Source organism: Mesoplodon densirostris, chromosome 3 (assembly GCF_025265405.1).
Source record: "Mesoplodon densirostris isolate mMesDen1 chromosome 3, mMesDen1 primary haplotype, whole genome shotgun sequence".
NCBI classification, from domain to species: Eukaryota; Metazoa; Chordata; class Mammalia; order Artiodactyla; family Ziphiidae; genus Mesoplodon; species Mesoplodon densirostris.
The window spans coordinates 176,229,240-176,301,328 of NC_082663.1; the positions used below are offsets into that span (position 1 = coordinate 176,229,240).

At 38.3% G+C, this 72,089-nt stretch overlaps 1 protein-coding gene across 2 annotated transcripts; it reads left to right on the forward strand.

The window, feature by feature from the left end:
* Positions 1 to 19,823: 19,823 nt before the first annotated feature.
* On the forward strand, positions 19,824 to 50,013 carry LOC132486006 (zinc finger protein 354B). 2 transcript variants are annotated; one of them, XM_060092658.1, is made up of 5 exons: positions 19,824 to 19,914; positions 20,829 to 21,036; positions 24,211 to 24,337; positions 25,309 to 25,404; positions 47,464 to 50,013. In XM_060092658.1, the coding sequence occupies exons 2-5, from the start codon at positions 21,004 to 21,006 to the stop codon at positions 49,047 to 49,049; spliced, it is 1,842 nt and encodes a 613-aa protein (XP_059948641.1). In that variant the 5' UTR covers positions 19,824 to 19,914; positions 20,829 to 21,003; the 3' UTR covers positions 49,050 to 50,013. The 2 variants fall into 2 exon arrangements, with proteins under 2 accessions (XP_059948641.1, XP_059948642.1); XM_060092659.1 differs by having other exon boundaries at positions 19,872 to 19,914; positions 20,949 to 21,036.
* The last annotated feature ends 22,076 nt before the right edge of the window (positions 50,014 to 72,089 follow it).

The following is a 72,089-nucleotide window of genomic DNA, read 5'->3' on the forward strand; positions in this document are numbered from 1 at the left end:
CACTTGGGATAGACAGTTGGTTGACTTAGCAGCCCAACACCTGAAACCAAGTTTGGGACATCCACGATGGACAATCCAGCAGCCTAGCGCATTAGGCCAAGTCTAGGATGCACCAGAATGACAGCTGGTCAACCTGGAAACAGGCACCTAAGACCAAGTCCAGGATTCCAGGATGGACAGCTGGTTGATCCAAAAGTCCAGAGCTCAAGACCAAGTGTTGGATGCCTGTGAAGCCTGGGAAAGATAGCTATTTGACATTGCAGCCTGACACTGGAGGCCAATTCCAGGACACCTAAGATGGATAGCTGGTTGGCCTGACTTCCTGGCTTCTGAGGCCAAGCTCAGGATGCCTCAGATAGACAGTTGGTCAACTCATTAGCCTGAATCTGGAGGCCAAGTCTAGGACACCCTGTTGACCTGGCAGCCCAACACTGGAGGTCAAGTCCAAGATGGACAAGTGGTCTACTCGGCAGCATGGTGCCACAGCTCAAGTCCAGGATGCTAGGGATGGACACTTGGTCAATCCAGAAGAACTCTCTGAGGCCAAATCCAGGACACTCCAAATGGTAGGCTGGTCAACACAGCAGCCTGGCAACTGAGGCCAACTCAGGGATGCCGAAAATTGACATCTGGTTGAATTGGTGATCCTACATTGAAGGCCAAGGCTGGGATGGACAATTGGTCGACTCAAAAGCATAGCATCTGAGGCCAAGTACATAACACCAGGGACAGACAGCTTGTCAACTCTAAGTCTGGGATGCTTGGGAAGAACTGCTGGTCATCTGGCACCCTGGAGCCCATGGTCAACTTTGGGATGCCCTGGAAGAACAGCTGGTCAACCAGGCAGCCTGGCACTCAAGGCAAATAATTTGGTGATCAGGAAGCTTCAGATGGCCAGCTGGTTTACCAGTCCAGTGATGAGGGCAAGTCCAAATGCCTAGGGCAAAGAGCTGGTTAACCAAACAGCCCATGCCTGAGGCAAATCTCTTAAAAACTTTACTACATTTATTACAGAATGGTTATCAGTCTTATTCACCAGAAGAACAATGTGCAGTAAGCAGCTTGTAAGTGTTTTAGAGAATAATTTCTTACAAGTCTCTTATACATACTACAACATGCATTACACGTGGGGTATCACTTTCATTCACTGAAGAACACTGCTGAAAACATCCTGCTGCTAGAAAAATGCCTTTATACAAGACTTTAAACATTTCATTACATGCATTACAGAATGGGTATCACATCAATTCACTGAATAATGTGCTAAATATAGCTTGCATGAAGCTTGTTAGAAACCACAAATTTCTTAAACACTTCGCTACATGCGTTACAGAATAGTATCACTTCCTTTCTCTGAGAGAACACTTGCTGATGCAGTTTTCAAGTGACTTATTAGAAACACTGTTATTAGTCTCTTAAACACTTTACAATATGCAGTAAAGAATGGGATTCACTTCCATTCACTGAAAGAAAACTAAACTGAACACATCTTGCAAGTAACTTGCTAGAAACACGTTTATTACAGTTTCTTAAACACTTTAGTACATGCATTACAGAAAGGACATCATTTCCATTCATTGAGAGAACATTATGCAGAACACATATTGCAAGTGGCTTTTAAGAAACACTGTTGTTACAAGTCCTTGTTAGAAACAATTTTATTACAAGTCACATAAATACTCCACTATATGCACTACAGGATCTATTTCCATCCCTGAAAGAATACCATGCTGAAAGCAGCTTGCAAATAGTTTGTTAGAAAAACTTTCATTACTAGTCTCTTAAACACCTCACTAAATGTATCACAGAATATCACTCCTATCCAATGAATAAACTCTGTGATGGTTTGCAACTGTCTTTTTAGAAACACCTTTCTTACAAGAACTTAAAACACACACAGCATTCCTTAGTGAATGGGTATCACTTCCATTCACTGAAAGAAACTGCTGAACAAAGCTTCCTAGTAGGCTGAAAGGAACATCTTTATTACTTTTAAAAATAAATACATCACTACATGCATTACAGAATAAGTATCACTTCCATTCAATGAAAGAAACTGCACTGAACACAGCTTGCAAGTGTTTTCAGAAACAGTTTTATTGTAAGTCCTCTAAACAGTTCTCAAATGCAATACACAACAGGTATCAGTTTCATTCACTGAAATAACACTGTAGCAAATGCATTTTGCAAGCAGCTTGTTAGAAACTCCTTGACTACAAGTTTCTTAAACACTTCACTCCATGCATTATGGAAGAATATCAATTTATTCAATGAAAGAATACTGTGCTGAATATCGCTTGCAAATACCTTTTTAGGAACACTTTTATTGTGTCTCTTAAACAATCATGACATGCATTACAGAAGGAGTATCACTTCCATGAACCGAAAAACAAATTGTGCTTGTGGTGCAACTTGCAAGTGGCTTGTTATAACCATCTTTACTTCAAGTATTGTAAACAATTCAGTATATGTGTTACAGAATGACTATCACTTCCAATCACGGAAAGAACACTGTATCAAACACATCTTCCAATTAACTTGTTAGAAACTATGACAAGTCTTGGTAACACTATACTACATGAATTAAAGAATGGATTTCACTTGCATATACTGAAAGAGTACCATGGTTAACACACCTGCGAACACCTCTATAGAAAAATCTTTAGTTCAGTTTTTGAAACAATTCTTTACAGTCATTATATAGTGGGTTTCACTTTCTTTCGCTGAAAGAAATCTGTACCTAATGCATAATGCAAAGTAGCTTGTTAGAAATACCTTTATTACAAGATTCTAACCATATCACTACATGCCTTAGTGAACAGGAATCATTTCCATTCACTGAAAGAATACTCTACTGAATGCATCTGGCAAGCAGGTTGTTAGAAACACCTTTTATTACAAGTATCTTACCATTTCACTTAATTTTTTTAAATTGTAGTTCACGTAAAATATTACATTAGTTTCAGGTGTACAACACAGTGATTCAATATTTTTATAGATTATGAACCATACAAATTATAAAATATTGACTATAGTCCCTGTGCTGTGCATTACATCCTATTGACTTATTTATTTTATAACTTGTAGTATGTATATCTTAATTCCCTTCACCTATTTTACCTCTTCCCCCTCCCCTCCTCTCTGGCAACCAGTAGTTTATTATCTGTATCTGAGTAATTTTCTCTCGTTATATTTGTTCATTTGCTTTGGCTTTTTTAACTTCCACATATAAGTGAAAATATACAGTATTTGTCTTTGATTTACTTCCCTAAGGCTTATATCCTCCAGGTTCATCCATGTTGTCACAAATGGCAAGATTTCATTCTTTTTTAAGGCTGAGTAATATTCCATTGTGTATACATACCACATTTTCTTTATCCATTTATCTGTTGATGAACACTTAGGATGCTTCCACATCTTGAGTATTGTACTGCTGTAAACATTCAGGTGCATATATCTTTTTGAAATAGTGTTTTCATTTTCTTCAAATAAACACCCAGGAGTGTAATTGCTGGACTGTATGGTAGTTCTATTTTTAATTTTTTGAGGAACTGCCATAAAGTTTTCCATACTGGCTGTACCAATTTACATTCCCATCGCAGTGTACTAGGGTGCCTTTTCTCCACATCCACTTCAACACTTGTTATTTGTAGTTTTTTTGACAATAGACATTCTACCAGGTATGAGGTGCTATCCCATGGTTTTGATTTGCATTTCCCTAATGAGTAGTGATATTTGTTACTGAACCTGGACTTGGGTCCACTCACCTGACACTCAGCAAAGTCAGTCTTATGACACTGGGTTGTGGTTAAGGAAAGTAAAGCATTTATTGCAGGGAACCAAGCAAGGAGAATGGGCAGCTCATGCTCAAAAGACCTGAACTCCTTGCTTGGCACCTTACAATAAAAGCTGTACCTTCCTTCAATACAACTCAGTGTCAGCAGACTGGCTTTGCTGTGCATTTGGTGAGCAGACCCAATCTAAGTTCAGTAAAATGTTGATAATCTTTTCATGTGCCTGTTGGCCATCTGTATGTTTTCTTTGAAAATATGCCTATTCAGGTCATCTTCCCAATTTTTTAATCAGATTTTTTATATTGAGTTGTATGAGTTCTTTATATATTTTGGAATATTAATTCCTCATCTGACATATCATTTGCAAATATCTTCTCCCCCTCAATAGGTTGACTTTTCAAATGGTTGAAAGTGATACATATTCTGTAACGCATGTAGTGATGTGTTTATTTTTAAAAGTAATAAAGATGTTCCTTCACTGTGCAAAACCTTTTTAGTTAGATTTGGTCCCACCTGTTTTTTTGCTTTTGTTGCCCTAGCCTGAGGAGACATATCCAAAAAATGTTGCTAAGACCAGTGTCAAAGAGGTTATTGCCCATGTTTTTTTCTTGGAGCTTCAGGTCATACATTTAAGTCTTCCATTCATTTTGAGTTTATTTTTGTGTATGATGTGAGAAAGTAGTCCAGTTAGATTCTTTTGCATGTAGCTGTCTGGTTTTCCCAACACCATTTATTGAAGAGGCTGTCTTTTCCCCACTATATATTTTTGCCTCCTTTGTCATGGATTAACTGACAGTGTATGCATGGGTTTATTTCTAGGTTGTCTATTTTGTTTCACTGATCTGTGGTGTGTGTGTGTGTGTGTGTGTGTGCCAGTACCATACTGTTTTGATTACTGGGCTTTGTAGTACAGTTTGAAGCCAGGGAGCATTCTTTTTTGAAGATTGCTTTGGTTATCTGGGGTCTTTTGTATTTATGTATAAATTTTTGGATTGTTTGTTCTAGTTCTGAGAAAAATGTCATGGGTATTTTGATAGGAAATGCATTAAATCTGTAGATTGCTTTGGATAGTATGGATATTTTAACTATGTTAATTCTTACAATCCATGAACACAGATATCTTTCCATTTATTTGTATCATCTTCAATTTGCTTCAGGGTCTTATTTTTTCAGAGAACAGTACTTTCACCTCCTTGGTTAAATTTATTCCTATGCATTTTATTCTTTTCCTATGCATCTGCAAACAGTGACAGTTTTACTTCTTCCCTTCCTATTTGGATGCCTTTTATTTCTTTTTCTTGTGGCTAGGTCTTCCAATACTATGTTAAATAGGAGTGGCAAGCGTGGACATCCTTGTCTTGTTCCTGACATTACAGGATATTTTTCAGATTTTCACTATTGAGTATAATGTTGGCTCTGGGTTTGTCACAAATGGCCCTTATTATGTTCCCTCTATACCCATTTTATTGATAGGTTTTACCATAAATGGATATAGAATTTTATCAAAAAGTTTTCTGCTTCTATTTAGATGATGATATGATTTTCATGCTTCAGGGTGTTAATGTGGTGTATCACATTGATTGATTTGAGGATATTGCACCTTCCTTGCATCCCTGAAATAAATCCCACTTAATCATGATGTAAGATCCATTTAATATATTGTTGAATTCAGTTCGTTAATATTTTGTTGAGGATTTTTATATTTATGTTTGACCTGTAATTTTCTTTTTTTGAAGTGTTTTTGGTTCTGATATCAGCATAACATTGGCCTCATAGAATGAGTTTGGAAATGTTCTTTCCAATTTTTTAAGAATAGTTTGAGAAGGACAGGTATTGACTCTTTATTAATCCGTTTTTTTTAGTTTTTATTATTAGCTTAATATTTATTGAAATATAGTTGATTTACAATATTGTGTTAGTTTCAGGTGTAGAGCAAAGTGATTCTACACACACACATATTTTTTTACATTCTCTTCCACTGTAGGTTATTACACCTATTGGCATATACACATAGAGCTGAGCAAAACTTTAAAGTACATCTCAAAAGGGCAGTATTATAGATCTCTTAAACAATATAATTCATGCATCACACTTCAAAAACATCTTCCACTCAATAAAAGAATGCAGTGCACAGAAGTTCTTTCTTATGGTAAGAAACAATTGGCTACATTCCTTCTGTAAGAATCACGTTTAATTCTGCCCTCTGAAAGCCTTTGCCTTCCAATCACATTGAGCACACTTAGTGAGGTCAACAGGACTTAGCAAATAAAGTTGCTAGATTTACAAGTTTAGGGAACACATCTCTGCCTCTATCACATACAAGGTATAACGTTCCTTCATGAAAAGACACTGTCGGAGAAATTTTATACTGGTAGCCAGGTACAAAGTTCTTCTGGTTGTGATGGGAGGCTCTTCATCGTATGCATGTTGACAAGGCCATTGATTATATTCTCAGTTAGTAACCTGTATTGAGAAAAGACTCAAATTACCTGTAAAACAACAGTGTTAGACAGCTATGAAATAAAACACTACCTGCTTCAGTCACTTGGGGTCAGTTCCCAACACTGAAAGAACACTGTGCCTAAGAGTTCTTTCCTCTAACTTGTGAAAAACACATACTTTTACTATGGGGGAAAGAGGCCTTGGCATACAGTCTCACTCTCATTCGGCCTCTGAACATGGAGCATCTCACAGCTTTTGATGCCAATATTCAAAGGGTTGGTTTACAGGTCTCTCAAACGTTTAACTAGCTACTCCAAATCCTGGGAACAATTTCCAAACACTGGAAGAACAATCTGTATAAAACCTCGTCCTTCTACTCTGTATGATACATATATTTTCTATATAGAAATCATGCCTGTTCCACAGTGTGAAAGACCTTCACACCAATTGCCACAGCTTTAAAGTACCTCTCCAAAGACCAGTATTACAGATCTCTTAAACAATATACTTCATGCATGACAATTCACATATATCTTCCACGCAATGAAAGAACGGAGTGCGTAGGATTTCTTTCTTATGGTAAAAAAAACAGTTGGCTACATTCCTTCCATGAGAATCATGTTTATGGCTTCTGAAGAAAGGCTTTACCTTCCAATCGCATTGAGCACACTTAGTTGAGCTCAACCTCACTTAGCAACGACAGTTGCTAGATTTACAGGTTTAGGGAACACATCTCTGCCTCTATCACATACAACGTATAATTTTCCTTCGTGGAAACAACACTGTTGGAGAAACTTTGTACTGGTATGGTAGCCTGGTGCAAAGCAGTTCTGGTTGTGATGGGAGACACTTCATTGCATGTGGGTTGACAAGGCCAGTGATTATATTCTGTTAGTAACCTGTTTTGAGGAAAGACTCAAAGTGCCCTGTAAAACACTTGTTATATATGTCCGAGAATTAAATTACTACCGTCTTCAGTCACTTGCAGTAAGTTCCATACAGTGTAACAACAGTGTGCCAAAAATTCCTTAGTCCATCTTGTGAAAATCACATAGTTTTTTTGAAGGGGGAAGAAGCCTTGACATGTAATCTGCAAGAATTTCACTCTCACTTCACCTCTGAACACAGAGCTTCTCTCAGCTTTCCATGCAACTATACAAAGGATTGGTTTGTCAGTCTCTGAAACATTTCACTAGCTACTCCAAATCATGGAAGAAAAATATGTATAAAACTTAGTCCTTATATGTGTATGACAAGTACATTTTCTTATGGAAATCTGGACAATTCCACAGTGTGAAAGGACTTCACACCTATTGGGGTTTACACAGAGAGCTGAGAGCAGCTTTAAAGTACCTCTCCAAAGAGAAGTATTACAGATCTCTTAACAACATACTTCATGCATCATAAACAAATATAACTGCCATTCAATAAAAAAACACAGTGCATTCTTATCTGTGAAATAAAACACTACCTGCTTCAGTCACTTGGGGTCAGTTATGAACAATGAAAGAACACTGTGCCTAAAAGTTCTTTCATCTAACTTGTGAAAAACACATACTTTTACTATGGAGGAAACAAGCCCTCATATGAAGTCTGGAAGAATTTCACTCTCATTTTCCCTCTGAACACACAGCCTCTAGCAGCTCCTTTTACTCTGTAAGATATGTACATTATCTCTGTGGGGAACAGGACTTTCCTTACTTCAGACTTACTTGCTTTACACTCAGAGCTGAGCACAGCTTTAAAGGATATCTCGAAAAGAAGTATTATAGTTACCATGGGAAACTCTTCATCAGGTGCAGGTTGAGGATGCCATTGCTTATATTCTCAGGTAGTAAACCTGTTTTGAGGAAGACTCAAAGAAGTCTGTAAAAAACACTCATGTTGTAAGTCTGTGAAATAAATCACTACCTTCTTCAGTCACTTCGGTTACCTTCCATACACCAAAAGACCACTGTCCCTAAAAATTCTTGTGTCTATCTTGTGAAAACAAATGCTTTTACTACAGGTGAAACAAGCCTAGGCACGCAGTCTGCAAGGATTTCACTCTCATTCCGCCTAGGACCACTGAGCATATTGTAGCTTTAGAAGCCACCTTCTAAACTGAGCGCAACCTCACTTAACCATTACAGTTGCTAGATTTACAGGTTCCAGGGACACATGTCTGCTTCTATCACATATAAAGTAGAACTCTCCTTGATGGAAAAACACTGCTGGAAAAACTCTGTGCTGGTAGCCTGATCCAAAAGGCTTCTGGTTGCTCAGGAGCCTCTTCTTGGCTTGCAGCTTGACAAGGCCATTGATTACATTCTCACACCTGTTTTGCAGAGACTCAAAGTAGCCTGGAAACAGTGGTGATAGACAACTGTGAAATAAATCACTACCCACTTCACTCACTTGATGTACATTCCACATCCTGAAAAAGCACTGTGCCCTAAAAATTTTTGCATCTGTCTTTTAAAACAAATACTCTTACTAAGGGTTAAGCAGGCCTTGGCATGCGATTGGCAAAGATTTCACTCTTATTTTGCCTACAATCTCAGACCATCTTGCCACTTTTGATGCCATGCTTCAAAATGTTGGTTTTCAGGTGTCTCAAACATGGCCCTAGCTACTCCAAATTCTATGGACGTGTTCCATACCATGAAAGTACAATCTGTATAAACTTTTGTCTTACCACTCTGTAAGACAAATACATTTTCTCTATGGGAAACAGTCTTTATCCTTCTGTGGGAAGAAGCTTTCACATCGACTAGCTTTTACAAACAGCGCTGAGCCCCTGCAACTTTTATGGTGAAAAAACACCTTACCTATAGAGGAACAAAGAATACATCCAGCATATTTTCAGAAACCACGCAGGCAAAAAGAGAGAAGAGTGAAATATTTAGTGTGTTGAGGAAAAAACCCACCAACCTAGAATTCTGTGCCCTGCAAACTATCCTTAAGAAGTGAAAGAGAAATAAAGACTTTATCAGACAAACAAAACTAAGGGAATTTGCTGTCAGGACACCTGTCTTTCAAGAAATGTTAAAAGAACTTCTTTAGAGAGAAGGAAAATAATATAAGTCAAAAACTCAGATCTACATAAAGAAAGGAAAAGCATTGAAGAAGGATTAAGCAAATATAAAACTAAAACTTTTGTTTTTTTAATTCTTAATTGATCTAATAGATAACAGCTTTTTCAAAACAATAATATTAACAATGTATTTGATTTTGTATGCTTGTGTACATGATATAGATAGGTAGATAAAAAGACAGATAGATGCTTCTGTATGTTTATATATAAGTGAAATGAATGACAGCAATGATACATGGAACAGGAGGGAGGAATCAAAATTATTTTGCTATTGTTATAAGGTACTCACACAACCTATGAGGTGGTACAGTGTTATTTGAAAGTGGACATGTATTAGTTGTAAATGTATATTGCAAACTCCAGGGCAACCGCTAAAGAAAATAATAAAAGAAGTATTACTGAAATGCTATGAAACAAGAGAAAATGAAACCATATGTAATGCTCAATTACCTGCACACCTAAGGTCAATTAATCTTCGACAAAGGACGCAAAAATATAAAAGGAGAAAAGTCTCTTCAGCAAGTGGTGCTGGGAAAGCTGGAGAGCCACACGTAAATCAATGAAGGTAGAACACTCCTAACACCATGTACAAAAATAAATTCAAAATGGCTTAAAGACTTAAATATAAGAAATGACGCCATAAAACTCCTAGATGAGAACACGGGCAAAACATTCTCTGACATAAATAGTACAAGTAGTTTCATGGGTCAGTCTCCCAAGGCAATAGAAATAAAATCAAAAATAAACAAATGGGACCTAATCAAACTTACAAGCTTTTACACAGCAAAGGAAATCATAAACAAAACGAAAAGACAACCTACGGAATGGGAGAAAATATTAGCAAACAATGCGACCAACAAGGGCTTAATTTCCAAAATATGCAAACAGCTCATACATCTCAATAACAACAACAGCAAAAACAAACAACCCAATCAAAAAATGGGCAAAAGACCTAAACAGACATTTCTCCAAACAAGATATACAGATGACCAATAGGCTCATGAAAAGATGCTCAACATCACTAATTATTAGAGAAATGCAAATCAAAAGTACAATGAGGCATCACCTCACACCAGTCAGAATGGCCATCAATAAAAGTCTACAAATAACAAATGCTGGAGAGGGTGTGGAGAAAACGGACTCCTCCTACACTGTTGGTGGAAATGTAAATTGGTGCAGCCACTACGGAAACCAGTATAGAGGCCCCTCAAAAAGTGAAAATAGAGTTGCCATATGATCTAGCAATCCCACTCCTGGGCATATACCCGGAGAAAACTATAATTCAAAAAGATACATGTACACCAATGTTCATATCAGCACTATTTCCAATAGCCAAGACAAGGAAACAACCTAAACGTTCATCAACAGATGAATGGATAAAGAAGATGTGGTATATATATACAATGGAATACTACTTAACCATAAAAAAGAATGAAATAATGCCATTTACCACAACATGGATAGGCCTAGAGATTATCATACTAAGTCAAGTAAGTCAGAAAGAGAAAGACAAATACCATATGATATCACTTACACGTGGAACCTAAAATATGACACAAATGAACTGATTTATGAAACAGAAACAGACTCACAGGCATAGAAAACAAACTTATGGTTACCAAAGGGGAAATGGGGTAGGGGAAGGATAAATTAGGAGTTTGGGATTAGCAGATACAAGCTACTATATATAAAATAGATAAACAACAAGGTCCTACTGTATAGACCAGGGAACTATATTCAATATCCAGTAATAGACCATAATAGAAAAGAATATGAAAAGAATATATATATATATATATATATATATAAATAACCGAATCACTTTGCTGCACACCAGAAACTAACACAACATTGTAAATCCTCTATACGTCAATTAAAAAAATTAAAACTTAAAAAAAAACAGTAAACAGTACATAAAATTAAAAGAAAAAATTTTAAATAAATAAAACACTCAATTAAAATCTCAAAGGCAGAAAGAGAGTGGAAGACAAAAACAGGAACAAAGAACATAAGCAACAAATAGAAAACAGTAACAAATATGATAATATTAGGGCCTCCCTGGTGGCGCAAGTGGTTAAGAGTCCGCCTGCCGATGCAGGGGATACGGGTTCGTGCCCCGGTCTGGGAGGATCCCATATGCCGCGGAGCGGCTGGGCCCGTGAGCCATGGCCGCTGGGCCTGTGCATCCGGAGCCTGTGCTCCGCAACGGGAGAGGCCACAACAGTGAGAGGCCCACATACCGCAAAAAGGAAAAAAAAATAAAATAAAATATGATAATATTAATCTAACTACATCAATTTGAATGTTAGTGGTCTAAATGCACCAAGACAGAGATTGTCAGATGGATCAAACATGATCAAAAACATGACTCAACTGTATGTTGTCTGTAAGATATGCTGTTTTCATTTTAAATATAAAGACACACAAAGTAAAAGTCAATAAATGGAGAAAAACATAATATGTTAACACTAATCAAAAGAAAGTTGGAGTAACTATTAATTTCAGACAGAGGAAATGTCAAAGTGAGGAACATTATCAGGGATAAAGAAAGGGAATTACATAATGATAAAGGGGTTAATTCTCCAAGAAGACATAACAATCCGTAACATGAATGCACATAACAATGTATCATCAAACTACATGAGGTAAAAACTGATCAAACTTCAAGGAGAAGTAGATGAATCAACTATCGCAATTGGAGACTTCCACACTCCTCTATCAGAAATGGACAGATCCAGCAGGCAGAAAGTCAGTAAGGATATAGCTGAACTCAGTAACACCATGGATCAACTGGATATAATGGACATCTACAGAACACTTCATCCAACAACAGCAGAATATACTTTTTTCTCAAACTAACCTGGAACATTCACCAAGATAGACCACATTCTGGGCGATACAACACACTTAATAAATTTAAAATAACACCAATGTCTGCTCTCAGATCACAATGGAATTAAACTAGAAATGAGTATCAGAAGATAGCTGAAAAAATTCCCCAAGTTCTTGGAGATTAAATGATACATTTCTATATATCATATGGGTCAAAGAAGAAATCTCAAGAGAAATTCTTAAATATTTTGAATGAAATGAAAATGAAAACACAATTTATCAAAATCTGTGGGGTATAAGGAAAGCAGTGCTTAGAGGGAAATTTATAGCACTGAATACATCTATGAGGAGACAAAAGATCTAAAATTAATAATCCAAGCTTCCACCTTAGGAAACTAGAAAAAGAAGAGCAAATTAAATCCATAGTAAGCAAAAGAAAAGAAATCATAAAAAAGCAGAATGAAGTTGAAAACAGGAAATCAATAGTAAAAATCAATGAAACCAGAGCTGGTTCTTTGAGAAGATCAATATCAAAAAGTCTCCAGCTGTGCCAACTAAGAAAAAAAGAGTTAGGACATGAATTACTAATATGAGATATGAAATAGGGGACATCACTACAGAACACATTAAAACTATAATAAAGGAATACTGTGAACAACTATATGCCAACTAATTTGATAATCTAGATAAAATGGACTAACTCCTTTTGAAAGTCACAATCTGCCAAAACTCATGCAAGAAGAAATAGACAATCTGAATATGCCTATATTAAAGAAATTGAGTCAATAATTAATAACCCTCTAGAATGAAAAGCACCAGGCCCAGATGGGTTCTACCACATTTAAGGAGAAACTATATCAATTCTCTACAATATCTTTCACAATATAGAATTAGAAGGGTATACTTCTAATTCTCATAAAATGGTAACTCATTTTATGAGGCTACCATTACCCCAATACCAAAACTTGACAAAGAAAATACAGGATAAAAGAAAACAAGACCAATGTCTCTCATGAAGATCCTCATACCACGCAAATTCCTCAACAAAATATTAGCAAATCAAATACAACGATGTATGAAAAGAATTACACACCAGTACCAAGTGGGATTTATCCCAGGTATACAAGGTTGGTTGGCTCAACATCTGAAAATCAATTAATGTAATACATCATATTAACAAGCTAAAGAAGAAAATCACATGAGCGTATCAATAGATGCAGAAAAACCATTTGACAAAAAACAATACCCAGTCATGATAAAAACTATCATAAATACCCTATAGCTAACTCACTTAATGGTCAGAAACTCAGAGCTTTCCATTAAGATCAGGAACAAGACAAGGATGTCTCCTCTCACCATTGCTTTTCAACATCATACTGGAAGTTCTACCTAATACAATAAGACATGAAAAGGAAATAAAAGGCATGCAGATTAGGAAGGGGAAAAAACTATATTTGTTCACAGATGACTGTTCATTTGCAAAGTCAGGACTTCACTGGTTGAAATTTAAAACTGGCCCCCATACAGAGAGGGCAAGGAGAGACTGAAGAAAGAGGCAGACCACTCCAGGCTAGTAGGTGACAGTTTTAATAAACAACGGAACTTACATATGAGGCTTATCTTCGTCAGTCGCAAGACAAGTAGATCTTTGCATCCTCCCGCCAGAATCTTAAAAGTTTATAAAGAGGCTTTAACGGGATTCGTCACACATCCAGTCCAGATGGTCTCAACAACACATTACTCTCTCAAGGCTGCATCCTCAAAACGGCTGCTGGTATGGAAATAGTAGGTGGAACATAAATTCCGAGGATGGGGGAGAGGTTAAGGAGCCTCTGATTGCCTGGGTCAACTAGCAGTCACATCTTCTTGATGACCTCCTCCAACAATGACATGATCATCTATGTAGAAAATCCCAAAAACTCCTAGAGTAAGCAACTACAGCAAGGTACAGGATACATGGTTAATATACAAAAGTCAATTGCTTTCCTCTATACCACCAATGAACATGTAGAATTTGAGATTAAAAATATAATACCATTATACTGACACCCCCCAAAATGAAATACTAAGGTATAAATCTAACAAAATATGTGTAAGATCTATGTGAAGAAAACTATTAAACTCTGATGAACAAAATCAGGGAAGAACTAAATAAATGGAGAAATATTCCTTTTTCATGGATAGGAAGACTCAGTACTGTCAAGATGTCAGCTCTTCCCAAATTGATCTATCGACTCAGTGCAATCCCAGTCAAAATGCCTGCAAATTACTTTGTGCATATTGACAAGCTGAGTATGAAGTTTACATGGAAAGGCATAAGATCCAGAATAGCTAACACAATACTGAAGGAGAAGAACAAAGTTGCAAGACTGATGCTACCTGACACCAAGACTTACTACAGGCATATCTCAGAGATATTGCAGGTTTGGTTTCAGACCACAGCAATAAACTGAATATCAAAATAAAGCAAGTCACATGAATTTTTTTGTTTCCCAGTGCATATAAAAGTTATGTTTATACTACACTGTAGTCTATTAAGTGTGCAACAGCATTATGTCTAAAAAATGTACATATCTTAACTAAAAAATATTTTTTAATATCTTTATTGGAGTATAATTGCTTTACAATGCTGTACAACAAAGTGAATCAGCTATAAGTATACATATATCCCCATATCCCCTCCCTCTTGAGCCTCCCTCCCACCCTCCCTATCCCATCCTTCTAGGTCATCACAAAGCATTGAGCTGATCTCCCTGTGCTATGTGGCTGCTTCCCACTAGCTATCTATTTTACATTTGGTAGTGTATTATGTCAATGCTACTCTCTCACTTCATCCCAGCTTCCCCTCCCCCGACTGTGTCCTCAAGTCCATTCTCTACATCTGTATCTTTATTTCTGCCCTGCCACTAGGTTCATCAGTACCGGTTTTTTAGATTCCATATATATGCATTAGCTACTGGTGTTTGTTTTTCTCTTTCTGACTTACTTCACTCTGTATGACAGACTCTAGGTCCATCCACATCATTACAAACAATTCAGTTTTGTTTCTTTTTATGGCTGAGTAATATTCCATTGTATATATGTGCCACATCTTCTTTATCCATTCATCTGTCAATGGACACTTAGGATGCTTCCATGTCCTGGCTATTGTAAATAGTGCTGCAATGAACATTGTGGTACATGACTCTTTTTTTTTTTTATTTTATTTTTTTATTTTTTTTTATTTTACAAATTTAATCAGTTATACATATACATATGTTCCCATATCCCCTCCCTTTTGCGTCTCCCTCCCACCCTCCCTATCCCACCCCTCCAGGCGGTCACAAAGAACCGAGCTGATCTCCCTGTGCTATGCGGCTGCTTCCCACTAGCTATCTACCTTACATTTGGTAGTGTATATATGTCCATGCCGCTCTTTCACTTTGTCACAGCTTACCCTTCCCCCTCCCCATATCCTCAAGTCCATGCTCTAGTAGGTCTGTGTCTTTATTCCTGTCTTACCCCTATGTTCTTGATGACATTTTTTTCTTAAATTCCATATATATGTGTCAGCATACAGTATTTGTCTTTCTCTTTCTGACTTACTTCACTCTGTATGACAGACTCTAGGTCCATCCACCTCATTACAAACAATTCAGTTTTGTTTCTTTTTATGGCTGAGTAATATTCCATTGTATATATGTGCCACATCTTCTTTATCCATTCATCTGTCAATGGACACTTAGGATGCTTCCATGTCCTGGCTATTGTAAATAGTGCTGCAATGAACATTGTGGTACATGACTCTTTTTGAATTATGGTTTTCTCAGGGTATATGTCCAGTAGTGGGATTGCTGGGTCATATGGTAGTTCTATTTTTAGGTTTAAAAAATACTTTATTGGTAAAAAATGCTAACCCATCTGGGCCTCCAATAAGTCATAATATTTTTGCAATAGTAATATTAAATATCACTGATCAGAGATCTCCATAACAAATATAATCGTAATGAATATGACTGTGAATTCATAATGAATTGAAATATTGTGGGAATTAGCAAAATGTGACACAGAGACACAAAGTGAGCAAATGCTGTTGGAAAAATGCCGCTGATAGACTTGCTCCAGGCACAATGCCACAAACCTTAAATTTGTAAAAAATGTAATATCTACAAAGTGCAATAAGGCAAAGCACAATAAAATGAGATATGCCTGTATAGAGCTACAGTAATCAAGATAGCATGATCTTGGTGAAAGAATAGATCAGTGAAACACAATAGAAATCCCACATAACTATAGCCAATTGATCTTTGACAAGGTGCAAGGGCAATACAATGGAGCAATGATAGTCTCTTCAACAAACATTGCTGGAACAACTGGACATCCACATGCAAAAAACATGACTCTAGACACAGACCTTACACCCTTGACAAAAATCAACTCAAAATGGACCAAAGAACTAAATGTAAAGCACAAAATGTAAAACTTTAAAAGATAACATAGGAGAAAATCTAGATGACCTTTGGTATGGTAATGACTTTAGGTACAATACCAAAAACATGATTGATGAAAGAAATAATTGTTAAGTTGGACTTCATTAAAATTAAAAATGTCTGCTCTGTAAACGGCACTGTCAACATAATGAGAAGACAAGCCATAGACTGGGAGAAAATATCTGCAAAAGAATATATCTGATAAAGGACCTATCAGATGTTATCCAAAATATACAAAGAACACTTAAAACTCAATAAGAAAATAAACAACCAGATTAAAAAATGGGCCAAAGACCTTTATGGACACTTCACTAAAGAAGATATATGGCAAATAAGCATATGAAAAGACCGTCATATACCCTACATTGTATGTCATTAGGGAAATGCAAATTAAAACAACAATGAGATATCTCTACATGCCTATTAGAATGGCCAAAATCCAGAACACTGACAAATGCTGTCGAGGATGTGGAGCAACAGAAAGTCTCATACTTTGCTGAAGGGAGTGCAAAATGGTACAGCCACTTTGGAAAAGAGTTTGGCAGTTTCTTACAAAACTAAACATACTCTTATCACGTGATTCAGAAGTCATGCTCAAAAGAGTTGAAAGCTATGTCCACACAAAAACCTCCACATAGATGTTTATAGCAGCTTTATTCATAATTGCCCAAACTTGGAAGCAACCTAGATGTCCTTCAGTAGGTGAACAGATAAATAAAATGTGGTACATTCAGACAGTGGAATATTATTCTGCTCTAAAAAGAAATGAGCTATCAAGCCATGAAAAGATGCAGAGGAAACTTAAATGCATATTACAGAGTGAAAGAAGCCAATCTGAAAAGGCTGCCTACTGTATGATACCAACTATATGACATTCTGAAAAAGGCAAAATTATGGAGACAGTAAAAATATCAGTGGTTGTCAGTTAGGGAATAGGGAGGGATGAATAGGCAAGAGCACAGAGGATTTAAGGCAGTGAAACTACCCTGTAATGGTAGACATGTCATTCATTATACATTGTTTCAAAACTATAGAATGTACAACACCAAGAGTGAGCCCTAAATATGGATTTGGGGTAACTGGGATATGTCAGTGTAGGTTCATCAACTGTAACAAATGTGCCACTGTGGTGAATGATGTTGATAATGGGGGAGGCTATGATGTGCTGGGGTAGAGAATAAATGAGAAATCGCTATACCTTCCTCTCAATTTTGCTGTGAACCTAAAACTGCTCTTTAATACTTTTTTGTCTTTTTTTTAAAAAAAACAGAACAAAATGAGAAACTAGTCACCTCTCCCAGTCTTTGCAGACTGGTTCTGTGCTAGAGCAGTCCTTTACTAATTAGCTGGCTTGTTCTCAGCCTAGGGATCAGATGGAGGTGAAAACTTAAGAGCTCCTTAGGTCTTTTGTGGTTGGGCCTTATGTTGGTTTTTCAGCTGCTTTTAAATGTCTTGATTTCCCAAAGCTTAACCATAGCCTCTCCTCAGGGTTTTAGATGGTCTATCTTTTGTTTCTACCCTCAATGTCTTGTCCCAGGTGTCTGTGGGACTGTCGTCCACCCACAACTTTCAGGAGCAGTGCCTACTGCTTCTCCCCACCTGAGTTCCGAGACCCAGTACTTCTGGCAGCCCTCAGACAGGGTAGAACTTTACAAATAAAAGCTCCCCTGTTCCCTCTCTGTTGGAGCAAGGGAATTGGGAACTCAGCTTTGGCCACTCCAGACCAAGATTTTGCTACACTGAGGAAGGGATGGGGCAAGGGCAAGTAAAAACATCACAGTATTACCATGATTTCAAATGTGTTTTTTTCCTTGATTGAGTTTTCGGGGTTTTTTTGCTGTAGATCTTTTACTGTTTTTCAGAGCTTTCATATGGTTATTTTAGCCAGTTTCTAGTTGTTTTTTGATGTTTCCAAGGGGGGCTGTGGGCTTGGAGTTCCCTGTTAAGACATTTGCTGACGTGCCTCTACTTTGACTTTATATTAACATTGTACTAGAAATCACAGCCCACTCAATATGGCGATTAAAAGAAAGAAAATAATAAAAGAAGCAAAAGTTTTGCAAAAGAAACAAAACTGTCATTCACATATTATATTACATAGAAAATCCAAAACACACAATAAATTCATTATTGGAATTTATAAGACTTCAGGCAGTAAGCTATACACAAAACCGGTACTTTACAAATGAAATTTAAAAAGAGATAACACTTACAATAGCTTCAAAAAGTATGAAACACACTCATAAAACTCACAAAAATATGTAATACTGCTATGGAGAAAATATATGGAGACTTAAATAAAAGGATTGCTGTACCATGGTAATGGATTGTTAAACTCCATATTGTTAGATATTAATTTTCCTCAGGTTGATTTATAGATTCAAAGAATCCAGTCAAAGTCTCAGCATTTTTATTTACAAGTTGACACGATGATGATTATTCATGAGTTGATTATAGCCAAGACAGTTGAACAAGAACTTATGGAAGGATACTCATTCTACCTTATCGAGATTGCTTCCTAATATGTTAACAAAGAGCAGTATTCGTGACCCTATTCCGTGCTGCAACTTGCCTCCGTACTTACCCCAGACACTTCCAACCCTGCTTTCCTTTCGCTTTTTCCGATAATGCTTATTTTCTAAAATGCTATATAATTATGTTCATGGCTTATTGTCTGCTCCCTCTCTCCTTCCTCCACCCCCACCCCCCAAAATAGTTCTCCAGAGCAATGATCTCTGTTTTGCTCACTGAGGTATTTCAAATCCTTTACAATAGGTCTTGGCGCGTAGCAGGTGCTCAATATACTTATTGAAAGACTGAAGAGGAAATAGGTTTGTTTTTGGCGGTTGTCTACTTGCCTTACTGTCATTTACGCAGATACAGAGCTACATGACACTGTCCTCGGCGAAACTCAGTTTCCTCCCGGAAGAACCGGGAACCCAGGAGCCGGCAACTCACGGAGCGCGGCCAACGAGCCCAGAATGAGTACCTGGGCACATGACAGGCGCAGCCGAGCCTCTCCACGCAGCAAGCGCGGAGAACTACACTTCCCAGAATCCTTGGGTTCTCGCGTGGACTACATTTCCGAGAGGGGTTAGCGACCGTTTCCCCGCCTCCACTACACTACCCAGCTCCGGACCTGCACAGGGAGCCGGGCGTTAGTCGCTGGCGTGAGCGGCGTTCTGGGCTGAGGTCGGCCCAGGTAGCATCCCGGGGAGTCCCGACCCGAAGTTGCTGTTCGGCCGTGGCAGTTCCGGAGCCTCCCGCCTGCGGCCCGCGGAACCCCCGAGGCCTGGGTGAGGTGAGCGGCGGAGGCTCGGCAGGATGCGGGAGGGAGGACCGGGCTTCGGGAGGATGCGGCGCCGGGGTATGGGACAAAGGCCCAGGAGGCGCGAGCCGGGCCTTTGTGGGCGCCGGCGGGCCGAGGGCCGGGCACCCCGGCTCTGTCCGCCCGCCGCCACCAGCCATCCCACAGTGCCCCTGAACTAGACAGGTCGGGCACTTCGTCCCCATTGGCTGGACCCAGCCACCCTTCTGCTTCCTCCCGATCCATTCCGTGCGCTACCTGCCCAGCGCCTGCTGGCATTTGAATTTGTTTCGGGCCGGCAGTGAACGTGAGAAATTTCCTCCCCTTACCATCACCCCTGCACTCCCGAGTGACAGGCTTGTTTTGCGCGAGAAGTGAGTCGCCGGCTTCCCCCAGTGGCAGAGCCAGGACTGGAACCCAGGTCTTTGGTTTTCTGTGCCCTTTCCTCAAGACAGCAGCCCCTCCCCGCCATAGGAGAGCTGATGTTTTCCCTTTCCGAAGCAGCTTTCTCTAGAAATCTGGAAATTGTTTCCTTGACAGGAGGGGGAGGAATTGGGTGGGAAGGCTTGAGGTGGAGAAAAGTTGTCACATGCACGCAGGGAGGTTAGAGCAGGTGCTCTGGAGCCCGCGGTGCTTGGAATCCTGGTGCCACCCTCCCTGGCTGTGTGGACTGGGGCAAGTTGCTCCCACTCTGCCTTCAGTTTCCTGATCTATAAAATGGGGTGCTGACAGTGCCAACTGTGCTGTGGGACTCAGTGATGTATTGGTAAGTAGTGCCTGGCACGTGGTGAGGCTCAGGGAGTTGCTGCTACTGCTGATAGAGTCCTAGGACCTTTTCCTCTGAGCCAGGGAAAGAGCTGGGCCTGGACCAGGACCCAGCCCTTCTCTCTGGTCCTGTCTACTCCTAGCTCCTGACTTCCTTCCTGAGGGCGCATGGCATCATTCTCAGGTGGTGTAAAGGTTTCAGAGCTGCTGATTCTGAGGGGTGCAGAAGGGGCTTCCTCCTGGCTCCCACTTTCTTCTCTCAGAATTGGCTTCTGGAGACTTCTCCCATCCTAAGGGGAAACTGCCCAGAAAGAGGACATGGCTACTGAACCGAGGGAAGCAAGGTCTCAGGTGAGTGCATTACCATCTCAAGTCTTACGGACAGATAGGTTTGTTTTTTAACCCTCAAACTGAAGTTCTCTCCCCAGTACAGTCTTCGCCAGGATTTGGAGCCCATGTCCTTCTCCCTTTGAAGAGTTGGTCCATCCTGGTGGATGGTGGATTGCATAGGGAGTGCTTGCCTCCAACCCCCCAATCCATGGCCTGTGTTTCTCTTTTTTTTTTTTCTGATAGACACTCTTTTATTCATTAATCTCAATTCACTGTATGATTACTGAATTGACAGGTAAGGTGCCACATGTCTTATACCACTTGGGGTCAGAACAAACAAACATGTGCACTTGGCAGAGTTCCTTTCTGGCCTGTCTCCTTTGCTCACTCATGTCCCCCTCCCTACCCTTGGCCAGAATGCTTTTCTTTTTCTTTCCACCCCTGAGAATCCTCATGATACCTTACCCAGGCTTTTCCCAGTCCATAGTTTTTAGTTTTTTCTCCCTCTTAACTTTCTGGATCATGTGCCTTGCTTCTATCACTCTCTTGGAAACTGATCTTGACCTGCCATTGTCATCTTTATTCTGTGGGAATGAGGGTGGGACCCCATCCAGGTGAGGCGGTGTGTGAACAAAGGATAGCCATTTTGGTGGGGACACAGATGGAGAGGTCTCTTGACTTTAAGAGCTCAGAGAAGACTCCTCAGGTAGTGGCAGAGAGGGTTTTGTGGGATATCAGTAGTGGAGAAGCAAGGTATACAGGGTGTACAGTTAGAAGTGGGGCTGTCAAGCCAGACAGCCAGGTTTGAACCCGTATCTTCTGTTACCACTTATGGGCCTTAGGCAATTGCATCTCTCTGTGCCTCAGTTTCCTCACCTGTAGAATGGGAATAACAACCATGCGTACCTCATAGGGTAGATAAGAGGAATTGCAGCATGGCAAGTGTTTCAGTAAGGTCCGGGCACATAGTTGATGTTCAATATGTGGTGGTTGTGGTAGCTGAACAATATTATTCTAGTACATGATACTATTATTGTTGATAGATAAAAATTAACTGTACAGTGTTTTTAGGACCCAAAAAATACTGTTCATTCTGTATTCATTTTCATCTAACAATAATAGTTAATGTTGCTGGGGGAATATCCCGAGGGCTTTACCTTTGTTCTCACTCTCATAACAGCACAACAGTTATTACCCCCATTTTACACATGAGGAAACTGAGGCCTAAAGAATTCAAGTGACCTGAAATCAAACCCAGGTATGTCTGGCCTCTGAGTTCATGCTGGTTATTGTCCAGCCATTCCTCTGGTGCATCTCTCAGAACACGTGGTAGGCCCAGCCCCTGTGTTACCAGAGCTCTCTGCAGTGCGATGTTGTATATCATTTGGACCCACGAGATGTGATGGTGGTTGATCTTCTGAGGCTATGGCTAGGACCTGCCTTTGCATATTTGGACTGCTTTTTTCTAAGGCTTTCACATTCCATTCCAACAGAGCCAAGCTGCTCTCTTGCCCAGAATCTTCTCTGTCCCTGTGTGTGAGTCCTATGTGACATTTCTCCCTAACCTCACCTGCTGTGTGGGATTGTGTGTAAAACTCAGTAATAAGATGTTTAAGGTCAGAGAGAGAGTATACCAAGTGCTGTGTTGAAAGAAAACTTTAGTTATCATCCTGTCTCTGCCATTAATAAAGTATGTGACCTGGAATCTTGACTGTCCTGAATCTTGTGTTTCTCGTCTCTAAAATGAGGATTAACAGATACGGTGTATGGTCCTATCCAGCTGCACATTTTCCTTTTAGTGTTCAAATTCATGCACTTTTCTTGTCTGCTAGTTAGATTGTAAGATCTTTGAGAGCAGAGATCATTTCTTGTGTTCCTCCCAATGTGCCAATAATTTAATGCTTTTTTGTACCATAAAAATACTGCATGATCGTGGCAAAAAACTTTATAGAGAATAAAATATGCACATATATATGTATGGGTATATGTATATATGCTTGTAAATGTACATATGTGCATAGATGTGTGTATGTACATGTATTTGTCTATATATTTTTTCCGTATATGCAAAAAAAAAGTAAAATCACCCTTAATCCCACCATCTGGAGATAATCGCTGTCAGCCATTTGTTATGCATCTCTCAGCATCACTTGCTATGTACATATATAATTTTTTTTCAAAAATGGGAACAGACTATACATACTGATATGTAACTTGCTTTTTATACTTAACATTATTATGAATGCCTTTTTAAGTCAAAAATATTGACTTACACCATCAATTTTAATGATTTCATAGTACTTTATATTGACATGATAATAGGTAAGATCCGAACCTTTAATATGAGCCATGTATGGTTTTAAGTACATTGTATGGATTATTTCATTTATTTATTAACTATTTGGTAGGTTTTGAGAGGCAGTTTTACAGAGTGGTTAATAATGGAACCTTAGACATCCACCTGGAATTGGAATCCCAGCACTACCACTGACCAATTTTGTGACTTTAGACAAATTTCTTATCCTCTCTGTGACTTCTCTTGTGTAAAACGAGGACAATAATAGTACCTTCTTCCTAGGGTTGTTGTGAAGGTAAAATAAAGATTTACACTAAAGATTAATATAAAGCTCTAAGAATAGTACTTGTCCTGAAGAAGACATTCAGTTAATGATAGCTGTTTTAATTTCCATTATTACTGTCCTCAGGCTTCAGAGAGCATACAGATAGTGCCTTAAATTATTTAACCGAGCCTCTGTCAGTGATTATTTAGGTTGTAGGTGTTTCCGTTTCTCTGCTGTTAACTAACACCATAATAAATGTCTGTGTGTGCATTTTTTTGCACTGTTCATTATCAAACAATATGGTAATTGGAGAGTTAAAGAGTATGCACATTTTAAAGCTCTTAATATGTATTATCAAATCGCTATTAGAAAGATTATTCTAATTAACACTCCCACTAATGGTCTTAATACCTCCACACATCTCTGTGTGGTTAACACAGGGCCTGGTTCATACTTCATGCTGCTCAGTATATATTTGTCACAGGGCAAGTGTTCATTAAACCAGTGACTTGAAACCTTAAGAACCTAGAATAATATAGAAGCATTTCATGGTAGCCTGTCTACTTCCCACTGCTGCCTTCTTCACCCTGTGTGATGGGTGGTCTTGGGTGAGCTGGGATGCTTGTCTCTACAGCTGTCAGTGACATTCGAAGATGTGGCTGTGCTCTTTATGCGGGATGAGTGGAGAAAGCTGACTCCTTCACAGAGAAACTTGTACCAAGATGTGATGCTGGAGAACTATAGCAACTTGGTGTCATTGGGTAAGGAAATTTCCTCTGTTTAGAAATTGGGATAACTCAGCATCTGATTCCCTGGATAAAAGACGTGGATCATCAAAACTTTAGCTGGGCTTTGCCTTAGCACTGTACAAATTGGATCTCCACAAATAAATCTGAAAAACTTTTTCCCGCTCATAGGCATGGATGCCTCATGCCCCACAGATGGGACAATCTACAGAGCTGCACATTAGAAATTCCCTCATAGTTCAGGCATTTCCCACTATGATTGTTCTATGATGTATCTGCTCATCTCTAAGCAGAGAGCATCTTTCATCCCTCTTCTTTGACCCACCACTTGCCTTTCCCATTCACTTTTCCAGCTAGATGAATACTGTATAATCCATATTTGAAAGGGAGCCAGATAGTGTTTTCTCATTTTAAACAATCTACCTGATATCTTCTCCATAGATACCTGTTTATAAATATGAATTTAGTCTGTACATCTCATATATTTCCTCTTTTTTTTTTTTTTTTTCTTTTTGCGCTATGCGGGCCTCTCACTGTTGTGGCCTCTCCCGTTGCGGAGCACAGGCTCCGGATGCGCAGGCCCAGCGGCCATGGCTCACGGGCCCAGCCGCTCCGCGGCATATGGAATCCTCCCAGACCGGGGCACGAACCCGTATCCCCTGCATCGGCAGGCGGACTCTTAACCACTGCGCCACCAGGGAGGCCCTATTTCCTCTTTTATAGAAAGCTAATGGTACCCTATTTCAAGGGTACATGTTTATTGTATTTTCCTAACATGCAACTAATTATTACATTGTTATGTTTTACAAGTCCCTTGCTTTTTCCCTAACACACCCCTCACATCATGGGGGCGGAACTTGAGCACCCTAAGGAGCTCTTTGTATCATCCTCTAAGTTTCCACTCAGATCTCAGATACCTCTTCGTGTCAAAACCAAGTTTGTTGTTGTTTTTATTTTTTTGTTTTTTGTTTTTTTTCTATGAGCAGGACTCCTATTTTCCAAACCTGAGGTGATCTCTCTGTTGCAGCAAGGAGAAGATCCCTGGAAGGTAGAGAAAGAAAGCCCTGGAGGCTCCTCTGTAGGTGAGTGGGTGGGGAATCTCTGCAGGCAGCAGTCTGGTAAATGAGTACAACTTGGAGATGTTGGTCAGGGAAATTTCTCCAAATTCTCAGTCCTCAAGAAGTTGTGGAGAAGGGTCACAAACTTCTGCTTCATCTCTGATAATCACTTCACAGGTAAATCTCTCAGGATCTTTATTCTTTCCTCTTGTTTCAGACGAGGGCTACATTTTCATGTATTCATTGAGCAAACTTAGTCCATTTAAGGAACTGCAGATAATTCATTCTGACTGAGGCCCAGGGTTTGGGAAAAGAAAGAGATGAGGAAGGAAATGAGATCAGAAAGCCAGGTGGGGGCCACACTCTTAAGTGCTTTGGTACAGTTCTTAGAGATGGGAACTGTCTGTGGGTGACTGGAAATAATTCAAGGATTTTAAGCAGAAGAATTGCATGGTTCTTGATATTTTAGAAAAAATGGTCAGAGTCTGAAACACTTTAAATGTCCTTCAGTAAAGGCATATAAAGAAGCTGAGGTGGGTCCCTACTCTGGCACACAGCACCACAGCCAGAAACAAGAAGCACTGGTGTGGGTGGAGCTCCAAGGCACGTGAAGGACTAAAGCTAGTTACGGCACATGATTATGACCTGTCGCCATTTATGTGTAAAGAAAATTATGTGGGTGTTTGTCTATATGCATAACATGCATGTAAGTGCCAAGAGAAAGGTCGCGGGACACCTAAGGTGGTAACTAGTTACATTTGGATTAGGATCGAGAATGAGTATTGATGAAAGGGGACTTTATTTACATGTAATGTTATTAAAATTTTCACAGAGAATATATTCATGAAGTCCTTATTATGCAATTTCAATTTAATAAGAACGGTCACTTTGGAAACACTGTTGGTCTTAGATTTGAAGTGAGGAAAAACTACAGGTGGGAACCTTCTGGAGATTATTGTGTAATGCAGGCAAGACGTTACCTGCAGGAAGGCACGTGCAGTGGGTTCAGGAAAGAGGAGAGAGGGACTTCCCTGGTGGCGCACTGGTTAAGAATCTGGCTGCCAATGCAGGGGACATGGGTTCGATCCCTGGTCTGGGAAGATTCCACATCCCGCAGAACAGCTAAGCCCATGCACCACAAGTACCGAGCCTGCGTGTCACAATTACTGAAGCCGGCGTGCCTAGAGCCCGAGCTTCGCAACAAGAGAAGCCACCACAATGAGAAGCCCACGCACTGCAACAAAGAGTAGCCCCCACTTGACGCAGCTGGAGAAAGCCCGCGCACCGCAACAAAGACCCAGTGCAGCCAAAAATAAATAAATATAACATTTTAAAAAAAAGGAAAGAGGAGAGGTCCCTTTGTTAAGGGTTCAGGACGAGTTCAGTGTGGGATGGGTTTCATTTGAGTTGTGAGTGAAATATGGGTAGAGGTCACCAGTGGACAGCTGTAGAAGGTATACAGGGTTGGAACTCAACAGGGAGGTCAGGGAGCCGTCAGTGAGAAGGTGACATTTGAAACCTTGAGCTGAGCAGATGAGGGAACGGAGGAGAGGACAGAGTCCCCGGAAACCTCAGTGTTTATGAGGCGGGTTAAGAAGGAAGAATCTGTGGCTGAGCCTGAGAAGAAGTCACCAGAGGAGAAAACTGGCAGATTCGGCTGTCATGGAAGTTGAGGACTGAGAGCTGTTGAATTGGGGAGGCCAGGGCTCTGGGGGAGCCAGGTTCTAACCCTCGCCCACTGCTTTCCTGTCCCGTGATAAACAGCAATGCAACCTTGGACAGAAGGACGCAGGTCCTGCCCTGGCGGAGCTCAGTGCAGGGGGAGGCTAATCGCACACAGGGCTGTGGAATGACAGCCTCCGGTGAGGACCTCGGGGGAAGAGCCGCAGGTGCTGTGAGAACATGGAACAGGAGGGGTGCTGTGGGCAAGGCTTCCCGAGGAAGGGCCGGATCCCATGTTGTGAGAAGCGTTCAGGCACAGGAAGAGTATGTCCGAGAGTCCAGACAAAGGAAGCCGGCGTGTGCAGACGGGAGCGGGGAGAGGGGGGGCCAGGACCTGAGAGCCAGGCACAGTCTCTGAGGAGTTAAAGTACCCTGGCCACGGGCCCAGGTTTATATTCTGCAAGGATCAGCCTGCAACCAATGTGGAGCCACCTGGCATAGACGTGGTAGGACTTGTCTGAGGTTGCTGTCAGGTCCAGACGAGTCAGTGATGACCCCTCACAATGGGGGCCCAGCAGAAGGGCTGTGGGACAGGCTGTCTCGATCCCTAAAGCGCCCACACCTTTAGTAGAGCTCATTCTTCTCCGTATAAGGTGAGATCTTTTGAGGTGGGAACCACACTTATCTCTCTTTATATCTTTTAACTGTCATTTGGGAGAAATATTCTAATTTTGTGGGAACTGCTGGAGACCACCACAAAGTAAACAGAGAACGCAGGCAGCAGGGAACCAGTGGAGTGTTTAGGAGGGGCGTCAGGTGTGGACTGAGTCTGGTGTGAAAGATCAGGGGAAGAGAAGGAAGAATTGTTCCCTTTCCATTCGCCTCGGGAGCCTCTGATCCATGAGGAGTCCCCCTTCCTGAGTGAAGTGTTAGTTGGATTAAACTGAGTAGAAAGTATGACTGGAGTCGAAAGCTGTCCAGAGAGACCCTGAAGACACCTAGTGGTGATGTCAAGTCCTTCTCAGGTTTGGGAAGCTGTCCCTGAAGGAAAACTCTGAGTGGGTGTCTGGAGGAAGTAAGGACATCAGAGCCAACCAGTGTGTGCGTTTCTCTTGATGGAATGAACCTCCTCTCTTTGGTCAAAGGTGACAGTCAGATGGAGCGTCCTGGGAGTGCTGGCGTGTGGTTGTGCCTCTCCTGCACCCCTAGCGAGTCTCCCATCTGCCTGGACTAAAGTGCCCTCAGAACAGTTTCCCTTCCAAAGGGAGCTAAGTCCTCTGTGAGCTCAGGTGAAGGATCTGGATGTTCTTGGAAGCACCTTGATCATTAACTCTAGACCAGAACCAAAAACCGACCCTTTGAACAGCCAGTGATGGAAAAGCTTATGCTTCCAGGATAGGACTCCTAGAACCTCTAATTGCCTCCAAATGTGCTTTTAAAATATTATTTTCACATCAAAACTATTTACAACTAGGAAAAATAAAACGAACAGACAAAACAAACTTTGTCACCCCTGGCTCTGTCTGTTTTATATTGAGAGATGGGAGGAAATGGCTCAAAGAGACTCATCTGAGTCTCTTGCTTAAGAAATGAACCCAAAGTCTAATCACTTTTCTGGAATATTTTATATATACATATATATGTATACATATATACATATGTATTTTACATATATACATATATATATAATATGAAACGTCTCATGAGTTTGGTTGACACCCAATGTGAAAATATTCTTAAAATCAAAAATTTAAAAATTCAGGGATGATTAGGTAAATTAACTCCAATGAAAAAGTGTTTTTCTTTGTCTTTTTCTCTTTCTTTGTTATATTTATGCTAGAATTCAGGGCAGACTGAACCTGGCAGGGTGGTCGGCTGAGGGGTCCTGTGTGGGCTGCCTTCCACCCACCAAGATTTGATGAAGCTGCATCTGCTAATTCTTTTAATTTGCAGAAAGGTGCTGTAGGGGTTAGAGCAGCAGTGGTTTTAAAATAACATGCAGTGGTTTTAAAGAGTTAATTTACAAGGTGAAAGTTGAGCCCAAATGCTCTATAGTCCTGTTTAGTATGTTTGATTTAGTCTTGTTCTCATCCCCTGCCACCAACATCTATTGTCCTTGTAGCTGCCAGAATGCTCTATTTAAAAGGTAGATCAGGTTATCTCACTCCCATGCTCAAAACCTTTCGTAGCTTCTATCCCATAGGACACAATCCAAAGCCCCTAGTGTGGCCTTCGTGGTCTGGTCTTGGATACCTTTTCACCTTCACCTCCTTCCTCTCTGCCCTTCATTCAAGAACTCGAATCACCCTGGTCTCCTTGTAGTTCTTCAGACAGGCCACCTCAGGGCCTCTGCACTTGTTTTTTCCTCTCCTGGACCATTCTCCCTGAGTCACAAGCCCACATGACTGACTGCCTTGAGTTGCACAGGTTTCTGTTTAGATGGCACTTTGTCTATTAGACACAGCACATCTGAACATGGCCCTCTGTCCTCCTCATTCTTTTTTTTTTTAATTTTATTGAAGTATAGTTGATTTACAATGTTATGTTAATTTCTGCTGTACAGCAAAGTGATTCAGTTATACATATATGTATTCTTTTTCATATTCTTTTCCATTATGGTTTATCACAGGATATTGATTATAGTCCCCTGTACTATATACAGTAGGACCTTGTTGTTTATCCATTCTATATATAATAGTTTGCATCTGCTAATCCCAAACTCCTAATTTAACCCTCCCCCACCCCCTTCCCCGTTGACAACCACAAGTCTATTCTCTATATCTGCAGATCTGTTTCTGTTTCGTAGATAAGTTCATTTGTGTCATATTTCAGATTCTACATGTAGGTGATATCATATGGTATTTGTCTTTCTGACTTACTTGACTTAGTATAATCTCTAGATCCATTTGTGTTGCTGCAAATGGCATTATTTCATTCTTTTTTATGGCTGAGTAGTATTCCATTGTGTATATATACCACATCTTCTTTATCCATTCATCTGTTGATGGACATTTAGATTGTTTCCTTGTCTTGGCTATTGTAAATAGTGCTGCTGTGAACATAGGGGTGCATGTATCATCTCTTACTTTTTTTTTTTTGACAAAGGAAACAACATTTTTATACTTAATGCGTTCTTTAAAACATGCATGCAAGTTAAATGTGGAAAATCCAAGCAACAGACTTAAATGTTATAAGAAGGTCTCTATTCTCAGAGAGCTAAAAAATAAATGTGGACACGAATTTTAGTGGTGTAATCTCCATTTCACTTATAGTTTTAATTTTGTTCATTTCCTTTACAGTTCAGTGGCTTGACTCCTTTTTTTGTGGAGGGGAGGGCTAGCTGTCTACTTTTTAAAAAAATTTTTATTGGAGTATAGTTGCTTTACAATGTTGTGTTAGTTTTTACTGTATAACAGAGTGAATCAGCTGTACGTATACATATATCCCCTCTCTTTTGGATTCCTTCCCATTTAGGTCATCACAGAGCATTGAGTAGAGTTCCCTGTACTATGCAGTAGGTTCTCATTAGTTATCTATTTTATACATAGTCTCAATAGTGTATATATGTCAATCCCAATCTCCCAATTCATCCCACTCCCCCTTCCCCTTCAGTATCCATATGTTTGTTCTGTACGTCTGTGTCTCTATTTCTGCTTTGCAAATAAGATCACTTATACCATCTTTCTAGAGTCCATATATATGCGTTAATATACGATATTTGTTTTTCTCTTTCTGGCTTACTTCACTCTGTATGACAGTCCCTACGTCCATCTAAGTCTCTATAAAATGACCCAATTTCACTCCTGTTTATGGCTGAGTAATATTCCATTGTATATATGTACCATAGCTTCTTTATCTATTCCTCTGTTGATGGACATTTATGTTGCTTCCATGTGCTGGCTATTGTAAATAGTGCTGCAGTGAACATTGGAGTGCCTGTGTCTTTTTGAATTATGGTTTTCTCTGGGTATATGCACAGCAGTGGGATTGCTGGGTCATATAGTAGTTCTATTTTTAGTTTTTTAAGGAACCTCCATACTGTTCTCCGTAGTGGCTGCATCAATTTACATTCCCACCAACAGTGCAAGAGGGTTCCCTTTTCTCCACACCCTCTCCAGCATTTATTGTTTGTAGATTTTTTTGATGATGGGCCATTCTGACCAGTATGAGGTGATACCTCATTGTAGGTTTTTGTTTTTTGTTTTTTTGTGTTTTTTTGTTTTTGTGATACATGGACCTCTCACTGTAGTGGCCTCTCCTGTTGTGGAGCACAGGCTCCAGACGCGCAGGCTCAGCGGCCATGGCTCATGGGCCTAGCCGCTCTGCGGCATGTGGAATCTTCCCAGACTGGGGCATGAACCCATGTCTCCTGCATCGGCAGGCAGACTCTCAACCACTGTGCCACCAGGGAAGCCCCTCATTGTAGTTTTGGTTTGCATTTCTCTAATAATTAGTGATGTTGAGCATCTTACCATGTGTTTTTTGGCCATCTATATGTCTTCTTTGGAGAAACGTTTATTTAGGTCTTCCGCCCATTTTTAAATTATTATTATTATTTTTTTATACTGAGCTGCATGAGCTGTTTGTATATTTTGGAGATTAATCCTTTGTCAGGTGCTTCATTTGCAAATATTTTCTCCCATTCTGAGGGTTTTCATTTTGTTATGGTTTCCTTTGCTGTCAAAAGCTTTTAAGTTTAATTAGGTCCCATTTTTAATTTTTGTTTTTATTTTCATAGCTCTAGGAGGTGGGTCAAAAAAGATCTTGCTGTGACTTATATCAAGAGTGTTCTGCCTATGTTCTCCTCAAAGAATTTTATAGTGTCTGGCCTTACATTTAGGTCTTTAATCCATTTTGAGTTTATTTTTGTGTATGGTGTTAGGAACTGTTCTAATTTTCTTCTTTTACGTGTAGCTGTCCAGTTTTCCTAGCACCACTTATTGAAGAGACTGTCTTTTCTCCATTGTATATTCTTGCTTCCTTTGTCATAGATTAGGTGACCATATGTGTGTGGGTTTATCTCTGGGTTTTCTATCCTGTTCCATTGATCTATATTTCTGTTTTTGTGCCAGTACCATACTGTCTTGATTACTGTAGCTTTGTAGTATAGTCTGAAATCAGGGAGCCTGATTCCTCCAGCTCCCTTTTTCTTTCTCAAGATCGCTTTGGCTATTCGGGGTCTTTTGTGTTTCCATACAAATTGTAAAATTTTTGGTTCTAATTCTGTGAAAAATGCCATTGGTAATTTGATAGGGATTGCACTGAATCTGTAGATTGCTTTGGGTAGTATAGTCATTTTCACAATGTTGATTCTTCCAATCCAAGAACATGGTATATCTCTCAATCTGTTTGTGTAGTCTTTGATTTCTTTCATCAGTATCTTATAGTTTTCTGCATACAGGTCTTTTGTCTCCTTAGATAGTTTTATTTCTAGGTATTTTATTCTTTCTGTTGCAGTGGTAAATGGAATTGTTTCCTTAATTTCTATTTCTGATCTTTTATTGTTAGTGTATAGGAATGCAAGAGATTTCTGTGTATTAATTTTGTATACTGCAGCTTTACTAAATCCATTGATTAGCTCTAGCAGTTTTCTGGTGGCATCTTTAGGATTTTCTATGTATAGTATCATGTCATCTGCAAACAGTGACAGTTTTATTTTTTCTTTTCCAATTTGGATTCCTTTTATTTCTTTTTCTTCTCTAATTGCCGTGTCTAGGAGTTCCAAAACTATGTTGAATAATAGTGGCAAGAGTGGGCACTAGGGGTGCATGTATGTTTTCAAATTATAGTTTTTTCTGGATATATGCCCAGGAGTGGGATTCCCACCAACAGTGTAAGAGGGTTCCCTTTTCTCTACACCCTCTCCAGCATTCTTCCACAGTCTTTATGCCCTCACCATGTGTTATTTTCTCTCAGGGTACTTATCACTGCAAAATAGTACTTATTTATTTATAATCTGCTCTTCCTCTGAATTATAAACCCTCTTGTGCTGGGTTGTCTGTTTCATTTGTACCCATTTCTCCAGTACCTAAAATAGTGCTCAGTCAGAGTTGGCTTCCAGTTAATGAATGCATGAATGACTTGGCTAGGTTAGTGGTGATGGACACAGAAAGAAGGGAACCAGTTTCAGAGACGTTTAGGAGATAAATGCAGCAGGACTTAAAGATGAATTGGACATGGAAGATAAAGGAGATTGTGTTGTCAAGGATGCTTGCTTGGTTTGTGACTTGTTCAGGGATGGATAATGATATAATTCACTGAGATAGTGGTACTAGGAGATCAGATTTGGAGGAATGATACCAATTTGATTTTTTACTTTAGAGGGAATTTTACTTTAAAAATTTTTTTTTTGATTTTAAGATAATTTTAGATTCACATAAGAAGTAGTACAGAGAGATCCCATTGGTCCTTTACCCAGTTCCAAAACTATAGTTCAAGACTGCAAACAAGATATTGATGTTGATACAGTAAAGATATGGAAGAATTCCTTCTGTCACCATAAGGATCCTTCCTGTTACTCATTTTTAGACACCCACTTTCCTCTTGTTCCTTGTCCCTGTTCCTCACCTCCTCTTATTCTTAACCCTTTGTAACCACTAGTCCATTTCTATAATTTTGTCATTTCAGGAATGTTATTTAAATGGAGTCATACAGTATGCAACCTTTTAGGACTGTTTTTTTCTTCACTCAGCATAATTCTCTGGAAATTTATTCAAGTAGTTCCTTGTCAGTATTTCCTTGTTCCTTATCAATATTTCATTCCTTTTGATTGCTGAATAGTTTTTGTAAAATACATATACCACAGTTACATAACCATTCACTGTTGAAGGATATATGGGTTGTCTCCAGTTTCTGACAATTACAACATTGCTATAAACATTTGTGTACAGGTTTTTGTGCAAAAGTAAGTTTTTATTTCTCTGTGATAAATGTGGAGGAGTGCAATTACTGGGTCATGTTGTAGTTGCATGTTTAGTTTGAAAGACACAGCTAAATTGTTTTCCAGAGTGGCTGTACCAATTTACATTCCACCAGCAACGCAGCAGCGTATGAGTGATTCAGTTTCTGTGCATCCTTGCCAACATTTTGTGTTGTCAATACTTTTATTTTAGCCATTCTGATAGGTATATGGTGATATACACTGTGATTTTAATTTGCATCTTCCTAAGTTCTAATGATGTTGAACATATTTCCATGTACTTTTTTGCCATCTGTATATCTTCTTTGATGAAATGTCTGTTCATGTCTTTTGTCCATTTTCTAATTGTATGGTTTGGTTTTTTTGCTGTTGGGATTTGAGAGTTTTTTATATATTCTAGATGGTAGTCATTTGATGGATATGTGGTTTGCAAATATTTTTTCCTAGTCTTTAGTTTCCTTTCATCCTCTTAATTGTGTCTCTGAGGAACAAAAGTTTTAATTTTGAGAGGTCTGGTTCATCAGTGTTTCCTTTTATGGATTGTCCTTTCGTTGTCAAGTCTAAGAACTCTGCCTATCCTCATATCTTGTAGATTTTCTTCTGTGTTTTTTCTAAAAATGCTGTAGTTTTACACTGTACATTTATTTCTGTGATTCTTTTGCATTTAATTTTTGTATTAGATATAGGATTCGGTCAAGATTCATTTTTTTGGCTTATGGCAGTCAGTTGTCCCAGCATTATTTGTTGAATAAGCTATCTTCCTCCACTCAGTTCTTTTACCCCTTTGTCAAAAAGCTGTTGAGCACATTTGTGAGTCTGTTTCTAGGTGTTCTGTTTCACTGATCTGTGTGTTTATCCCTCCACCCACATCACACAGTGTTGATTACTGTAGCTATATATAGGCTTTAATATTGGATGGGTTGATTATTTCTTTATTCTTTTTCAAAGTTGCTTTAACTATTCTAGTTTCTTTGCTTTTCCATATAAATTTTAGAATAATCTTATTTATATCTACAAAAAAATCTTGCTGAGATATTGCAGTAAACCAAGTAAACTTGGAGAGAGTTGAGATCTTTACTATGCTGAATCTTCCAATCCATCAATATGGTGTATCTTACCATGTATTTAGCTATTTTTTGTTTTTGTTTTTGGCCACAATGTGCAGCTTATGGGATCTTAGTTCCCCGACCAGGGATTTAACCTGGGCCCTCAGTCCCTCAGCAGTGAAAGCGCTGAGTCCTAACCACTGGACCACCAGGGAATTCCCTATTTAGCTCTTACTTAATTTCTTTCATCAGTGTTTTGTAGTTCGCAGAATACAAGCCCTGTACATATTTTGTTACATTTACACCTAAGTATTTTTTGAGTAATTATAAATGGTATTGTAAATATAATTTCAGTGCCCACATGTCCATAGTATATGGAAATAATATTGATTTTTGTATGTTTATCCTTGTATCCTGTGACCTTCCTAAACTCCTAATAGTTCTAGGAAATGTTTTGTATATTCCTAGGGATTTTTTTTATGTACTATCATCTCAAGATAGGGATAGTTTTATTTCTTCCTTTCTGATTTGTATGCTTTTTATTTCCTTTTCTTACCATATTGTACTAAGTAGACTTTCAGTACTATACTGATTAAGAGTGGTGAGAACAGACATTCTTGCCTTGTTCCCGATCTTAAGTATAAAGCATTTAGCCTTTCACCATCAAGTATACTGTTAGCTCTAGGTTGTTGCAGATGCTCTTTATCAGGTTAAGATATTTTTCTGGGAGGCCAAATGACCTTCACTTCAGCAGATTACATTTATAACATAGTGATTAAAAGAGATTTAAGAGTCATACCAACCAAATGCAGTGGGTGAACCTTGATTGTTTCCTAATTGAAAAAATTTATGAAGCAATTAGGGAAGTTCAAACACTTCCATGTATATAAGATGCTACTAGTGAGTAGTGTTAAGTTCATTGGCTGTGAGATGTTTTTCTTTTAAGACCTTAGCCTTGAGAAATGCATTTGGAAACATTATTAGATGAAATGATATGATGTTTAGGATTTGTTTTAGCCAGTCTGATGGAGGAGTAGTAGAGCTTATATATGAAGTGTTGGTGGTTGTTGTTCCATTGTACAGTTCTCTCTATTTTTGTATATATTGAAATTTTTCCATAATAAAAAGTTTTAAAATACGGAGTTACGAAGAAGAAATTGTCTAGACCAGCATTCCTTTTTTCAATAAGACACAGGATGTTCACAAATGTGCAGTACCACACCCATCTATAATTATACTGTTATGTGTAGTTCCCAGCATACCAATTTTAAGTCTTTCAATCCTCTGGTTCTCAAGAAAGCCCTGTGAGAGTGCCAATTAAAGTCACATTTTTATTGAGATATGACTTGAATCTGACTGATCATTGGATAAATCAGGGAAATACTTCAGGAAATAAGGCCAAAAAGCCTTATTTGGGGTAAAAAAAAATATTGATTCTGCCTTCAACCCTCACCCTTATTCCTTCATGTAGTATTGGGGAAAGTTTTTTTTTTTTTAATCTCCTGCCAACCCAGAAAAACCTCTCCAAAAGACAGAAAACAGTTACTATTGAATAAACATTAAACCAGATTTCCGCTTGCATCATAGGTAACCTGCTGATGAGATTAAAAGGGTGGGGTTTCTTTCTGTTTTTGTAATGTAGCTGAGCAATTATGTACATGTTCTCGAGGTTAATTGTAATTTGTCCTCATTTAAGGGGACTGACAACACAGTTAGCTATACATTCTTTCATATTTATCCTAAATTCACCTGGCAGTTGGGCTATCTGTGCTAGTGAAAAGAAAACTTCTGGTATAGTATGATGAGCAGGTGGTGACAGTTTGGAGCTAGGCACTAGGTAAACTTCCACAATGACAGGGAGATAGGATCACTATCTTTCTTGATGTTTACATTTCAAAGAGATGGCTCCCAGGCTCTCAAAAACATTCCTGGTTTGTAATGCTCACAGAGGCTTTACAAGTTTACATACATATCAAAGGCATAGAGGAAGGATTTACAAATACAAATTTTCTCAAAGAATATTCTAAGAAAAAGGGCAGGGGTGGCAGCACATATCTTTCCCTTTGGGCAAAAGGGAAAATTCAAGTTTTAAGTTTTCACTAGCAAACTGCTAGTCCCCTAAAATCCTAGAAAACTGTAACCACTGCCTGTACCTTTTTCTTGCCTACATTCCTCCACTATCTAAGGATAGTTTGGATACTATTCAAAGCTCACATTTGCTTCTGTTTCTATCTTTTGCTTTTGTTGTAGAAATGGTCACATTGTGTTGTGACTGCACGTTGAATTATTTGTTTCTAATGTTAAACTAGGCTCCTGGAGGAAACGAATTATTTCTTTTCATTACTAGATCTCTGGTGTCTTACAGAACACCAGTGCCTAGAATAGAGTCTGGCACATTGTAACAACACAGTAAGTATTTGTTGAATGAATAAAATAAAGAGTAATCAGTGTCTTTTAAATAACAGAATGTGATAGGCTGAATAATGGCCCCTAAAGATAACTGGGACCCTGTGATGTTACCTTTTGTTTTGTTTTGGTTTTTAAATTTATTTATTTTTGGCTGTGTTGGGTTTTCTTTGCTGCACGCGGGCTTTCTCTAGTTGTGGTGAGCAGGGGCTACTCTTCGGTGGGGTGCACGGGTTTCTCATTGCGGTGGTTTCTCGATGCAGAGCATGGGCTCCAGGAGTGCGGGCCTCGGTAGCTGTGGCACATGGGCTCAGTAGTTGTGGCTCACGGGCTCCAGAGCACAGGCTCACTAGTTGCGGTGCACGGGCTTAGTTGCTCCGCAGCATTTGGGATCTTCCCGGACCAGGGCTCGAACCCGTGTCCCCTGCATTGGCAGGTGGATTCTTAATGACTGCGCCACCAGGGAAGTCCCTGTGATGTTACCTTAATATCGCCTTAAGTTACCTTAATATGATTGAATTAGGGATTTTGAGATGGTGAAGTTATCCTGGATTATCTAGGGGTGCCCAAGTGTAATCACAGTTGACTTTTTATGCGAGAGGCAGAAGGAAATTTGACAAGAAAGCAGAGGTAGTATAATGATGAAGATGCTATGCTGTTGGCTTTCAAGGTGGAGGAAGAGACCATGAGCCAAAGAACGCAGCTCTAGTGGTTGGAAAAAGAAAGGGAGTGGATTCTCCCCTTGAGCTCTACTAACACCTTGGTTTCAGCCCAGTGAAACTGATTTCAGACTTTTGACCTCTAGACAGTAAGAGAATAAAATGCGTTGTTTTAAGCCACCAAGTTTGTGATACTCTGTTATAGCAGCCATAGGAAACTAATACACAAGATGAGTTCTCTAAGGATAAAAACAGTGGAAAATAATACTGGATGGGTAGGAAACTGGGATCAAAGGAACATAGTGAGAGTCAGTAGCAGTAACCATTATAGGGTAATGAGACCCTCAACCTAGGCATACTTTAGGGATGGCAGTTAGAGACATTTCAGTGATGGAATTTAATTAAGAGCATGTGGTGACTAGGCTTGGAATGCAGGGGGCAGAAAGTTTTGAGATGGGATTAAGAACTTACGGCAGAGCAACTGTAAGGTTATGATGTCATTCTGAACTAGGGAAAATAGTAAAAAGGTTTGAAAAAGCATGTGCCAGGTTCAGGTTTGGACAGACTGAATTTGAAGTATAAGAAAAATACTAAAATGGAAGTGCTAGTAGGCAGTTAGAAGTATTTTGAGGAAAGTTGGGATAGTCGTTCATGTAGCAAGCAGGTTTTAGAGTGGATAAAATCAGCTAGGGAAAGAAGAAGGTTGAAGATAGAATCTCAAAGTCTTCAGAGCCAAGGAGAGAGAATCTAGACCTAATGACAGAAACTAGTCAGGGTGGTGACCATGCACAGATGACAACTGTTTGTCATTTGTTAGACCTTCTGCCCCCTGGCAGAGGAGAGATAAGCAAGATCATTTTGGTCTCTATCAACTTCTGACTTGTTCATGAGGTAGCTCAGGTTTGGTCTAAGATAGACCAGTGTTTGATCTGCACTCCAGGGATAGATTTGTAGGCCTTGCTAAAACCAAAATAAAAGGAAGAAAACCCTAAGCTGGTCATAAGGAACACTGACGAGGTCCATGGTCCAAGGCTCTTCTTTGTATGAATTTAGGACTCTGGTGTTGGCACTTTATGGTGTAGTTGGGATGAGTAGAACTGATACAGGGCCTTGTAGCTAGGCTTATAAGATTGTCATCCTATCTTGCAGATCATGACCTTTTTTCATCCAAGCCGACTGATAGGGTCTCTTATCTGAATGGAATGTCTTGGTCTGGTTTTTTTAATGCTTTGTAGTAGTCTACACCTTTATAATTTGGCATATAAAGTGAGTGTCCTTGACACTATTCCTTTTAGAATTTTGAAGCTGTTTTTTTTTTTCTTCAAACTTTTTATTAATGATGAATATACAAGTCTTTATGTGTGGGTAGTCATCTGTCAATCTTGATAACATACTTAAAACTGAATAATAATTTTCTCAAAAATACCAGTCTAGTTATAGTTCCTTTTTTTAAATTAAGAGTATTTTTTTCTTTCTATTATCATTATGAACTCATGGCTTTTTATGATGTAGTATTTTTGATACAGCTTGTCGACTTAGTCATCAGGAACTCTTTTAAAGCAGGTCCCTATGTCCCTTGACACAGCCCTACACACACACACACACACACACACGTATATGTTTGTGTATATATATTATATATTTTTGAATCTCAAGGGCAGAGGATTGAGTTAGCCATACTCTGTTTAATAGCACATTTTTTACACTCATGTCTACAAGGCCCATTTTTTCATTCTTACATTTCTACTCCATTCTCTTCCCTACTCCCTATCACCCCACACATGATAGGCAAATGTGCTAATGAATTTAATGCGTATCTTACTAACGTTATAAATTTTGTTAGCATCCTTGCTTTCTACTAATATCAGTATATCCCACACTCACTATGTACCACCTTCCAGAGCACATACAAAGAAATCTCACATATATTTTGTACCTCTCATAGGCCATAAAGGAAATAGCCATCCTTCTAAGGAGTCCTCACTCATTTTTTAGTGTTAGAGATCAAAATCTTGAAGACTGTAACACACATGTACTGGTGGGGTGATATTGTTTAGAGCTCCTTTAGAAAACAGAGCCAGAGATTTATTTACAGGATATTTTATTTTCCATTTTAGTTCCAACATTACTTTAAAACTTAACTATTGAAATTTAACTTTTTGTAAACTAAAACTGTGCTATCTTTTTTTGTTTTGTTTTTTATTTATTTATTTTTTATTTTTTATTTTTTTTGCCGTACGTGGGCCTCTCACTGTTGTGACCTCTCCCGTTGCGGAGCACAGGCTCCGGACGCCCAGGCTCAGCGGCCATGGCTCCCGGGCCCAGCCGCTCCGTGGCATGCGGGATCTTCCCGGACCGGGGCACGAACCCATGTCCCCTGCGTTGGCAGGCAGACTCTCAACCACTGTGCCACCAGGGATGCCCTGTGCTATCTTTTATAGTTCAGTGAACCATATAAATATCATTCTAGCTGAAATCATTGAATTATGGCCTTAATAAAATTTTAGTTGAATTCAGTTTTTTACTATTATCATGTTAGCCCTCCTTTACCTCCTTCTGTCCTTGGCTGTCCATATTACTGACCCTTGACTTTTCAGTATTGCATGCAGTTCATTATTGCCTCTTGCTTGAGGCACATACTGGCTTTTCCTAGCTCACAACTTTTGGCTTCATCTTATATTTTGACACTTCCATACACTACCTCAATAATGCCTACCTGTTTCCCTGCTTGGATTGGTCCTGAAACCTCCCCACAACCTAACTATTCTATAATGCAATTTCTAATATGAGTTTAAAAGATGTGTGTATATCAACTAAGAGTATTTGACATTGTTCAAAAAGATTTAAAAACTGTGTTTAAAGAAGATTAGTAAAACAAAAATTGTAATTTGAGTGCCATGTTGAGGAATTTATAGTGAGTAGGAGATGATTTCTGGTCATAACCCACAGGGTAGAAGAGGAAACTATATGATATTAATGGCTTTACTAATATTGAAGCAACTTTGCTTGCATTCCTGGAATAATGCGGTGTTGGAATCTGTTTGCTAAAGATAATTTTCTTAGAATGTTTGCACTGATATTGATAACTGATACTGTTATGTAGTTTTCTTTCTTTGTATTATTATCTGGTTTGTTTGCATATTATATTTCCTTCATAAAAGGAACTAGGAACTTTTCCTTTCTTTTAAATGCACTGGGATAATTTATAGAGCCTTGGGACTATCTGGTCCTTCAAGATTTGGTAGAATTCTCCAGTGCTTTTTTATAGGATTGCTCTTTAATAACTTAATTTTTTTCAATGATAATTGGTCTGTCCCAGCTTTCTAATTGTAATGGGGTCAGTTTTGGTAACCTGCATTTCTCTAGAGAATTATCTGTTTCATATAGGTTTTCATAGATTTGAATAGAGATATCTATTCTCTTCATTATTAATTCCTGTTTTTATCCTTACTTTTTTCTTCCATGGCTTTCTTTCCATTTACTTAGTTTTTCTAGTGTTGTGAGCTGGGAATTTAAATTAAGCTGGACTTTATGTTTCCTGTGCTCCTGTTCCGATCTTCTTGGTTATTTTTTTCATATTTTTCAATTCAAAGTGAGATTAATCTTTCTGGTGGTCACTTCAGCTCTTCCTCAGGCTCTTTGCTAGAGTTCTTCCTTTCTCTGGCATTTTTTTTCAGTCTACCATTGGTCATCACAGAGCCTTTTACCTGGGGAAGTGAGGATCAGGAGCATACAGGGCTATGACGCTGGGAATTGTTGCTTTTTCTCTCTCTCTTTTTTAAACAACTGTGTTGAGGTAAAATTCACATACTATAAAATTCATGCTTTTAAAATATACAATTTAATAGTTTTAAGTATGTTCACAAAGATCTTCAACTATTGCCACTAATTTTAGAACATTTTCATTACCCCAGAAAGAAATCCTGTACCAATTAGCAATCACTCCACATTCCTGCATCCTCCTAACCCCTGGGAACTCCTAATCTACCTTCTGTCTTTATGGATTTGACTATTCTGGACATTTCATGTAAGTGGAATCATATAATATGTAGCTCTTTCTATCTGGCTTCTTTTACTTAGCATATTTTCAAGATTCATTCATGTTGTAATATGTATCAGTACCTCATTCCTTCTTATGGATGACTAATATTCCATTGTATGGATAGATCACCTTTTGTTTATCCATTCATCTGTTGATGGACATTTGAGTTTCCATTTTTGGTTATTACAAATAATGCTGCTATGACCATTTGTGTAAAAGTTTTTATTTTAACATATGTTTCATTTCTCATGGGTGTATACTTAGGATGAAATTACTGAGTCATATGTTTAGGCTATGTTTAACTTTTTAAGTAACTACCAAACTGTTTCCCAGAGCAGTTGTATTTACTATTTTACATTCCCACCAGCTATGTATGTAGGTTCCAATTTACCCAAATTCTCAACAAAACATTTTATTGTCCCCTAATTATTTTTTTTATTGTGGTAAAATAAAAATGTAAAGTTTACCATTTTAACTATTTGTAAGTATACACTTTGGTGCCATTAATCTAAGTACATTCACAGTGTTGTAACCATTATCATTATCCATCTGGAGAAGTTTTTTTATAATCCCTTACTGAAACTCTCTACCCATTAAATAATAATTCTCTATCTGCTTTTCTCTCCAGCCTCTGGTAATCACTATTCTACTTTCTATCTCTGCATTTGACTGTTCTAGAATCCTCAGAATTGGAATCATATGACACTTGTCATTTTGTGTCTGGCTTATTTCACACTGCATGATGTCTTCAAGGTTCATCCATGTTGTAGCATCTATCAGAATTTCATTTCTCTGTAAAGCTGAATGATAATCCATTATATGTATATACTACTTCTTGTTTATCCATTCATCTGTCAGTGGACATTTGGATTGTTTCCACCTTTTGGCTATTGTGAATAATGCTATTATGAGCATGGGTCTACAGATATCTCTTTGAGTCTTTGCTTTCAATTCTTTTCGGTATATCTGTAGGAATGGAATTACTGAATCCCATGGTAATTCTCTGCTTAACTTTTTGAAGAACTGCCATACTGTTGTCCACTGTGGCTATATTATTTTACGTTCCCAATAGCAGTGCACAAGGGTTCCAGTTTCTCCACATCCTTGCCAACATTTGTTATTTTCTGTGTGTATACACACACACATACACACATGTATATAAAATATACACACACACATATATATTAGCCATATTAACAGACATGAAGTGGAATATTGTGGTTTGAATTTTTATTTCCTGACATGTTGAACATCTTTTCATGTGCTTATTGGCCATTGGTATGTCTTCTATAGAGAAATGTCTATTCAAGTCCTTTGCTTATTTTTAAGTTGGATTGTTTGTTTTCTTATTGTTGAGTTGTAGGAATTCTTTATATATTCTGGATATTAACCCTTTATCAGATACATAATTAGAAAATATTTTTTCCTGTTCTGTAGGTTGCCTTTTTATTCTGCTGATAGTGTTCTTTGATGTACCAAAGCTTTTATTTATTTATTTATTTTTAATTTTTCTTTATTTTTGGCCACACTGCTTGGCTTGCAGGATCTTAGTTCCCTGACCAGAGATAAAACTCGAGCCCTGGCAGTGAGAGTGCTAACCACTGGACTGCCAGGGAATTCCCCCAGAAGCTTTTAATTTTGATGAAATCCAATTATTTGTCTATTTTTTTTTCCTTTGTTTCCTGTGATTTTGGTATCCTATCCCAGAAATCATTGCTAAATCCTAAGTCATGAAGCTTTTGCCCTATGTTTTCGTCTAAGAATTTTATAGTTTTAGAAATTACATTTAAGTCATGTATTCATTTTGAGTTAATTTTTGTGTATGGTGTTAGGTAAAGGGTCCAGCTTCATTTTTTTTGCAAGTGGATATCCAGCTTTCCCAGCACTATTTGTTGAAAAGACTGTCTTTTCCCCATTAAATAGTCTTGGCACCCTTGTCAAAAATCATTTGCCCATATATGTGAAGGTTTATTTCTAGACTTCCTATTCTATTCTGTTGGTCTATATGTTCATCTTTATGCCAGTACCACAATGCTTCGATTATTGTAACTTTGTATAAGTTTTGAAATCAGGAACTATGAGTACTCCAACTTTGTTCTTCTTTTTCAAGATTATTTTGGCTTTTCAGGGTCTCTTGAGATTCCATATTAATTTTAAGATGAGTTTTACTATTTCTGCAAAAAAAACGGCATTGGAATTTTGATAGGGCTTGCATTTAATCTCTAGATCACTTTAGGTAGTATTGCCATCTTATCAACATTAAATCTTACAGTCTGCAAATACCTGATGTTTTTCCATTTACCTATGTCTTCTTTACTTTCTGCAGTGTTTGTAGTTTTCAGTGTACAAATCTTTTACCTCCTTTGAGTTAATTCCTAAGTATTTTATTCTTTTTGATGCTATCGTAAGTGAAATCCTTTTCTGTATTTCTGTTTTGGCTTGTTCATTGTTAGAGAATAAAACCACAACTGTTTTTGTTTTGATTTTTTATCCTGCTACTTTGCTGAATTTGTGTATTCTAACAGTTTTTTTTGGAACCTTTACATTTTCTACATATAAGATCATCTGTTGTCATCTGTTGCGGACTATTATATATAGAATGGATAAACAAGATCCTACTGTATAGCACAGGGAACTATATTCAATATCCTGTGATAAACCATAAATAATGGAAGAGAATATGAAAAGAATGTATGTATGTGTAACTCAAATCACTTTGCTGTACAGCAGAAATTAACCCAACATTGTAAATCAACTATACTTCAATAAAATAAATTTTTAAAAAAGATCATGTCATCTGTGACTGAGATCATTTTACTTTTTCCTTTCCAATTTAGATATCTTTTATTTATTTTTCTTGCCTGATTGCTATGGCTAGAAATTCCAATACTGCGTTAGGTTGAAATGGTAAAAGTGGGCATCCTTATCTTGTTCCTGATCTCAGAGGAAAAGATTATAGTCTTTAACCATTGAGTATGATGTTAACTATGGGTTCTTTAAAGATGGTCTTTATTGTGTTGGGGTATTTTCCTTCCAGTCCCAGTTTATTGAGTGTTTTTTTAATCATGAAAAGGTGTTGAATTTTGAATTTTGTCAGATGCTTTTTTCTACATCACTTGAGATGATCATGTGATTTTGTGTCTTCTTTCTGTTAATGTGATGTGTTGCTTTAATTGGTTTTCATATGTTGAACCATTCTTGCATTCCAAGGATAAATCTCATGGTGTATAATCATTCTAATATTCTGAATTCTCTTTGCCTAGTGCTTTATTGAGGATTTTAAAATCAATATTCATAAGGAATATTGGTCTTTAGTTTTCTATTCTTATAGGGTTTTTGTCTGGCTTTATTATCAGGGCAATGCTGGCCTCATAGAATAAGTTAGGAAATATTGCCTCCTCTTTAGTTTTTTGGAAGAGTTTCAGAAGGAGTGGTGTTAGTTCATCTTTAATATTTGATAGACAGTAAAACTATCTGGTACAGAACATTTTTACTATTGGGAGGCTTTGATTACTGGTTCAGTTGTTTTACTAGTTATATGTCTGTTCAGATTTTCTACTTCTTCATAATTCAGTTTGGGTAAGTTTTGTGTTTCTAGGAATTTGTCCATATTATCTAGGCTATACAATTTTTTGTCATACAGTTATCCATGGTTTTTCCTTATAATCCTTTTTATTTCTTTTGACTCCGTGGTAATGTTGCCAACTTGCATTTCTGATTTTAGTACTTTGTGTCTTCTCTGTTTTATTTTTAGTCAGTCTCACTAAAGGTTTGTCAATTTTGTAGATCTTTTCAAATAACTGATTTTGCATTTGTTGATTTTTTTCTCTACTGTTTTTCTATTTTCTGTTTTATGTATCTAGGCTCTTGTCTTTATTATTTCTTCCTTCTGCTAGCTTTGAGTTTAGTTTGTTCTTTTTCTAGTTCCTTAAGTTGTAAAGTTATGTTGTTAATTACAGCAGAATTTAAAATATCTTTATATATATATATATTCTTTAATCCTTATTTTTTATAACATTGAAGTGTTTTATCCAAGAATAGGACAGGTTTTTCAGGTGACTTTAATGTCATTCAAGACTGTTCTAGGGACTTCCCTGGCAGTCCAGTGGTTAAGACTTCACCTTCCAATGCAGGGGGTGTGGGTTTGATCCCTGGTCAGGGAGCTAAGATCCCACATGCCTCGGGCCAAAAAACCAAAACATAAAACAGAAGCAATATTGTAAAAACTCAATAAAGACTTTAAAAATGGTCCACAACAACAATAAAAAAAATCTTAAAAAAAATTTTTTAAAGACTGTTTTAAATTTTTTCTCATATAAGTTTTTCATATTTCTTGTAAATTCATGTCCCTAAATCTTTGTATAAATGAAGATGATTGATTTTAGTGTGTTATATCCTGGTATGTCGCTGATCAGGCTTATCATTGATTCTCTGAGGTTTAATTTCAGCTATAGTATTATATCATCAGCAAATAGAGATAGTTTTATTTCCTCTTTACTCATCCTTATGCCTCTAATTGATTTTGCTTGTGTACTTGTATTCGTTGATACATCTAGTACAGTGTTGAATAGAAGTGAAAGTAATGGGCATCCTTGCCTTGTTCTTGATCATAGTGGAAATGTCTCAAGAGTTTCTTCATTAAATAAGATACTGGCTTTAGGACTAAAGTATATGTACTTATCTTGTTGAGGAAGCATCCCTCAATTCCTGTTTTCTTGAATATTTTTATTATCAGTGGTACTGAATTTTTTTTAGGCTTTCTCATTATCTCTAGATATACTCATAATTTTTTCCCTTAGGTATATATTATAATATACTGTGGTTAAGTGGTATAATAAGGGGAATCGATTGTTGGAGCTCAGAGTCAGGAAAGGGTGCAAAGAGGAGCTTAACACTGGAACTGAATCTGAAGGCTACAGAGAAGTTTGACATGTAGGAAAAGTAGGGAAGACATTCAAGATTAGAAATAATTACGGAAATGAGAATGATGTCATGGAGATAATGTGTGAGTCTGTCATAGGCTTTGGATACTAGACTGCATTTCCCAATTCATACTCCTCCTCTGATGCCTTCTCTCCATTCTCCTGGTAATGTGTATACTTTCACCTTCTTTAAATGAGCATCTTTGTTTTATTCACCCTAGTACACCAGCTCTCATCCATTATTATTTTATACTGTTATAAAATAAAAGTAACACTGTTACTTTCCTATTTTTTCCTCTTGCTAGTTTCTTTTAGCCAGAATGCAATGCCTTATTTAGATATCATTAATATTTAGTCCTTCTACACATTTAGTCTCAGCTAATCATGTGAATCATTGGCAATTTCTTTCTTTTTTTGTTTTTTTCAGGATGTAAGAGCAGTCCTAAAACCACAAAGTCAACTCAAACTCAAGACTCATCATTTTGGGGGCCAGTAAGGAAAAGACTCAAAAAAAATGAACCCTGGAACTTCATATCAGAAAAACCCTGCTTATATGAAGACAGAATAAAGAAACAGAAGGACAAAAATGAAAGTTTACAAATAATTTCAGTCACCCATACAAAGATCCTCACTGTAGAAAGAAGCCATAAAAATAATGACTTTGGCCAGAATTTCAGCCTGAAATCAGCGTTTGTTAAGCAACAGAAGATTGCTAGAGAAAAAACACCCTCAAAATATGAAATACAAAGAACTAGCTTCAGGCAGGATTCAAATTTACTTAACCAACCAAAAATCAAGACAGTAGAGAAACGCTATAAATGTAACATTTGTGAAAAAGCCTTCATTCACAATTCATCCCTTCGTAAACATCAGAAAAATCATACTGGAGAGAAATTATTTAAATGTAAAGAATGTTTGAAAGCTTTCAGCCAAAGTTCAGCTCTTATTCAACATCAAAGAACTCATACTGGAGAGAAACCCTATATTTGTAAAGAATGTGGAAAAGCCTTCAGCCATAGTGCATCCCTTTGTAAACACCTAAGAACCCATACTGTGGAAAAATCCTACAGATGTAAAGAATGTGGTAAATCCTTCAGCAGAAGGTCTACCCTTTTTATACATCAAAAAATCCATGCTCGAGAAAATCCCCACAAATATAACCCAGGAAGGAAGGCATCCAGTTGTAGCACATCCCCTTCTGGATGTCAGAGAATTCATCTCAGAAAGAAGTCCTATTTATGTAATGAATGTGGCAACACCTTTAAGTCTAGTTCATCTCTTCGTTATCATCAGAGAATTCACACAGGAGAGAAACCTTTTAAATGTAGTGAATGTGGGAGAGCCTTCAGTCAGAGTGCATCTCTTATTCAACATGAAAGAATTCACACTGGAGAAAAGCCTTATAGATGTAATGAATGTGGAAAAGGTTTCACTTCTATTTCACGACTTAATAGACACCGAATAATTCATACTGGAGAGAAACTGTATAATTGTAATGAATGTGGTAAAGCCTTAAGTTCCCACTCAACACTCATTATTCATGAGCGAATTCATACTGGAGAGAAACCATGTAAGTGTAAAGTGTGTGGGAAAGCCTTCAGACAAAGTTCAGCTCTCATTCAACATCAGAGAATGCATACTGGAGAAAGACCCTATAAATGTAATGAGTGTGAGAAAACATTCAGGTGTAACTCATCCCTTAGTAATCACCAGAGAATTCATACAGGAGAGAAACCATATCAATGTCTGGAATGTGGGATATCCTTTGGCCAAAGTGCAGCTCTTATACAACATCAAAGAATTCATACAGGAGAAAAACCCTTTGCATGTAATACATGTGGGAAAACTTTTAGGCAGAGCTCATCACTTATTGCGCATCAAAGAATTCATACTGGAGAGAAACCCTATGAATGTAATGCATGTGGAAAACTCTTCAGCCAGAGGTCGTCCCTTACTAACCATTATAAAATTCACATTGAAGAGAACTCCTTCAAAGTGGATTTGCATGTGTGAAATCCTTAAACCAAAGCTTATTAGAATACAGTTGGCCCTGCTTATCTCTGGGTTCCACATCCATTGATTCAAATAACTGCAAATTTTAAATATTCAGAAAAAAAATTCCAGTAAGTTCCAAAAAGCAAAATTTAAATTTACCACACACCGGCAACTATTTTCATAGCATTTGCATTGTATTAGGTATTACAAGTAATTTAGAGATGATTTAAAGTATATGAGAGGATGTGCATAGGTTATATGCAAATCCTACACTATTTTATATAAGGGACTTGATCATCCTAAGATTTTGGTATCTGTGGGGGGGTCCTGGAAATAGTCCCCCATGGATACTGAGGGACAACTGTATACATACTTGAGAATGATTTAGTAAATGTAATGAATATGATAAAACTTCTATTTTAATTTAGTCCTCACAGTTATTAAAGTCTAAGGATAAACCTTGACTGTGTAATAAATATGTGGGACACTTTCATACCTGTCAGTCACTTTTTAAAATATCCTGAGACAAATAAATCACAAAATATTGATTTTGGCCATTTGTAAGATAAAAGGTAAGGTTTTTCTCTTTATACAGCATTATACACTTTATTCAACATATAAACAGAAAAATCTGGGTGCAGGGGTGCTGGATTTCTCATTAGAAACCAACTGTATAAGATAATAGCATATTTATTACAACTAACATTTTAATAGCAAACAAAATCTTAAAATATATTCATTTATAGAGCCAAGGACCAAATAATAGATAAAAATAAACTGCAAACTACCTCAGTCTGGAACTTGCCTTTTCCTAAAGTGTTGTCAAACTTTGTACATGGTTTTCATCAAAAAAGAGGCAAAACAAAAACAAAAAAACCCCTCTGTTCTCTTCCTCCTTTATTTTTCTAGTTACTTCCAAACTATACCTGTTTCCCAAATTTTTTATGCAATTTCTAATTTTGTTTTCAGAATTATTTTTCTTTGTTGTATTGAAGTCATATTTATTCTATAACTGTACTTGCTATGTTCTGTACAGCGTGCTACTTTAAGTAGGAAAAATATACTTTGATTAGGTAATCACTTTAAAGTTAAAGCTATTTTTTTTTAGTTTGCTGTAGAAGAATTCCTAAGAACTTATCACCTGTGGCAAAGTCTTAAAAAGGGATCAATTTCATGAAATAAAAGCATGTTTTCCCCACTTGAGGTTTTCTAGTTTTTAAAAATCTCAGACTCCAAAGGAAAATAAAAGAAGGGAAAGAATTCTAAACCTTTTAAAAACCAGTTTACTCAGTAAATATTTGTTTAACCCCTGAGCCAGGTATTATCCCAGGCACTGGAAATTATTCAGGAGCAAAGAACAGGCCTTCAAGAAGTCATGAATTAAGGGGCAAAAGGAGGGCATTGAAGAGGTAACAAAGTAAGTAAATTACCATGTGTTAGAGTAGTTTTCACAGAGAAATAGATGATACAATGATACTATGTTACAGAACACAAATGCTGTAGAGATTTGTGCAGGATGGGGAAAGGAGGAATGGACCTAACGAAGGGAGCCCGAAAGGACCAGGGACAGTCATGCCTGAGCCCAGTTTTGGAAGAATAATGGGAATTCTCCAGAGAGTGAGATGAGTGCTTCAAGGGGAGGGAGCCACATAAGCAAAGGTAAAGGTGGGTGACAGCATGACATGTTTGTAGAACATCTGTTAAGTTGTGAGAATGACAGGTTGAAGCTTGAGAAGGAGGCAGAACTGAAGGTCTTCCTGCCATCCTAAAGAACTTGAATTTGATTCTGAAATTTCTAGAACCAATGAAAGATTTTATATAAGGGAAATTGTTCTGGCAGTAAGGTGTAGAGACTGAATTTAGAAGGTTGAAGACAGCTGAACAGACAAGCCTAGAAGTCTAGAGCCAGAAGACTAGAAATCAGAGTAATTAAAATACACAGTTGGTAGTCAAAACCACAGTATGTGAACTTGGACAGCAGAGTGTACAGATTAGAATGAGAAGCAAGGATCATGGATAAACCCCACAAAAAACATCAGTAAATAAGGAGTTGGTGGAGGAAAAGGAATTTAAGATGAAATGGAATGGCCCTAGAGGTAGGAGAAAAGCCAGAAGAGTGATGTCACTGAGCCCAAAGGAGAACTGAATCTCCATAGTGTTGGGTGCCACAGATCACATAACAGAATAAATTGGAATTGGTAGCTAGAATGTTGGAGACCTTGGCAAGAGCAGTTTCTGTTAATTAGGGTGAACAGAAGCCACATTATTCTAGGTTAGAAGATGAGAACTAGTGGGCTGTTTTACACTGTTTCAAGAAGTTTAAATGAAGGGAAGAAAAGAGGGTTGCATTTAGAAGGGAGAAAATTACTTAGCATTTCTGTGTTAATAATTGAGGCAATGTATACACATGCTGAAGATGAACTAATGAAGAGATCATTGTGTGGAACATATTTTCTGAGAGATGAAAGAACTAGAGCATAGGTGGAAGAATTTACCTTAGGCTGGAGAGAAAGATAGCCTACAGAAAGAGGAATGCAGCTAAGTTTCTGTTTAATTTGGAGGTGAAGGAATTTCTATCTGCTGACCTTATTTTCTGTAAAGCCGGAGAAAGATTTCACTTTTTAACATGTTGACTAGGTAGCAATTTTTGGATCTTTGGGTGCTTAAAAATGTTAATGAGTTTCAATCTGTGTTTTGGAGACTTTTTAGGAAGTCATGGCTCTGAGTTCACTCTATACTCCTGTTTCAGTAAGAAAGCTCCACTTTTATTCTATATGTTTCATATCTGTGTTACTTTTTGTGTTTTTTTTAAGAAAAGAATTTGCTGGTAAATTAAAGTTTAAAAAGTACTTAGGATAAGAAGGAATGCTTTAAAAGAGTGATAAGTCTGAACAGAGACTGGAAAGGATTATAGGAGTTCAACAAGTGTGTGGAGGTAGAGGGAAAGACATTCACATAGGGGAAAAGTTTGCAATGGAAAGGAAGCATAAGAGGATATGATGTCCTCACTGTACTCTTGTAAGTATTTTTTAAACTTCGTTTTCCAATTATTTGTTACTAGTACATAGAAATACAATTGATTTTTCTATATTGACCGTATAGCCAATAACCTTGCTAAATTGACTTTTTCTAATAGCTTGTTTGTAGATTCTTTGGAATTTTCTGCAAACAATGATCATCTGTAAATAATAACCATTTTATTTTTCTCTTCTAGTTGTAATACATTTAAAATTTTCTTCTTACATTATAGTACTATATACAAGCCAGTACAATGTTGAATATGAATGATGGCATTCATTTTTCACTATTTATTGATGTTACCTTTAGTTTGTCTGTGGATATCTGTTATCAAAATAGAAACATACCCCTGTATTCCCAGTGTGCTGTGAGTTTTTATCATAAATGAGAGTAGTAGTTTGTCATATTTATTTTCTACATTTAGTGAAATAATCATAATTGTTCTCTTCACACTTTTAATAGGTAATTATATGGACTGAATTTTTATGCTAACCGATGTTGTGTTCCTGAAATAAATTCTACCTGGTCATGATACATCATCATCTATGTTGTATGTGTTTATAAGATCAGGTTTCTTCCTTAATAAGTAGAAGCTTGATGAAGTGACCAAGATGTGTTTAAGAACTCAGAGCAAAATTTTTTATCATCCAAATCTGAAGGATGGATGGACTCATAATACCTAGAGAGAGGAATGGGATGGTAAGGACAAGAGTACCATGGGAGCAAAAGGCTCAGAAGGAGAGTGTATGTAGCATCTGTAGAGACCAGCAGGTAAACAAGCCTTGCTGATGTGGAGGATTCCTGATAGGATAAAAGAAAAAATAATATTGGAAATGAAAGCTAGAGTTAGGTTATTAGAAACTTTAAATGCTATCTGAGAGTACAGGAGTTTGGATATGATCCTTAGATATTAAATCAGAGTATATTTCTGAGGAGCAAATGGCCAATTTGAAACCTGTTTTAGGAAGACTGATGGGGCAGGAGGTTCAAAGTTTCTGGCTTGAGAAACTGGCTGAAGGATGGGTTCCTGAGAAGAGTTTGAGACAGTCTGTGAGAAACGTTTAGTGAGAAGATAAAAAACCAAAAACAAAGGTTAGCTCTGCTCTTGGTGCTTGACAATTGTCCTGCCCAAATTGACATACCACAGATGCTAAAATTCTTCAAGCTGACAGTGTTATTTTCTTTTTAATTAAGGTGCAGTTATGCTTTCAAAATGAGAACATATAATTTCAGTTAGTATTGTAAGTCAGTGTGCTTCAGGTTATAAAAACAGTTGTTTAAGGAATACAACTTTCAAGAACTATTTTTAAAGATTTTTTGTTTTGTTTTGTTTGAGAGAGAGAACTTTCAGTGAGAGCATTGGACAAAAAGTGAAGAGACCTGTGTGTTTTCCTGCCCCCATGCTGGTTCAAGTTACATAGTCCCTGGTCTTTTCAACCCTAGAAATTCCATTGTGTTTTCTCATATACTGCTTTACGGTTCCTAATGGTATAGATTAACTCAAATTTTTAAATGTTCATCTTATGTATTTTGGGGGTAGAAACATCATTAGTAACAACATTAGCATATATTGTTGGATAAAATAATCAAGTTATATATTACAAACTAAAATTTTCAATCTAAAAATCAAATTGTTCTAGGAAGATGGAGTAGGCAGATATATACTTTTTGCTATTTTCCCACTAAGTACATTTAAAACCCCTGTATATTATATTTAAAACAATCATAAGATTCTGCAAAATGGAGAGAAGCATATAGACCAGCTAGGAACCTCAGGACCGGTGATACGGTAGTTCTTTTTGCCTCATATATCCCAAATGTAGAGCTGAAGAAGCAGGAACCGAGAAACAGCAAGAGACATAGACACAAAAAAATTTATAAAACCCCAACAAAGCCTACTTTCATTAGCCAAAGGACTAGGAAAGGGGTGCCCTAGCAAGACAGAAAACTCTTAGGTAATAACCACTCTACTCCAGCCAAACAACACGGAAAAAACGTCCCATCACTACACACACCAACAAAGGCTGAGTGGAGAGCCTAGACTTCCACCCTTACAAGACTGTAAAGAGGGGCCATAAAACTTTGCTGATGGTGCCAGAAAAGGCCAAGAGCTAGGACATTCGTTCATGCCTGGTGGTAATAAACAACCTCTCTTCCCAGCAATAATAGTGGACACTACATGGGGAACTGGGACACCCCCCTCCCTTCCACTCAGTAGTAAGAGCATCGCATCCTCTCCCTGCTGGGGTGGTATCAGAGGGGGCCTAGTGTAGGGACAGAATTTTTACCACTGGCCAACAGTGATGAGGCCACACTCCCACCCCATAATGCCATTGGAGGCCAAGTAGGGAGCAAACAAGGCACTCTTATCTGTCTCAGCCAGAGTGATATCACTGAAGGCTTAGTGAGGAACTAGAAATCCCACCCTCATCAAGGAATAAAAAGGAGACCCTTAACTCCTTGGGTGTCTAAGGAGGCCAAATGGGAAAGCTGAACTTCTACCCAACATGGCCATTATGAGGAGGAACTTCATAATGCCATCTTTGCTGTAGCAGTATCAAAGCAAGTCAGCTGAAGCAAAAGATTCAAATAAGATCCAGAATTTCATTACATAATACCCAAATTTTCCAGGATTCAACAAAAGACTTTCATCATACCAAGAAGCAGGAAGATCACTTGAATGAAAAAGACAATTAGTAAACATCAACAATTAGGTGACAGAGATGTTAGAATAATCTAACAAAGATTTTTATAGCAGCAATCATAAAAGTACTTCGATGAGCAGTTTCAAAAATGTTTGAAACAGGGCTTTCCTGGTGGCACCGTGGTTGAGAGTCCGCCTGCCAATGCAGGGGACACAGGTTCGTGCCCCGGTCCGGGAAGATCCCACATGCCACAGAGTGGCTGGGCCCGTGAGCCATGGCCGCTGAGCCTGCGTGTCCAGAGCCTGTGCTCCGCAACGGGAGAGGCCACAACAGTGAGAGGCCCGCGTACCACAAAAAAAAAAAAAAAAAAAAAAAGTTTGAAACAAAAAATAGAGCCTTATCAAAGAAATTTAAGTCTCAGCAAAGAAGTAGAAAAGATAAAAAAGAAACAAATGGAAATTTTAGAACTGAAAACATGCAGTAAAAGAAATTTTAAAAATTCACTGTATGGGCTCAAGAACAGAACTGAGTGGATAGAGAATATGTATGAACTTAAAGTTAGTCTCCTGAGTCCTATTTAAAAATATTGGTTCCTGGGACTTCCCTGGTGGTGCAGTGGTTAAGAATCTGCCTGCCAATGCAAGGGACACAGGTTCGAGCCCTGGTCCAGAAAGATCCCACATACCACGGAGCAACTAAACCTGTGTGCCACAACTACTGAGCCTGCACTCTAGAGCCCACAAGCCACAACTACTAAAGCCCACATGCCTAGATCCCGTGCTCTGCAACAAGAGAAGCCACCGAGTGAGAAGCCCATGCACCACAACAAAGAGTAGCCCCTGCTCACCACAACTAGAGAAAGCCCACACACAGCAATGAAGACCCAACACAGCCAAAAATAATAAATAAATAAAAATACATACATTTATTTTATTTGTTTTTTTGTTTTTTTTTTTTTTTGCTGTACGCGGGCCTCTCACTGCCGTGGCCTCTCCCGTTGCGGAGCACAGGCTCCGGACACACAGGCTCCGCGGCCATGGCTCGCGGGCCCAGCCGCTCCGCGGCATGTGGGATCCTCCGGGATCGGGGCACGAACCCGTGTCCCCTGCATCGGCAGGCGGACTCTCAACCACTGCGCCACCAGGGAAGCCCTACATTTATTTTAAAAAATCCTTTGTTCATTTAAAAAGATTATATCAGAAAATGAAGACATTATTTATTAATGAATTAATTTACTTATTCAATTTGTTTTTACCATCAAAAAGAACAAAAACAGTCCATTCTTTACCCATTCTTAATTGGATTATTTGTCTTATTATTGAGTTGTGAGTTCTCTGTATGTTCCAGATACTAGTTTCGTGTCAGATATATGATTTACAATTATTTTTTCCTATTGTGTGAGTTAACTTTTCATTTTTTGATGGTACACTTTGAAACACAAACATTTATCTCAAAGTACTTTTTTTTTTTTTTTTTTTGCGGTACGCGGGCCTCTCACTATTGTGGCTTCTCCCATTGTGGAGCACAGGCTCCAGACGCGCAGGCTTAGCAGCCATGGCTCACAGGCCCTGCTGCTCCACGGCATGTGGGATCCTCCCGGACCGGGGCACGAACCCGTGTCCCCTGCATCGGCAGGCGGACTCTCAACCACTGCGCCACCAGGGAAGCCTGAAGTACTTTCTAATATCTCTTTTGAATTGTTCTTTGACCCACTGATTTTTTTAGGAGTGTGTAGTTTAATATCCACATATTTGTGAGGTTTCCATATTCTTGTTATTGATTTTTAATTTCATTCCATTGTGGTTGGATAACATACATCGTATTACTTCAATACTTTTAATTTATTGAGGGTTTTCTGTTTTTGTTTTTGTTTGTTTCTTTTTGTCTAGTACATGATCTATCCTTGAGAATTTTTCATGTGCCCTTTAGATTATATAATCTGTGTTGCTGGGGGAATTGTTTTACCAATATCTGTTAGGTCTAATTTGTTTATAGTGTTGTTCGTCTTCTCTTTCCCTGTTCATATGCTGCCTGGTTGTTCTGTTGTTGAAATGGGATATTAAAGTCTCCAAGTATTAATGTTTAACTATTAGTTCTTCCTTCACTTCTGTCAGGTTTTGGTTCATGTTTTTGGTGCTCTGTTTTCTTTGTTGGTTTGTTTTTTAATGTCTTTATTGGGCTATAATTACTTTACAATGTTGTGTTAGTTTCTGCTGTACAACACACAAAGCAAATCAGCTATATGTATACATATATCACAATATCCCCTCCCTCTTGAGCCTCCCTCCCACCCTCTCTACCCCACCCCTCTAGGTCGTCACAAAGCATCGAGCTGATCTCCCTGTGCTATGCAACAACTTCCCACTAACCATCCATTTTACATTTGGTAGTGTATGTATGTTAATGATACTCTCTCACTTCGTCCCAGCTTCCGCTTCCCTCCTGTGTCCTCAGGTCCATTCTCTATGTCTGCGTCGTTATTCCTTCCCTGCCACTAGGTTCATAAGTACCGTTTTTTAGATTCCATATATGTGTGTTAGCATCTGGTATTTGTTTTTCTCTTTCTGACTTACTTCAATCTGTGTGACAGTCTCTAGGTCCATGTACCTCATTACAAATAACTCAATTTCATTCCTTTTTATGGCTGAGTAATATTCCATTGTATATATGTGCCACATCTTCTTTATCCATTCATCTGTCGATGGACATTTATTTAGTTTGCTTCCATGTCCTGTCTATTGTAAATAGTGCTACAATGAACATTGTGATATATGTATCTTTTTGAGTTATGGCTTTCTCAAGGTATATGCCGAATAGTGGGATTGCTGGGTCCCATGGTAGTTCTATTTTTAGTTTTTTAAGGAACCTCCATACTGTTCTCCATAGTGGCTGTATCAATTTACATTCCCACCAACAGTGCAGGAGGGTTCCCGTTTCTCCACACCCTCTCCAGCATTTATTGTTTGTAGACTTTTTGATGATGGCCACTCTGGCTGGTGTGAAGTGATACCTCATTGTGGCTTTGATTTGCATTTCTCTAATGATTAGTGATGTTGAGCATCTTTTCATGTGTTTGTTGGGAATCTGTATGTCTTCTTTGGAGAAATGTCTGTTTAGGTCTTCTGCCGATTTTTGGACTGGGTTTTTTGTGTTTTTTATATTGAGCTGCATGAGCTGTTTGTATATTTTGGAGAGTAATCCTTTATCAGTTGCTTCATTTGCAAATATTTTCTCCCATTCTGAGGATTGCCTTTTCATCTTCTTTATGGTTTCCTTTGCTGTGCAAAAGCTTTTAAGTTTCATAAGGTCCCATTTGTTTATTTTTGATTTTACTTCCATTATTCTAGGAGGTGGGTCAAAAAAGATCTTGCTGTGATTTATGTCATATAGTGTTGTGCCTGTGTTTTCCTCTAAGAATTTTGTAGTGTCTAGCCTTACATTTAGGTCTTTAATCCATTTTAAGTTTATTTTTGTGTATGGTGTTAGGAACTGTTCTAATTTCATTCTTTTACATGTAGCTATCCAGTTTTCCCAACACCACTTATTGAAGAGGCTGTCTTTTCTCCATTGTATACTCTTGCTTCCTTTGTCAACGATAAGGTGACCATATGTGCGTGGGTTTATCTCTGGGTTTCTATCCTGTTCCATTGATCTATATTTCTGTTTTTGTGCCAGTACCATACTGTCTTGATTACTGTAGCTTTGTAGTATAGTCTGAAGTCAGGGAGCCTGATTCCTCCAGCTCCGTTTTACTTTCTCAAGATTGCTTTGGCTATTCGGGGTCTTTTGTGTTTCCATACAAATAGTAAAATTCTTTGTTCTAGTTCTTTGAAAAATGCCATTGGTAATTTGATAGGGATTGCACTGAATCAGTAGCTTGCTTTGGGTAGCATAGTCATTTTCACAATGTTGATTATTCCCATTCAAGAACATGGTATATCTTTCCATCTGTTTATATTGTCTTTGATTTCTTTCATCAGTGCCTCATAGTTTTTTGCATACAGGTCTTTTGCCTCCTTAAGTAGGTTTATTCCTAGGTATTTTATTCTTTTTATTGCAGTGATAAATTAGAGTATTTCCTTAATTTCTCTTTCGATTTTTTGTTGTTAGTGTACAGGAATGCAAGAGATTTCTGTACATTAATTTTGTATCCTGCTACTTTACCAGATTCATTGATTCATTCTAGCAGTTTCCAGGTGGCATCTTTATGCTGTTCAGTGTATCAGTATCATGTCATCTGCAAACAGTGAAAGCTTTACTTCTTCTTTTCCAGTTTGGATTCCCTTTATTTCTTTTCCTTCTCTGATTGCTGTGGTTAAAACTTACAAAATTATGTTGAATAATACTGGTGAGAGTGGACAACCTTGTCTTGTTCATGATCTTAGGGGAAATGGTTTCAGTTTTTCACCATTGAGAATGATGTTGGCTGTGGGTTTGTCATATAAGGCCTTTATTATGTTGAGGTAAATTCCCTGTATGCCTGCTTTCTGGAGGGTTTTCATCATAAATTGGTGTTGAATTTTGTCGAAAGCTTTTTCTGCATCTATTGAGATGATCATATGGTTTTTCTCCTTCAAATTGTTAATATGGTTTATCACATTGATTGATTTGCATATATTGAAGAATCCTTGCATTCCTGGGATTAACCCCACTTGATCATGGTGTATGATCCTTTTAATGTGCTGTTGGATTCTGTTTGCTAGTGTTTTGTTGAGGATATTTGCATCTATGTTCATCAGTGATATTGGCCTGTAGTTTTCTTTCTTTGTGACATCCTTGTCTGGTTTTGGTATCAAGGTGATGGTGGTCTCGTAGAATGAGTTTGGTAGTGTTCCTCCCTCTGCTATATTATGGAAAAGTTTGAGAAAGATAGGTGTTAGCTCTTCTCTAAATGTTTGATAGAATTTCGCCTGTGAAGCCATCTGGTCCTAGGCTTTTGTTTGCTGGAAGATTTTTTTTTATCACAGTCTCAATTTCAGTGCTTGTGATTAGTCTGTTTATATTTTCTGTTTCTTCCTGGTTCAGTCTCATAAGATTGTGCTTTTCTAAGAATTTGTCCATTTCTTCGAGGTTGTATGTTTTATTGGCATATAGTTGCTTGTAGTAATCTCTCATGATCCTTTGTATTTCTCTAGTGTCAGTTGTTACTTGTTTTTCATTTCTAATTCTATTGATTTGAGTCTTCTCCCTTTTTTTCTTGATGAATCTGGCTAATGGTTTATCAATTTTGTTTATCTTCTCAAAGAATCAGCTTTTAGTTTTATTGATTTTTACTATTGTTTCCTTCATTTCTTTTTCATTTATTTCTGATCTGATCTTTATGGTTTCTTTCCTTCTGCTAACTTTGGGGTTTTTTTTTTGTTCTTTCTCTAATTGTTTTAGGTGTAAGGTTAGGTTGTTTATTTGAGATTTTTCTTGTCTCTGGAGGTAGGATTGTATTGCTATAAACTTCCCTCTTAAAACTGCTTTTGCTGTCTCCCATAGATTTTGGGTCGTCGTGTTTTCATTGTCATTTGTTTCTAGGAATTTTTTGATTTCCTCTTTGATTTTTTCTGTTGTTTCTTGGTTGTTTAGTAGCATGTTAATTGTTTAGCCTCCATGTGTTTGTATTTTTTACCGTTTTTTTCCTGTAATCAATATCTAGTCTCATTGAGTTGTTGTCAGGAAAGATGCTTGATATGATTTTAATTGTCTTAAATTTACCAAGGCTTGATTTGTGACAGAAGATGTGATCTGTCCTGGAAAATGTTATGTGTGCACTTGAGAAGAAAGTGTATTCAGTTGTTTTTGGATGGACTCTCCTATATATATCAATTAAATCCATCTGGTCTAATGTGTCATTTAAAGCTTGTGTTTCCTTATTTATTTTTTGTTCGGATGATCTTTCCATTGGTGTAAGTGGGGTGTTAATGGTGCCTACTATTATTGTGTTACTGTTGATTTCTCCTTTTATGGCTGTTAGCATTTGCCTTATGTATTGAAGTGCTCCTGTGTTGGCTGCATAGATATTTACAATTGTTATATCTTCATCTTGGATTGAAGGAGAAGATATAACTACTCCAGCTTTCTTTTGATTTCCATTTGCATGAAATATCTTTTTCCATCCCCTCACTTTCAGTTGGTATGTGTCCCTAGGTCTGAAGTGAGTCTCTTGTAGACAGCATATATATGGTTCTTGTTTTTGTATCCATTCAGCCAGTCTGTGTCTTTTGGTTGGTGCATTCAATCCATTTACATTTAAGGTAGTTATTGATATATATGCTCCTATTACCATTTTCTTCATTGTTTTGGGTTTGTTTTTGTAAATCTTTTCCTTCTCTTTTGTTTCCTGCCTAAAGAAGTTCCTTTAACATTCATTGTAAAGCTGGTTTGGTGGTACTGAATTCTCTTAACTTTTGCTTCTCTGCAAACCTTTTGATTTCTGTATTGCATCTGTATGAGATCCTGCTGGGTAGAGTAATCTTGGTTCTAGGTTTTCCCCTTTCATCATTTAAAATATATCTTGCCACTCCTTTCTGGCCTGTAGTGTTTCTGCTGAAAGATCAACTGTTAATTTTATGTGGATTCCTTTGTATGTTATTTGTTGCTTTTCCCTTGCTGCTTTTAATATCCTTTTCTTTGGGTTTAATTTTTGTTAGTTTGATTAATTTATGTCTTGGCATGTTTCTCCTTGGGTTTATCCTGTATGGGACTCTCTGCACTTCTTGGACTTGGTTCACACTTTTCTTTCCCATGCTGGGGAAATTTTCAACTGTAATCTCTTCACATATTTTCTCAGACCATTTCTTTTTTCTTCTGCTTCTGCATGCCTATAATTCGGACGTTGGTGTGCTTAATGTTGTCCCAGAGGTCTCTGAGCCTCATGCTCTGTTATTAGGTTCATATATGTTTTGAATTATTATATTTTCTTTTTCTCTGATTAAGGGTTTTAACACAGAATATATAAAGAACATTCACAGTTAAATAAGAAGGCAAATAACCCCCCAAAAAGGATTTGAACCCTTTACCAAAGATGATACATAAATGTCAATTAAGTACATGGAAAGCTATTCAAAAATAGTTATTGGAGAAATGAAAATTATGAGACTGATGTGGTGCCTACTTTGCTAAGGAGACAAGTTTGGAGAAATGCAAATTAAAACCACAATGAGACACCACCACGCACACACCAGAATGCCTTAAATGTTAAGAACTGATAATACCAAGTACAGACAAGGATATAGTACAGTAGAACACTCACACAGCTGAGGGGTTAAAAATGGTTCACACACCTTGAATTATTTTATCTTCTCAATGGATTGGCTCTTTTATCACTATAAATGTCCTCTTCGTCTCTACTAACTTTTTTGTTTTGAAGTTTACCTTGTCTGGTTTTAGTATAGCCACTCCAGCAATTATCATTGCTCTTTGCATGAAATATATTTTTCATCCTTTTACTTTTAATCTCTTTGTATCTTTGAATCTAACATTTGTCTCCTATGGGTAGTATATAGATAGATCTTGTTTTTTTATCTAGACTGATGATCTCTGTCTTTTTATTATGTTTTGTGTAATCTACTCATATGTAAAATATTTTATTTACAAACTGAATTTTACTTTTGGATTTCTATGTCTCAGGTATTTTTTGTTCCTCTATTCCTCTTACATTGCTGTCTTTTACATTAAAGTGGATATTTTCCATAATAGCATTTTAATTTCTATGATTTTTTCATTATAATTTTTAAAGTTGTTTCCTTCATGCTTCCTCTAGGGCTTACCTTACACATCTTAACTTATCAAAATCAGCTTCAAATTTTTTTAACTTAATTCCAGTGATGTATAGAAACATTACTTCTATATAATTGTATTCTCTTTCCCCCCCTTTTGTGGTATTATTGTTATACATATTACATCTATAAATATAACAAACCCAACAGTACATTGTTACAATGATTATCTTATGTAATATTATGACTTTTAAGAAGCTGAGAAAAGAAAGGAGTACAAGTAAAAGTTTGTAGCTTTTGTTATATTAACCTCATTATTTATCATATCTGGTTCTCATCATTTGTTCCTGTGGATTACCGTCTGGAATTATCTTCTTATCCCAGTACAGCTTTGTTTCCACCCACCTTTTTTGTACTATAATTGACAAATATAATACCTTTCTAAATGTTAGGCTTGACAATATATTACATGATTACTGTTTTATTCAGCTACTTTTTAAAATCAGTTGAGACAAATAAGAAATATGTATATATATTATCTATTAGAATTACATAATTACCTTTTCCAGTGATCTGTTTTTTTCATTTGGATTTGAACTACCATCTGAAGAATTTCCTTTTAAGTTTCTTGCTAGGTGGGTCTGGTAGAAACAAATTTTTGTTTTTGTTTATCTGGGCATGTCTTTATTTTGTCATCATTTTTTAAAAGATAGCTTTGCTGAATATATGATTCTTGGTTGACAGGTTTGTTTTTTTTTTTTTCCTTTAGCTCTTTGAATATCCCACTGCTTTCTAGCCTCCATTGTTTCTGATAAGAAGTTAGCTGTTATTCTTATTAGGTTTCCCTTATAAGTGACAAGTGGTTATTCTCTTGCTGTCTTCAAGATTATGTTTTTATTCTGGCTTTCAGTATTTTTAGTGTGATGTATATAATTGTGGCTCTCTTTGCATTTATTTTACTTGGAGTTTGTTGAGTTTCCTGAATGTGTAGGTTATTGTGTTTTTTAAATAAATTTGGGTTATTTTCAGTTATTGTTTCCTCAAAATAATTTTCTGCTCTCTTCTCTCCTATCCTTCTGATACTCCCATTATGCATTCATTGGTGTACTTAACCTTGGCCAACATTTATGTGAGTCTTCTTTCATTTTTCTTCATTCTCTCTTCTCTCTCTTTTTCAGATTACATAATTTTTATTATCTACATTCAAGTTTGCTAATTCTTTCTTCTACTAGTTCAAATCTATTGAGACACTCTAGCAAGTTTTTCATTTCAATTATACTTTTCAGCTATTTTGAAGTATTTTTCTGTTTCATCTGACATCTATTCACAGGCAGTTTCTGGTGCCTGCTTATTTTCCAGCATATGGGCCATGCTTTTCTATTTTTTTGTGTGTCTCATATCTTTTGTTGTATTTTAGAGTATCTTTTGTTGTATTTTTGGAGTATTTCTAATACCTGTAGATCATTACTTTTATGTTCATATTTATACTGTTAATGACTGGCTGGATTATTTTAGTGAACTCTACCACACACACACACACACACACACACACCACTCACAGTGTTAACCTTCTGATATTATACAATTCAATGGATGCAACACTTGTCTCTCAAACAGAATTGGGATCCAGATTTATGTGACTTTAAGTCCTGTCTTTAAGACCAGGATCTGGTTCAGAATCAGATGGAGTCTACCACTGCTGCTGGGCCTGATGTCTGTCAACAGAAGACCAGGAAATGGGTGTTGAGATAACCAGACAGGACCCAAGTTTCACAGAACCCATAACAGTACTCGAGTGTCTCAATATAGTTCACTTCTGAAGGGGTGGATCCAGAGCTCTGACCCTCAGGAATGTGGATGGACCAAGCCTGGAGCTGGTCCTGAGAAGTGGGAGGTAGCCATGTGCACAGGGAAGAGCTGTCTGGAACAAACACCATCAGGGCTGGGTTAGGCGGCCCAGACCTACTCCTTGGCTCTCTGCCTCTGAACCTGCCTTTCTCAGGGGCCATGAACATTCTGCACAATATCCTCAGATGATTCCCTCAGCATTGTTGCTTTGGGCCGCAGTCATTGAGGAGCAACTAGGAGAGAGAGGCAGGGCAAGCTCAGTGTGTGAAGTCCTTTCCAGTCTTGTGAAGACACGACCATGGGCAGAGGCTGGTTTCATAATTCTCTACTCTGCTCAGGGCAGTGTGATGAGCTAGGCCAGCCCATGTTGGTCACCTAAGGATCATGAAGTGGAATATAGAAGAGACATACACCTGAGGGGATATGTTCCTCCCGGTCTGGCCCGGGTTCGGCTGTAGGGCTTCTCCATAATGACGGGCCAGTGTTCACTTGGACTCTTGAATATTCGTCTTACAAACTAATCTGGGGACCTTGTTTCCAGTTCTTCTTTGTGGCCCTGGGCTTGAGACTCTGGGCAGTTGTCTTTGCTGTACAGATTCTTCTTCCTTGACTCAAGATGAAACTTCCAAAGGATTCCCCATTCTTACAGCAAGGACTGGCCAGGAAGGGACAGAGAAATGTGGATGCACCTTGGCATGACTCATTCTGTATATCTGAGTGGTTTTCAGAGACCCTCCCTCTACACTGACAAGGCCCACACATGCCTTTGTGTCTGTCAGTGGGAGAAGATACAACATTAACAAGAAGGTCAGAACCCAGCATCACTGGGAGAAGTAATGTCCAATCCCTGTACTCAAGGGCTTGTCGGGAAGCATCTGTGTGCCTGGGTATTGTTCAAATTCACTAATGAATAACGAAATCTGAAAACACAGAACACAAGGACTTTGACTAAGTATTTCATGGCCTGAAAGGGCTCATCCTTTGTTTCAGGAATGTAATCCATCCTCAGAAGGGGTCTTGATCACCCTCTGCTTACCACTCTGTAGACAAAGACAGAGCTCTAGGTACAGGGAGCCACAGGCCCTGTCAGCCTCAGAGATGCCCCTGTGGACCTGGGAGGGGAATTTAGAGCTGGTGCAGGTCCTGAGGCTGAGACAGAAAGTTTAGAGAGAAAGAAAAGTGACTGATGGAATGTTGTAACCAGAAAGCTTCTCTTGTCCCTGAGTTTCCTTTTCTTTCTTAATGACTTAAAATTTTTAATATTTCAGTCATCACCTAAGTTTTAAAAATGAAGATATTTTAACATGAGGTAATCACTATTAATTCACAATCCTTGCTTGTGAATCTGTTAAAATTTGGAAAATCACACTATTGAAAATAAAAATCTAACATTCTTAACACTAAGAACTAAGCTAGAATTACATTATATAAAAGTAATAGGACATCCCTGGTGGTGCAGTGTTTAAGAATCTGCCTGCCAGTGCAGGGAACACAGGTTCGAGCCCTGGTCTGGGAAGATCCCACATGCCATGGAGCAACTGAGCCTGTGCACCACAACTACTGAGCCTGTGCTCTAGAGCCCTTGAACCACAACTACTGAGCCCATGCTCAGAGCCCATGCTCCGCAACAAGAGAAGCCACAGCAATGAGAAGCCCACACACGCCAATGAAGTGTAGCCCCCACTTGCCGCAACTAAAGAAATCCTGCATGCAGCAACAAAGACCCAATGCAGCCAAAAATAAATAAATAAATAAATAATTTTTTTAAAAAAAGTAACAAAGATTCTCAGTCCCAAGTTAATAATCAAGAATTTATTTCAAAATCCTTTCAGAGCCTCCCCTTCTGCCTGTAATGGAATAACAAGATCCAGACTTCCTTCCAACATCAAATGAGTAAAAAGCCAGATGGACTATGTAAAGCAAATATTTCAGACACTGGATGAGAAGAGCACAGGACAGTGGTCTGGAGGCAGGAAGCAAGTGAGGGGAGGCCCACAGCTGCCCCAGCTCAGAGTCTGCAGAGCTTCCAGGATACAGTGATGAGGAGATCCAGGCAGAGAGTGAATTAAGTTAAGGAAACAGGGATAAAATTTTGAGGAGGGAAAGGCAGCTATAAATCTAGGGCCACAGTATAAAGAGAAGGTTGCTGCACACAGAGAGAACTCTGGAGATCTTCATGGGTGTTTGCTGAACTCTTTGCACAGGCACTAATGCGTATATGCACATCAGGAAACTATCCAGGCTGGATAAGAACCATGGATAGGGGAGCAAGCTGAACAATCCCCGGGGTCACTCAAGTGGGTCATTCTGTGTCCACAGAAGTCAGAATGGAAAAACCTCCTACCTGGTGGGTCATGCTATAGAGTCCTTAGAAATGTATTCCCCACTAGCAAAGCCACATTAGCCTATCCTGGTCCTGCCTTACAAAGCTTTTATAGTATCCTCCAAAGACCAAGCTCTTTAAAGCAACTGCATCATTTTAAAGAGTCTAAAAATATTTAAAATAATTCTGTGATGGTTAATTTTATGTGTCAACTTGTTTGGGTGAAGTGATGCCCAGATAGCTGGTAAAACATTATTTCTGGGTGTCTCTGTGAGGATGCTTCCAGAAGAGATTAGCATTTGTATGGTAGACTCAACAAAGGAGATCCACCCTCACCAATGTGGGCGAGCATCATTCAATCTGTTGAGGGCTGAAATAGCACTAAAAAATGTGGAGGAAGGGTGAATTTTCTTTCTCCCTCCTTGACCTGGGACATCCATCTTCTCCTGCCCTTGAACATCCAAGCTCCTGCTTCCCAGGCCTTTGGACTTGGACTGCATTATACCACCAGTTTTTCTGGTTCTCCAGCTTGCAGACAGCAGATCATGAGACTCCTTGGCCTCCAAAACTGTGTGAGCCAATTCCTATAACAAATCTCCTTTTATATATAATATAATATTGGTTACAGAAACTATGGGATATATGTATATTACATATAATAGGTCCTCTGGAAAACCCTAATACAAATACACACACACACACACATGCACACACACACAAACACACACACATATATACAGTCTACTAACCACCAACATAAAATTAATGGTGTCTAGCCTCCAGGCCAAAATTACAAGGCATGCAAGAAATCCAATTCATGACAAGGAGAGATACCCATCAATAGAAACAAACCCATAAGTGATACTTATAAAAAAATTAGTAGACAAGGACTTGAAAATAACTATTACATAAATAACTGAGATGTGAAAGACATAAAATGAGCTGAAAAATCAAAGCACCTTCACATTCTCATTAAAATTAGAATGGTAGCATAACACAGTGGTTAAGGTCATGAACTCCAGGGCCAAGTGGCAAGTTCTAGTCCCAGCTTTGAAAATTACAACTATGGAGTCCTGCTCTAGTGAGGAAAACATGCTGGACCTTAGTTTTCTATTTTGGAAAATAGGGATTGTAATAATACCTTCCTTGTAAGTTGCTATGAAGACAAGTGACTTAATATTTGTTATAAACATAGAAGATATTTCAGGGCTGTATAAATACATATGAAATAACTGAAAGACACATAAGCCAGTGACCTGCCATAAGCAGAGTAAGTAGATAGCTCTATTTTACCTCCTTTATTGCCGAGATTTCAGCTGCACTTAACACTGAAATTCTGGAGAGCAGTCTGTATTTCTTTTCTCTGCATCTTCAAGGCCTATTCTATTGCCCAGAGGACAGGCAATGTTCTCTTATTGGAAATTTTTGTTATTGATACTGTTTATTGTTTAAAGGTTTTGTTTTTTATAATCACAAATAATTTCAGCTGATGAGCATCAAAGCCATCACCTATAGAGACTGTGCTCCAACTCGGGCATAGGTCTCCACTGTGTAGAGAAGAGTGGCTGCTAGGAGAGCTGGTGGCACATGCAAGAGCATATGCCAGAAATCTTAAAAGTTCAAAGTCCACACTGGTGTCAGAGTCAGGGCCAGAGTGGTCTTAGGCACAGCAACCCCTGCAGCCACAGGGCACACACCCAATGTTCCTGCCGTCTCCGGCTGGCTTTGGGGAACCCAGCAAAGGCAGCTGGTTCCAGAATTGGTATTCCGAGTCTATTCATTTAGATACACAAGCTTTATGTGTTGTTGTTAATGTTTCAGTCAAATCTCTTCTCTTTTTTAAAAATTAATTTGTTTTTGACTGTGTTGGGTTTTTGTTGCTGCATGTGGGCTTTCTCTAGTTGTGATGAGTGGTGGCTATTCTTTGTTGCAGCACGCGGGCTTCTCACTGTGGTGGCTTCTACTGTTGTGGAGCATGGGCTCTAGGCATGTGGGCTTCAGCAGTTGTGGCACGTGGGCTCAGTAGTTGTGGCTTGCGGGCTCTAGAGCACAGGCTCAGTAGTTGTGGCACACGGGCTTAGTTGCTCCATGGGATGTGAGATCTTCCCAGACCAGGGCTCAAACCCGTGTCCCTTGCATTGGCAGGTGGATACTTAACCGCTGTGCCACCAGGGAAGTCCCTCAAATCTCTTTTCAACTTCAACCTTTCAGTATTTCTTGTTTTAGATGTTTTGCTTATAAAATGCATATAATTAAAGATTGTTTACTGTTTCCACTCTAATAAGTCATTTAACTGGAAGATTTAGTCCACTTACATTGAACATAAGTACTGATACGTTTATATTTAAATAGGCCATATTTCTTTGTGCTTTCCATTGGTTCCATCTGTTCTGTGTCCCCTCTCTTTTCTCCATCCTTGAATTCTGTTGGATTAATAACTTTTAATCATTCTATCTTTTTTCTCTCTTCCAAGCAGAAGTTACTCACTCTGTCATTTTTATTCTAGTGATTAGCCTAGAAATGCACCACATGCATTAGTATTTATCAAAGCTCAATATTAATTGATGTTAACTGAGGATTAATTACTATCCTCCTAGAAAATAAAAGGACTAGATCTACAAAACACTTTTCTGCATGTGTTTTAGAGAGTATATGTATCTATATCTGTTGGAAATAGGAGTGAAATTGCTGAGTAGTAGGGTAGACATATGTCAGCTTTAATATTTAATGAATACTGTCAAACAATTTTATAATGTGATTGTATCCCCCTTCACCAAAATCACATATATTCTAACCACCCCCACCTCTTCAGAGCAGTTCCTCAGAGCTATCAGAGATGCTGTCTCCCAGGTTGTAGTCCTCATTTTGCCCCAAATAAAACTTAACTCACGATTCTCACATTGTGCATCTTTTTTCAGTTGGCAGCAGTTTAATATATAGTCTAATTTATCAAGTTTTCTTTCCTTATGATTAGTGCTTTCTGCAACCTTTAAAAAGGAAAACACTTTCCCTATCATAAAGTTATAAAGATGGGGACTTCCCTGGTGGCACAGAGGTTAAGAATATGCTTGCCAATGCAGGGGACATGGGTTTGAACCCTGGTCCAGGAAGATCCCACATGCCGCGGAGCGACTAAGCCTGTGTGCCACAACTACTGAGCCCATTCGCCTAGAGCCTGTGCTCTGCAACAAGAGAAGCCACAGCAGTGAGAAGCCCATGCACTGCAAAGAAGAGTAGCCCCCGCTTGCTGCAAGTAAAGAAAGACTGCACGCAGCAACAAAGACCCAACACAGCCAAAAATAATAAATAAATAAATAAAATATCCATAAAGTTATAAAGATGACCTCCTATTTTATCTTTTAGAACTGTACTCTCTAATATGGTAGTCACTAGCAGCATATGGCTATTTAAATTAATTAAAATTACATTAAGTTAAAAGTTCAGTTTCTCAGTTGCACTAGCTACATTTAAAGTGCTCAATATGGGACTTCTCTGGTGGTCCAGTGGTTAAGACTCTGTGCCTCCAATGCCAGGGGCCCAGGTTCAATCCCTCATCAGGGAACTAGATCCCGCATTCCCCACCTAAGAGTCTTCATGCCACAGCTAAGACCCTATGCAGCCTAAATAAATAGATAATAAATATTTTTTAAAAATTAATAAAATACTCAATAATGGCATACAGTAGGGATTATAACATTGGAGAGTGTGTAACAGGAAAGAGCTAAATTGGACTCCATGTTGGATCTGTTTCTTTGACTTTAACCTTGGCTTTTCATTGCTTTTGTTATTATAACCATACATAATGGCCTGCCTCGGGGAACCCTGCCCACCTGTGAATGGCTGCAAGAAAAAAGAAACTAGCACATCCCCTCACCAAGGCTGGTCATTCCAGGAGATGTTTTGCAAGACTGCTGGCCCATTTACTTTACTTCCTCACCACCTCTCCCTCTCTGATTCTATAAAAGAAATGGGCATCCAGACCCAGGTAAGATGGTTTTCCAGAGACACTAGTCTGCCATCTTGGTCTGCTGGCTTTCTGAATAAAGTCGTATTCCTTGCCTCAACACCTCGTCTCTGATTCATTGGCCTGTTGTGTGGTGAGCAGAGAGAGCTTGGACTCGGTGACAAATTTGGCGAGCCACCCAGGAGCCTTGCTGCTAGTAGCTAGCCAGACCTGGTCAGGGAATATTGGGGCAAGGCCCTAACAGCTGCCAGGACCATTTGTCCTGAGGATATTCCCTTCAAAGTTTCCTGAAGTGGAACCAGCTACCCCAGCGCTTGGCAGTTGAAGCAAGGAACTGATAAACTTCAATTTGTGGCTACGAGTTGACAGACTTGATTCGATTCTGGAACTTCGGTTCCATCTAGGGAACTTTAGTTCCAATTTGGGGAACTTCAGTTCCACCTGGGGATCTGTGGTTCCATTTGGGGAACTTCGGTTCCATCTGGGGCTACAAGTCAATGGACTCGATTCGATTCTGGAGGGTAAGTTGCTCCAGTGTGCACGCCAGGAACAAATTTCCCTCTCAATGTTGGCTTTTCCTTTACAGGACAAGCCAATCTGGCTGGGATACCCTGCTGGCGGGGAGAATTGTTGGACTCTACCTGATTCTGGGAACTGGTTCACTGGGAACTAGTTCATTGGTTTTGCAGGGTATGTCTACCCATCTGGGAACTAGTTCGTTGGTTTTGTCTTGGTTTTGTGTGCATCGATGCTGGAATTTGTTAGTGCCTTTTCTGTTGGAACTTGTCTGTGTCTTTTGTGTTTTGGTGTTATCAAACTTATAAAAATGGGAACTACTCCGTCTATCCCAAAGGAAAGCCCTTTGGGGTGTAATTAGATAAATGGGCAAAACATAGCTGTGAGTCTATGACTAAGAAAGACATGATATACTATTGTAATAGTGTGTGGACCTAATATATGTTAGGATCAGAAGAACAGTGCCCCCTGAATGGCTCACTCAATTATTATACAATCTTGAAGTTAGAAATGTTCTGCAAAAGAGCAGGGAAAAGAGATGAGATTCCATATGTAGGAGCATTTCTGCTATTGCATCAGGAGGAAATGGAGTCAGAGGGCTGCCACCTTATAGTGCAGCAGTCTGAAAGGAAACACAAAGGGAAATCTGTTCTACAAGGGAAGAGGGAGAAAATGAGAGTGGGGACATATTTCAAAACTTAAACCCGCCCTCCAGCCTATCCAGCTTCCCCAATGGCCAAGCAGGCTGCACCAGCAGTTGTTCCAACTGTCCCCACCCCATGCCACCATCATATTCACCACCTCCTGTTTCCCTTACCCGTGGGGATCAAATAGAAGTTTCTATGTTAAAAACTGGAGCACAGGGACCTCTTTTAATGTCACCATCTAAGACCCGACAGGGCACCCAATTTGGACCGGGAGGTACTTCTGCAGCTGGGCAATTTCCCCTGCCCCGATATCCTGTAAGAGGCCAGGGGACTCCCTTTGGACATGAGGCATCCGATTCTGATTTCCCCACAGGAGCCCCAGGTAACATTG

Bases quoted from the DNA above. Each gene is read 5' to 3' on its own strand.
- LOC132486006 (XM_060092658.1), top strand. From the start codon at position 21,004: ATGGCTACTGAACCGAGGGAAGCAAGGTCTCAG. The intron at 21,037-24,210 runs GTGAGTGCATTA...TTGTCTCTACAG, and splicing joins CGAGGGAAGCAAGGTCTCAG to CTGTCAGTGACATTCGAAGA. The intron at 25,405-47,463 runs GTGAGTGGGTGG...TGTTTTTTTCAG, and splicing joins CCCTGGAGGCTCCTCTGTAG to GATGTAAGAGCAGTCCTAAA.